Source organism: Myxine glutinosa, chromosome 8 (assembly GCF_964187855.1).
Source record: "Myxine glutinosa chromosome 8, kmMyxGlut1.1, whole genome shotgun sequence".
In the NCBI taxonomy this organism is placed as follows: Eukaryota; Metazoa; Chordata; class Myxini; order Myxiniformes; family Myxinidae; genus Myxine; species Myxine glutinosa.
The window spans coordinates 137,435,213-137,507,301 of record NC_136268.1 but is presented as its reverse complement, the minus strand read 5'-3'; the positions used below and the strand labels follow the sequence as shown (position 1 = coordinate 137,507,301).

General features: G+C 43.7%; 1 long non-coding RNA gene across 5 annotated transcripts; it reads right to left on the bottom strand.

Annotated features, from left to right (window-relative positions):
- Positions 1–25,313: 25,313 nt before the first annotated feature.
- LOC137432132 (uncharacterized) lies at positions 25,314–51,412 on the bottom strand. 5 transcript variants are annotated; one of them, XR_013624230.1, is made up of 6 exons: positions 51,279–51,412; positions 41,419–41,572; positions 39,879–40,002; positions 31,935–32,034; positions 26,025–26,166; positions 25,314–25,858 (listed from the first exon to the last, which is right to left on the bottom strand). It is a non-coding gene; the product is annotated as an uncharacterized LOC137432132 (long non-coding RNA). The 5 variants fall into 5 exon arrangements; XR_010985431.2 differs by lacking the exon at positions 25,314–25,858 and adding an exon at positions 40,611–40,655 and having other exon boundaries at positions 25,878–26,166; positions 39,879–40,005; XR_010985432.2 differs by lacking the exon at positions 25,314–25,858 and adding an exon at positions 40,611–40,655 and having other exon boundaries at positions 25,878–26,166.
- Between the last annotated feature and the right edge of the window lie 20,677 nt (positions 51,413–72,089).

The window sequence follows — 72,089 nt, the reverse complement described above, 5'->3', positions numbered from 1 at the left end:
AACCTCGGCCCAACCAAACCTCCTCCCCTGAACCGAATGCCGGACGGACTCAACCTGCAGGCGACCAAACCACCCGAATTCATTGCTCGGCTTTGCGAAGCCGAGTTTTAATGATTTAACGACGCACCGAGAGGCTCAGGTTAATGGACTGTGATGATGATAGTGCTTTGATCCGAAATTGGGAATAGTGAATAGGATTGGCAGTAATGATTGGCAAATTTGATGGGCAAGAATGATTGGCAGTGATTGGCAAATTTGATTGGCAGAACAATTGGATGGGCAAAATTGATAGTGGGAGATGCCCGATGTAGAGGAATGGCAATTCTGCCATCCCTCACATCCATCCGGGCACATGAGCTATAGATTATGGGGTTATGGCGGTGAACACGAAGCCAGGGCGTGTTTGGATAATGGATTAGGGATCTAGAGAAATGACAATAGGTAACGGTAGGGTTAAGTATCGACATGGTACTTGTAGAGGGGACGTAGAATAGATTAGGTGGATTATAACGACGAGGGAGCGCAATAGTATAAGGGGCGACTGGGAAGCGCGAGTTTCACAAGGGAGTAGTTAGATCAGATGATGCCGTGTGTGTGAGATTCTTTGTGTTGAGCAAATGAGGCAATGCTCGTGAATGGTGCCGTGTGTGTGAAGGAGGTGATGGAGCAGCGTATTGTGAAAAGTGTGAGGTGATTGTGAGTTGAATTGAGCGTGAAAGTGATGGAGCAGCGTATTGTGAAAAGTGTGAGGTGATTGTGAGTTGTATTGAGCGTGAAAGTGTATGGAGCAGCGTATGAGTGAATAATTGTGATTGTGCATTGTATTGAGTGAATGGTCCTGGGAGGAAAGGAGGGTGCAAGAGCCACCAGGTGTGTGTGAGCACAGGTGTGCAAGTGAGTGAACAGGTGTATGGAAAATGGTTGTGGGGAATAAATGGTCTGGAGTAAAAGGAATATGGAATGGATGGTGTGGAGTGAGTATGGTGGAAAACGTGGAGTGGAGTGGTTGGTGCGAAGGGAGTGGACGGGGAAGATGGACCCCTATCACGAATACCCGGGGAGGGTAGGTTAAGAGTTAGGTAGAGGGTAGAGGTAAATTGTGGTGGATATTGGCATCTGTGGTGCGTGTGGAAGAATGGTGTTTGGATGGGTGCATTAGTGATGTGGAAATGGCTGGGCGTGTGGCCTGTTAGTGTGTGTAGTTGAATGGGCACTCCGCCACTGTGAGGATGCCGGCTAGGTGAGGCCGCCGTTGGGCTCTGGGAGCCGGTAGAGTTGTGGATGGGGCCCGAGGATCCGGAGGACGTACCCAGGTAGCCCAGTGCCAGAGAGGGCACCGAGGGGGTAAGTGCCAGGGAGGGCCTTCCCCAGTTAGATAGGTTAGGATAAGGAGCATGTAAGCTCAGAGGCAACTGCAGTGGCGGGGGTGTGCAGGTGAGTAGACCTGCTGGGAGAGCCACACGACTCAGCCCCGAAATTGTGCAAAGGCACAGGGAGTTGAATCGGGGGAGTGAGACCCCAAATTGATGAGCACCACAGTTTGGTCAATGGGAGTTTGGTTCTTAAAACCACATCGCGTAAGCCGGCCAGTGGTTTGGCAGGGAAAGACCCCGGGTAGTGTAAAGGGTGTTTATGTCATTTAGAAAGTAGTTAGGATTCAAAAATCTCCTCGCACCATCTGCACCCACTCACCTGAGGTGACAGAACTCCACGCCATGCCATGGTCGTTTTGTTTTTTTGTTGCAGATGTTTTTGGGAATGTGAGACGCATCATGACATGGGTGAGACATTGTGCTGGTTGTTCCATCTCTTCCTCCTTATGAGGAATTGATGAGGAATTTGAGTGATGGCAAATTTGGTTTAGAGGGATTGGTAACGAATTTGGTATTAGGGGAGATATGGGGAAGACAGGACGTAGTGACGAATTTGTAAATTGTTTTGTAAATACGGGGTAAGGGGTGAGGGTAGGGTAGGCGATGGGGGGGTGGGGGGGGTGACTTACGTTAGGGACGAGCTTTCTCCGCTCGATCTCCAGGTGCACCTCACCTCTGCATTGCCTTTATTGATGTGTACCCTTGCGCCCTTGCCCTCGCTGACTCTGCTTTGTCTTCCTTCCCCACCTATGGACCGTGCTCTCTGGGCACTGAGGGAGAGCATGCGGGAGCCGCATTTGTGTGCCCGAGCCCCCGCTGCCAGCTGCCTGGATCGATGCACCACTTATGGACCGCACGTCTTGCGGCCATGCACCACCATATGGACCATGGTTCTGTGGCCGAGCACCACTTATGGACCACACGTTTGTGGCATGACCCCTCTGCTGGGACCGGCCACGATGGCCCAGGAAGATCTTGCTTGCAGACCACGGGGAGGTGGCCGCTTTTTGCCCTACAGGTGGACCACCCATAGTTGGCCCCTGTGGGCCATAAATAAAAATGAACACGTTTTGTGCTTTTTATTATTGTTATTATTGCAAATAGGCACCAAGCCACGAAGAAAGACAACATCTGGAAAGGAACATCGGACCAGCAGGACCAGCAGGAGCAGAGGGAGCAGCAAGATCAAGACCATCAGTTGTTTGATTGGTGCTTTGATTGGTGCTTTGATTGGTGCTTGCATGCTCGGGGATGCATTGCAATAAAATTCTGCATCCCTGGGCATGTGAGGTGGTGTATCAATGCAGTGCATGCTCTTTCCTCCCTCCCGCAGGATTCTTTTTGTTTCCAAGAGAATGACAGGTCCTGGGTTTGCGTGTAAATACGAATTAGTGTCACTTGTAAATAATTCTCCCCACCGTAAATGTTTAGCTTGAGAATTAATTCCGCAATTCGGTTATCCTGTGGGTGCGAATCTGTTAGGTAGGATGCAACGTAGTAGCGGGACATATTTAATTGTGTTTAAAACTGTCGCACTCATGGTAAGGTTAATAGTAGAGGGCATTACACCTGCGTGTCACATTAAGTTAAAGTTTTGTCGGCCCGAGACGTGCCGTGAGGAATGAGGGTGCTGTGTTGCGGTTTTTAGAACCTTCACATGTAAATTTAGTAGTAAATTCCCTTAAAAATAACCCCTGTGTACATTTACCCTTAATTGGCTGTTAATTGAAATAATTGCACCTTAGTTAGTCCACATTGCAACACATAGCAAATCATAGGCCCTTTTCATAGTTATATCATTATTATGTGTTTCAGTTAAGGACCTGTTCCCAATAGTTGAATCTGCGTTGCATCAAACAAATAAGATAGTTCCCCTTTTCAATTTCCCCAAAGCGCCTCTGCCAGCCGCAGCCGCCTTAGCGCTCGCTCCAAAACTCCATTGCCCACGAGGCCAGGATCGGAGAAGAAGGGCGTGGCCCCACCTCGTCATACAAGGTGGAGCCAGGGAGCCCTCGTCATCAAAGGTGGAGTCAGCCAGCCCTTGCCGACCAACCAAGGCTCAGTGGGCATGGCTTGAGATGGCGTGGTAAGAAAGATCTGGGAGGTTCAAGAAAGTTCCATGGGGGTGGTTATAAAACCCTTGGCGCGGGGCCCCCATGAGAGGTGCGAAAGGGAGAGGAGAGAGCTTCAGAGACGCATGAGAGAGCTTCTTCAGGGACGCGAGAGGGAGCTTCAGAGACACGCGCACAGATGAGGCTGAAAGTGCTCATGATACCAACCAGCACTGACGGCAACTGCCGGAACCATCCTCCAAAGAACAAGTGCGTGTACGCGGACCTCGACGTCGTGCCGCGATCCTCGGACCTCCCTGTCGCCCGTTCTGTGGACCGACTGCTCTTCTCTTCCCTCCATTCAATTCCTGCCTGCAATTCCCCATTCGTGTACGTGAGTTTGTGCTGTCTGTGTTGTCTGGGATTCCATAAGTAAGCTTGTATAAGGATTGCGCTGTGTCTTCTTCTCTGTATATTACTTTCGTTTCCTCCTCTTTCTTTATTCTTGTATAATTAGTAATAATAATAATAATAATAATGCATTTATTTTATACTAGGGCATGCCCGTACTATATATATATCTAAAATTATATCCCCCCCCTCTATTTACATGAAATGGTTTGGTCCATTCGCAAAGCCAAAGCGAACGGCTTGCGAGTACGGTGACAATCCCCCCCTTCTATTTACATGAAATGGTTTGGTCCATTCGCAAAGCCAAAGCGAACGGCTTGCGAGTACGGTGACAATCCCCCCCCCTCTATTTACATGAAATGGTTTGGTCCATTCGCAAAGCCAAAGCGAACGGCTTGCGGAGTTTGGTAAATAAATCGCCATAGCTCGGTAACTACTTGTCCGATTAATATGAAACCTTGAAAAGGCACATCCTCGGGTCCCCAGCAATATACCTGGCAAGTTTCAAGTATATCGGACCCGTGGTTGTCGAGAAACAGCGGTCACAGACAAACACACAAACACACAAACACACAGACACACAGACACACAGAGATTACTGGAATTATAGATAGATAGCGCTTTTCAGGAAGCCCAAAGACGCTTTGACAGAGTGCAAAACATAATGCATAGCAAAACATAAAGACAATTGCAAAAAAAAAGAAGAATCAATAGGGAAATATTCAAAGCACAAAGGAGGGAGAAGGAGAGGAGATAGTCAGGGGTTAGATGCTGTGGGTTAAATGTTGAATGCAGTGTTGAACAGGTGGGTCTTGAGTGATGTTTTGAATGTGGTGAGTGAGGAGGAGTCTCTGATGGTGTGAGGTAGCGAGTTCCAGAGGGTGGGAGCAGCGATGGAGAAGGCCCTGTCCCCCCAGGATCTAAATTTGGTCCGGATGGGGGGGGGGGGGGGTCAGGAGGTTGGTACCAGCAGAGCGGAGGTTGCGGGTGGGAGTGTGTCTGGAGAGGAGGTCAGCCAGGTAGGATGGGGCCAGGTTATGGAGGGCTTTGTAGGTCAAGAGGAGGATTTTGTACTGGATTCTCTGGGAGATGGGGAGCCAGTGAAGCTTGTAAAGGACGGGGGTGATGTGGTCACGGGTCCGGGAATGGGTGAGTAGACGGGCAGCGGAGTTCTGAATGTATTGGAGTTTATTGGTGATTGTTGAGGGTGAACCATAAAGGAGGCTATTGCAGTAGTCCAGACGGGAAGTGATGAAGGCGTGGATGAGGGTTTCTGCAGCCACGGAGGAGAGGGATGGACGGAGACGGGCGATGTTTTTCAGGTGAAAGAAGGCTGTCTTTGTGATCTGTTTAGTGTATTTGTCGAAGGAGAGGGTTTGGTCAAAGATGATGCCAAGATTCCGGATGTGAGGGGAGGTGGATACTGGGAAACCGTCGATGTTGAGGGCAAAGTTATGGGTGGACTTGGTGAGCGTTTTTGGGCCAATGATGATTATTTCAGATTTATCACAGTTAAGTTTGAGGAAGTTGATTTGAAGCCAGGATTTTATTTCAGTGATGCAGTTTGTCAGGATAGAGTGGGTGGTGGTGGAGATGGACTTGGTGGAGATGAAAAGCTGGATGTCATCGGCGAAGCAGTGGAATTGGAGACCATGACGGCGGATTAAGTGACCGAGGGGGGACAGGTAAAGGATGAAGAGGAGGGGGCCAAGAACTGAACCTTGGGGGACACCTTGGGGGAGGGGAGCAGTGGGGGATTTGCAGTTATTGATGGAGATGAACTGACGTCTGTCAGAGAGGTATGATTTAATCCAAGAGAGGGCAGTGCCGGTAATGTTAAAGGTGGTTTCAAGTCGGGTGAGGAGGATGGTGTGATCGATGGTGTCAAAGGCGGCGCTGAGGTCGAGGAGGATGAGAATGTTGAGGTTGCCAGCGTCAGAGGAGAGGAGAAGGTCGTTGGTGATTTTGAGGAGAGCAGTTTCAGTACTGTGGTTGGAGCGGAATCCGGATTGGAATGTTTCATACAGGTTATTAGCAGAGAGGTGATGTTTGAGTTGAGTGGCTACAGTGCGTTCCAAAACCTTTGACAGAAAGGGTAGGTTGGAGATGGGTCTGAAGTTATTTAGGGTGTCAGGGTTTAGTCCAGGTTTTTTCAGGATGGGGGTAACAGCAGCAATTTTGAGGGATGGTGGGACGATGCCTGTAGACAGGGAGGAGTTTATTGTTGCAATGATAAGTGGAGAGAGAGCAGGAAGGGAGGCCTTGACAAAGCTGGAGGGGATGGGGTCAAGAGTGCAGGTGGCAGTTTTCATTCTGATGAGGAGTTCAGAGAGGTCAGTAGGGGAGACTGGGGAGAATTTAGACAGGGGATGGCAGGATAAGGGGGGGCAGGTGGTTTGAGGGGGAGCGGGTGTGGCGGTGGTCAAGCTGTTGTAGATGTTTTCAATTTTGCGTTGGAAGAATGAAAGGAAGGAGATGCAGTTGTCTATTGTGAATGACTGGGTGGTGGTGTTCAGGGGGCTGAGGAGTTTGTTTATTGTAGAGAAGAGTGCTTTTGGGTTTCCGGAGCCAGAGTGGATAATTTGAGAGTAGTAGGCGGAGCGGGCGCGGGAGAGGGCATCTTTATAGTGTTGTATGTGGTCCTTGTAGGCCTGGGAGTGAACTGTGAGACCTGTTTTATTGCGGAGTCTTTCAAGTTGGCGAGCACGAGTTTTCATCAGGCGGAGTTCAGGGGTAAACCAGGGAGCAGAATGGGTGAAAGAAACTGTTTTGGTTTTTATAGGCGCAAGTTGGTCAAGGCAGGAGGAGAGAGTGTGGTTGTAGTAGTCAGTGAGGTCAGAAGGGGTGTGGAGGTCAACGAAGGGAGAAGTGGACATTTTTTCAGAGAGGGTCGATGAGAATGAGGCAGGTGAAAGAGCGTTTAGCTTACGGAAGTTGATAGTGCGATAATGCCTTGGTGCTGGGGTGGGGATGTTGATGGTCAGAGTGATGGCTAGGTGGTCAGAGAGAGTGAGGTCGGAGCCAGAGAGATGGTGCAAAATTAGTCCAGTAGAGCAGACAGGGTCCAAAATGTGACCACGGTTATGGGTAGGAAAGTTGACATGTTGAGTGAGGTTAAAGCAGGTGAGTAAATCAGTGAAGTCAGTGGTTAGCGTGGAGTCAGTGGAGTCCATGTGGATATTGAAATCACCAAGGAGGAGGATTGAGGGGGAGAGGGAACATAGCTGGGTCAGAAAGTAGGAGAAGTCAGACAGGAATGATGGGTGTGGTTTGGGAGGGCGGTAGACAACAGCCATGACTGACTGTGTGTGACCAGAGAGTTTAAAAGCCAGGTGTTCAAATGATGGAGCAGATGAGATGGAGATGAGGTTGGTCTTGATGTCTTGTCGGTGAATAACGGCAATTCCACCACCTCGGCCCTCCGAGCGTGGTTTATTGATGTAAGAATATCCATTGGGTGTGGTGAGGTTGAGCGTGTAGTAGTCCAGTGGTTGTTGCCAGGTCTCAGTGAGACAGAGAAAGTCCAGTTTATTTTCCAGGATGTAGTCGTTCAGGATGAGGCATTTGTTGTTGAGGGACCGGGTATTGAACAGGGTGAGCTTGATGTTGTTTTGTACGGCGGGTATGAATCCAGGTGATTTGGCCAGGGTTCGCAGACAGGAGGTGCGATTTTGTGCGTTGTTGTGACCAGGTGTGTTGGGACGATGAGTGGGAGTGCGCTGAGCCGACCAGAGGATGGGGATGGAGTGACCTGATTGTAAATAAACAAACTTACGACCGGAGCCACGGTGAATGTACCTGGGTCGACGCAGGAGTCCATTCGATTTGATTGCAGAGATGCATGATGGGGTGGAGCGGGTTTTAAGCAGGAGAAGCCTTGCGGCGGAGTACCGCAGAGCCATGCCAGCAGGATGGGTGAGGAGGCGAAACAATCGACACAACCCACGGGAGTGGGCCCGAGGAAACAGCGAAGGAGCCGAGCAGGTGAAGCCAGGAGCAGAGCCGGGACCATGCAGAGGGCAGACAGGAGCGAAGAGACGAGCACGAGGCCAAGGTTGAGGAGGCAAAGCGGCAAATGCAGCGGCAAACGACCGCCGCCGCTAATCAAGATCACGGCGGCAAACCGCCACCACCGCCGCTGCAAACAATGGGCGGCACAACCCACGAGAGTGAGCCCGAGGAAATAGCGAAGGAGCCGAGCAGGTGAAGCCAGGAGCAGCAGAGCAGAGCCGGGACCGTGCAGAGGAAGACTCAATGGCCAAAAATCCGCCACGACCACCAGGAAAGCAAGATACGGACAATGGTCCAGTCAGAGAAGCGGCGAGCAAGTGACGCCAGCGTCCTCTCACGACCGGACCGGAAACGGAAGTGATACCTGTTCCTCCGTAATAAATACCTGTTCCTCCGTACTCATCTGGTTTTCATTCTCGTCCGATCGTCTTTGTCTTTTCCCTGATTGAATACCCATGGCACGATTTTGACCAAACCGCTTCGCAATCGGGTGTAGTCATTGCTAACGGCTCGCGCCGCAGTTCGCTTCGCTCGGCGCAATCCATTAATTACGCTGCGGCACGGGCGGGAGACTACGGCAACCTACCAGACATTTGAGCACAAATAAAATAAAACAATTCCGGAAGTGGTCGAAGTTGGTGGAAAGGCTTCTTCTTCTTCCTGAACGTCATCTTACCTAACTCAGAAACGAGATGAACGGCACATTCAGCAGCATATATTGAACGAAAAGTTAAAATGACGATTTGACATTTGTGATGGATTCTGATTTGAAGGTAATTACTCTTCCATTATATTTGCCCTCATTTCAAATACTAGGGCGTGCCCGTACGTGGGTGCAAAAAAACATGCGTGCAAACAACAACAACAAAAAAAAACTTTGCAACCACGTGGCAGTAACGACCACAGAACCCCCCCCTCTATTTACATGAAATGGTTTGGTCCATTCGCAAAGCCAAAGCGAACGGCTTGCGAGTACGGTAGAACCCCCCCCTCTATTTACATGAAATGGTTTGGTCCATTCGCAAAGCCAAAGCGAACGGCTTGCGAGTACGGTGACCATACCTTGGGAACCACTTGTCCGATTAATTTCAAACCTTGAAAAGGCACATCCTCGGGTCCCCAGCAATATACCTGGCAAGTTTCAAGTATATCGGACCCGTGGTTGTCGAGAAACAGCGGTCACAGACAAACACACACACACACACACACACACACAGACACACACACATACACACAGAGATTACTGGAATTATAGATAGATGTTAATGTTTCTTTTTCGCTTGAGCAATGCCAGGTACTCCAGCTATAAACACATATATACTTTACTCGGGGTAAAAATACAAATACAACTTTGTCTCGGGAGGGGAGGGGTAACATCAGCTATGTGGGAGACCGGGAGAGGGGTGTAAATTCTCTATGTAAATGTGTACTCTGTAGCGCCACCTGGTGATGGTGGCAGAGAGTATTACAATTTCCTTTTTTCCCTGTGCAACAAACAGAGGTTATGAAGCACTCTTTGCACGAGAAAAAAATTTCTCTTTCCCTTCCCTTCCCCCAAAACGGAGGGACCTGTCAAAGCCACACCCTCCCCCCCTCCCCCAAATATGTATATGTAGTATATCTTTCCCCTCCTCCATTAATCCATTGAATGGTTCTGGAGATATGGATTTTCAAATACTTTTTCCTTAAATCCAAGATGGATGCCATCATACCACGTGACTGATGATGTCATTGTTTAGAAACATTTTTCCTCATGAGGGGTTGATCATACATATGAAATTTCATATTGATCCATTCAGTAGTTCTGGGGAAAAAGATGATTGAAGCTTTTCCTTAAAATCAAGGAAAACCATATCACATGACTGATGACATCATAGTTTATGAATATTTTTCCTACATCAGTAGTTGATCATATGTATGACATTTCACATTGATTCCTTTGAGTGGTATTCCGGAATTATTATTATTTTGCTTAAATTCAAGATGACGGCCAAAGCACATGACTGATGACGTCATAGTTTGCAAATATTTCCCCTCATCAGAATGTAAACGTGTTCCAAGTTTCGTATCGATTGGATAAGCGGTTTCGGAAAAGTAGTTTTTAACAGTTTTATTTTATAATCCAACATGGCCGCCAAAACACGTGACCGATGACGTATCTTTTCACAAACTCTTGTCCGCATGGTTAGGCAATCGTATTTGTAAAATTTTGTGTTGATCCGTTCAGCGGTTCTGGAGAAGAAGATGTTTAAAGTTTATGACATCATAGGCAATGGCAGCCAATGCAAGCCAACATTTCAAAAACAAAATTCATGATGCACTACACTAAGTTACATCTATAAATGAGTTAAAGTTTTGTAGATCTAGCTATTATGGTTTTCTCGGAATCGTCTCCACAAAATGTGTGAGAATAATAATAATCCTCACAAGAACAATCGGCTTCCATTGGGAACCTAACTGGAAGCCTTATAATACATTTTTTTATGCTTCCGCCCCCGAAGGTACATTGACTAGGCATAGCGATTAAAAGATGATCATGAAAACACCATTGGTCACATGGTGTGGCAGCCATATTTGATTGAAGGAAAAAATAAAATAATTATATCTCTGAAGCCACTTACCCTATCGATGCGAAATTTTACAAATATAATCTAACATCATTGTTGCATATTGTTTGAAAATGATGATGTCGTAGGTGACGTGGTTTGCAGCCACCTTGGATAGAAAAATGAACCTTATCCGATCAACACGAAACTTCACAAACATGATCCCCTACCCATATATATGCAGAGTGTACATTTTTAAAGGTCATATATCATGTGGTAGGGCAGCCATGTTCGCTTGAAAGCCAATAATTAAAAAAAATCCCTTCTCTGACATAGCCTGCTTAACGCCCATAACCCCATCATTAATCCGAAAAACCCAAAAATGCATGGTGGCCCAAAAGTCTGGAATCACAGGGTCAATGCAGTACATTTACAGTAAAAATATATGTTCGGACTAAGGGGAATGCTTTCTGCTAGTAAAGATAATTAATTAATTAATTGATTACACTAGCGTGACACGGCGCGCTCCGCGCGCCTCTCACCACACGTCGTTTCAGAGGGGTAGGCATCTTTGAACATTTCGGTGTCTTTTGGGTCTTCATGGTGTTTTGGGTCTTCAGGGCCATTTGGCTCTTCAGGGTCTTTTGGATCCTCAGGGCCTTTAAGGGTATTTTGGGTCTTGGAGGTGTTTTGGGTCTTAAGAGTCTTTGGTGTATTTTGGGTCTTCGGGGTGTTTTGAGTCTTTGGGGTGTTTTGGGTCTTCGTGGTGTTTTGGGTCTTCGGGGTGTTTTGGGTCTTTGGGGTGTTTTGGGTCTTTGGGGTGTTTTGAGTCTTCGGGGTGTTTTGGGTCTTCGGGGTGTTTTGGGTCTTCGGGGTGTTTTGGGTCTTCGGGGTGTTTTGGGTCTTCCAGGTGTTTTGGGTCTTTGGGTTGTTTTGGGTCTTTGGGGTGTTTTGGGTCTTTGGGGTGTTTTGAGTCTTCGGGGTGTTTTGGGTCTTTGGGGTGTTTTGGGTCTTCGGGGTGTTTTGGGTCTTCGGGGTGTTTTGGGTCTTTGGGGTGTTTTGGGTCTTCGGGGTGTTTTGCGTCTTCGGGGTGTTTTGGGTCTTCAGGGTGTTTTGGGTCTTTGGGGTGTTTTGGGTCTTCGGGCTGTTTTGGGTCTTTGGGGTGTTTTGAGTCTTCGGGGTGTTTTGGGTCTTCGGGTTGTTTTGGGTCTTCGGGGTGTTTTGGGTCTTCGGGGTGTTTTGGGTCTTTGGGGTGTTTTGGGTCTTCGGGGTGTTTTGGGTCTTCGGGGTGTTTTGGGTCTTCGGGGTGTTTTGGGTCTTCGGGGTGTTTTGGACTGGGAGAAAGCTTTTTGCGTTTTTTAAATTTTTGCTACCTCCTTTTTTCGCGACTGGGAGAAATTTTTGCCCACTCCTCCATGCCGAATTCTTTCAGCTGTGCGATGTTTGAGGGGTTTCTTGCATGCACAGCTCGTTTCAAATCCCCCCACAACATCTCGATGGGATTTAGATCCGGGCTTTGACTTGGCCATTCCAGAACCCTCTATTTCTTTCTTTTCAGCAATTCCTTGGTGGATTTAATGGTATGTTTAGCGTCATTGTCATGTTGCAAGGTTCACCTTCGTTTGAGCTTCAACTTTCCGACAGATGGCCTCACATTATCCTCAAGCACCCTCTGTTACAATGAAGAATTCATAGTGGATTCTATGATGCTGAGCTGCCCAGGCCCTGATGCAGCAAAGTTGCCCCAAACCATCATATTTCCACCACCATGCTTTGCAGTTGGTATCAGGTTCTTGTGGTCAAATGCTGTCTTTGGTTTTCGCCAAACATGTCTTCTGGTACTGTGGCCAAATAGCTCTACCTTTGACTCATCTGTCCAGAGCACATTGTTCCAGAAGTGCTGGTCTTTGCCTCGGTGTTCATTGGCAAACTTTAGTCTTGCCCTGATGTTCTTTCTGGACAGCAAAGGTTTCCTCCTGGCACACCTCCCATGCAGATTAAATTTGTGCAGCCTCTTTCTAATGGTAGACTCGTGCACTTTGACATCAACAGTGGCAAGAGCTACCTGTAGGTCCCGTGATGACATTCTGGGGTTCTTCGAGACTTCTTTCAGCATCTTGCGGTCTGCTCTCGGGCTGAACTTGCTGGGGCGGCCAGGCCTGAACAAGTTGGCAGTTTGGCATCTTCTCCACTTGTGGATGATCTTCCGGACAGACGAATGATTGATTTCAAATTGTTTGGAGATCTTTTTAAATCCCTTCCCAGACTCGTAGGCATCTATAACCTTCTTTCTGAAGGCCTCAGAGAGCTCTTTTGATCTAGGCATGGTGACGCCGCATACTTCAACAACAAAGAGCAAACCAAACTAAATGTCTGAGGTTTAAATAAGACAGGTTCCTCCAAGATCCCCTCTAACGATGTTCTCATCATTTATTATTATTATTATTATTATTATTTTTGGTATACTGAATCGAGGCTTGTGAAAGAGCTGACATTTATTTCACAAACAAATCAAACAGACAAACAAAATATATAAAATTAAAAAGAGGGAGCGGTAGAGAAGATGGGGAGAGAAGGGGAAGCACACAAGCACAACATTTGAGAGCAGGGAGAAGTGTGGGAGGGAGAGGGCTTGGGGGGAGGAGGCGTGGGAAGGGGGGGGGGGGGGGGAGAGGTATAAAACACAAGGGGACCAAGGACTTCCAGGACAGAAGTTGGTATTTCAAAAAAAAAAAAAAGTGTAGGATTTTGGGTGAAATTAGCGGGGTTAGAAAAGATCAAGGTTTTGGATGGGGGAAGATAAGAGATGGTGGTGAACAGCTGTTTTAAAGACCTGGAGGGTGGAGTGGGATTGAAGAGAGTGAGGGAGTTTGTTCCAGAGGCGGGAGAAAAGAGGAAATGAAGGAGTGAAGGTGAGCAGAAAGTCTTGATTTTGGCAGTTTAACCATAAGAAGCTTGCAGGCAGATCTTGTGCGACCTGTAGGAATATTTGGGAGACAGAGCCCAGAGAGAGCTGGGGGGGGGGGCAAGGCCAGAGAGGAGTCGGTAGAAGACGGAAAGACCACCAACCTGCCTGCGGTGAGTGAGTGAAAGGCCCTTGGAGTTAGCTTCATCGCGGGAGATTCCAATGATTCTGAACGCTTTGGTTTCAACAGCGTGAAGACGAGCTAGGTGTGAGGCAGGAGCACCAGACCAGAGGGGAGAGCAGTATTCCATAGAGCTGCGGATGAAAGCCTTGTTAGTGGTGAGGAGCTCAGGTGTACCAAGGAAGGACTTCACACGACGGAGGATGCCCAGTCAGCGACTGGCTTTGGAGACCAGATTTGAAATGTGGTTTTCCCAGGAAAGATCATGGCAGATAGTGAGACCCTGAGCTGGTGCACCTGATTCTAATTTTAGGGTTTTGAAGTAGTGATAAATGTAGGGGTGTACTTACGTTTTCGACATGCGAAATTTCCACATTTATGTTCATTTAAATTATACAATGGACTACAAAATGTAAATGTTTCATGATATTTGTTATATTATGTCACCTTTATCTATCAATATTGTTGAAATGAAGATCAAATAGCTGTATGTTGAAATATGTTGAAAACGTCAAAACTTTACATGGGGTGTACTTACTTTTTCACGTGTCTGTGTGTACACATACATGATATATACGAGTAATATATATATATATGAATATATATATATATATATATATATATATATATATATATATATATAATCGTTAGATTAAATAAGACGCGGACGTAGCTTCAGGACGTCGATCTTTAATTGTCGACAAGCTTTCGACCAACAAAGGTCTACTTCTGAGTCTACAAAAACAGCAGGCATGTATATCAGTCAAGTATGTATGGTGATATGTGTGTGAGATGTGTGATGTGTGTAGAAAATGCATACAGAAGGAAGAGCCACGCCAAAGTTCACTCACCAGCCCCAAGTTCAACGGAAGTGACCGTTTGCGTTACAGTTAGGGTGCACGTGCATATACAAATATAGAGATATACATACATAAACACACAAGCATATATTCATATCCCATTTATATTCATATAATATATTTATATATTTATATAAATGACATATAAAGGTAGAATGAATGAATGAATGAATGAATGATGAATGAATGAATGAATGAATGAATGGGTTACGGTTTTTTACGGGTTACAAAACTACGGTTTTGTAGACTTAGAAGAAGACCTTTGTTGGTCGAAAGCTTGTCGACAATTAAAGATCGACGTCCTGAAGCTACGTCCGCGTCTTATTTAATCTAACGATTATTTATTCAATACAAATGAGACACCCTGCTCGTACTTTGGAGTTTCTACTATTTCTTACAGTTATATATATATATATATATATATATATATATATATATATATATATATATATATATATATTATTATACATTATACACATATATATATATATATATATATATATATATATATATATATATATATATATATATATTATTACAAGTTAGAACTTGCACTACACTGTCCCTGGATGTTAACTTTGCCCTCCTTTCTTGTCGATGGGATCCAATGGGAAAAAACCCCAGAGCTGCTCCCCTCAGGGGGATATACTGATGATGGGGCAGAGGTCCAGGAGGTGGGACGCCGCACAGCCCCAACAGAAAGTAAACATGCTGGAACTGATGCTGGGTCAAGTAGCCAATTATTGTCCCGTGATTTCTCAAAGCACCATCTTACTATAATTTACCAAATGTCCGTCCGTCCGTTAGAAGGTACCGCAAAAACGGCTCAACCGATCGCAACGATATTTTGGGTGGGTATTCCTGGGAACCCTGGGAGTAAAATAGGCTATATTATTTTTCCAAGTTTTCCAAGTTTTGCAATTTTCCAGTTTTTCCAAACATGATGGAATAATATTTACCGATATGAACAGTGATGTGGCTTTTGTTGAAATTCTACAAATACGGTTTGTTCTACATACCAGGAGAGAGTAGATCGACTCCTGACGAACCGAACCCTTCCTATATAAACGTGCGGCTCCGAAGTAATATGGCAGCATGTGAAAAGCGACTGAGAAACAGGTGTAGCGGCGGCTTCCGTGTTACAGATTGGGTGCGCACTTTTCATACATAAACGTGCGATTGAGAAAGACGTGTTGCGGCCGCTTCCGTTATGCAGAATTCAATCTTTTTTCAAAATGGGCGCCATCTACTGTTTAGATTTTGATGACTTGTGTGTGATATGATTCAACGGATGTTTATATGAATCGTTTATAATAAAAAAGTCTTCAATTTCTGATATTTTGCCTTTTCATTTGGGCTTCCCAATTGAAGCCCCGCCCATAGGACGGGTACAGTTGCTAGTTGTAAAGAATTGCACATCCGTAGAGAGCATTTGGCAGGTCATTCGCCTTTATTATGGATTCCAATCCACAGGTGCCCACTTCATTGACTTTTCTGATATTCACCTCAAACCAGAGGAGCTTCCTGAAGATCTTTACCAGCACTTAATGGCCTTTATTGAGGACAACCTGCTGCACCGTGATAGCGGTATCACCCATCATGGGATGGGACCAACCGAAGACGAATAACTGTCACCTTCTCTCGAGAATTGAGAATTTCATTGTACTCACATGGCTGCGTTTGGTAGCTACACAATGACCTCCCCAAGTTAGTCAAACAACATTATGGTACGGAGCTTCGTTCCCACACTTTGGCATCCATCAAACCTGAAATATCCCAAGCCTTCGCATCCCTCTTAGATGAGGTATATACTGCGGAGGACACTAAAATTATCTGTATTGCCATGTTTCGCCCTGTTGGTCGTCGTCGAAGACGTCCAGTTCCCCGGAAAGCCTCGAGAACTGAGATTCGTAAAGTCATGTCCCTTGTGTAAACCGTCTGGGCATTTTTGTCATTTTCTTGTTTGTCATTGATTGTCATTTTCTTAGTGAATGCAGCTTCCTGCCCGACCAGGATCGCAAGTATATGGCCAAAGCCCGACAAATTGCCCAGTTTTTTTGACGATGCCAAAACTATTCTAGTGACGATGGTAACGTTGACTCTGACAACGATGCCAATTCTGCCTCTGCTCTCCGAATCCAGATTCGTCAATCCCCGTATTTGGACACTTTTTATGGTTATCAAACCTCCCGCGTTACTATCGACAGCGGAGCGACTGGTAATATGATACATGGGTTCGCAGCCAAAAGCCTCGGTGTTCCGATGCAAAAGAGCTTCCAATCCACTCACCAGGCCGACGGATCCTCACCACTCGAGGTTATTGGGGAAACACATTTCACATTGGTCCATGACAAAAAAAGAGTTCTTATTTGAGAGTCTTCTGGTAAAAATGTTGGATGTGGACATAATAGCAGGAACACCTTTCATGAAATATAATGATGTTGGTGTTCGGCTTGCTAAACACCAGGTGACTCTCGGTGATGGAACGATTTTTCCGTATGGATCGGTGCAAAGGTCTTCCAACCAACATAACATGAGACGTACCCACATTTTGCAAGCTCCATCCTACTCAACAACAGTTTGGCTGGGAGACTACCTCGAGCTATACCTCCCGTGTGAGCTCTATTCTTCTGATGACACATTTTCACTTCAACCACGCACTGACGCCCGTGGTGAGGATGGACATGCCAGGCAGACTTGGCCTCCACATGACATCATTTCCAGCGTCTCAGGAACAATACAGATCCCAAATCTGACGAACATCCCACAACAACTCAAACGAAATGAACACTTCGGCCAAGTTTGTTCTGTGTTTAGCCCCGTTGAAAATCCTGAGGACCAGCCATGCCCTAGCACACCGCAAAAGTCCACGCGGTCAGATGTCAAACACTCCGACCCCGTCCAACTGGATCCACAGAACATTATCCCCCCGGACATCAGAGCCAAATTCCAAACTCTCCTTGAGAAATTTGATGACATATTTGTTCCGAAGATTAAAGGCTACAATGGTGCCTCTGGTCCTTTTCAGACTGTTGTTAACATGGTTCCTGCCCAACTCCCACAGCGTAAAGGCCGCATTCCCCAATATGCTCGTGACAAGTTTGTTGAACTCCAACAACGATTCAATGATCTGGAAGAAATGGGGGGTTTTGCTCGTCCAGAGGATGTACAGATCACTGTTGAGTACCTTAATCCATCCTTTTTCGTTAAAAAGCCCAATGGTGGTTCCTGCTTGGTGACTGCGTTCGTTGACATCGGGCGGTATAGCAAACCCCAACCATCTCTCATGCCTGACGTGGACTCCACCCTGCGCCTAATCGCACAATGGAGGTACATTATTACCACTGACCTTACCAGTGCATTTTATCAGATCCCGCTGTCACGAGAGTCCATGAAATACTGTGGGGTCGCTTCCCCATTCTGTGGCATACGGGTATGTATACATAAGATCCGTCATGGGAATGTCCGGTTCGGAAACCGCCCTAGAAGAATTGATGTGTCGCATACTTGGCGACCTCCTCGAGGATGGGGCAGTTGCCAAATTAGCTGACTATCTGTATTGTGGAGGAGACACACTCGATGAACTCTTATGCAATTGGCGACGAGTTCTCCAGGTGCTGAGCAAGAACAATTTGTGCCATTCAGCCCCTAAGACAATCATCTGTCCAGTAACTGTTGTCATCTTGGGTTGGATTTGGCATCAACGCACAATCCAAGCCAGCTCTCACCAAGCCAACTCTCTCCACGTGCTCCCTTCAGGAGAAGGTGAATGGTCTGCGCTCCTTTATTGGAGCTTACAAGGTATTGGCCCGTGTAATACCAAGATGTGGTTCACTCCTTTCACCATTAGATGACGCAACTGCTGGTCGCCAATCTCATGAAAGGGTAAAGTGGTCAGATGACCTCCCCTACGTATTTCACACAGCCCAGTCGGCACTGGCGTCCAACCGTACCATCATGCTCCCCCGTCCCGACGATCTCCCATGGATCAAAACAGATGGCGCGGTGAAGAAATGTGGCATTGGTGCCACCCTGTATGTTTCACATGGAGGTAAACTCCACCTCGCAGGCTTCTTCAGTGCTAAACTACAGGGACGACAGGTCACATGGCTTCCGTGTGAAGTGGAAGCCCTCTCTCTCACGGTTGCCACCAGGCATTTCAGCCCATATATCATCCAGTCCAAACATAGAGCCTGCATCCCCACTGACAGTAAGCCTTGTGTACAAGCATCTGAGAAATTGTGCCATGGGGAATTTTCCGCTAGCCCACGCATGTCGACTTTCTTGTCCATGGCCAGTCGCTACCAAATGTCCATCCGACACCTTGCAGGTTCAGTCAATGTACCGTCTGACTTCACCAGTCGCAATGCCCCTGAGTGTGACAATCTTTCGTGCCAGATTTGCTCTTTTGTGGCACGGACAGAGGACTCCGTTGTCAGGGGGTCATCTGTTTGCGATATTGTCGTGGGCAATAAGAAACTTCCCTTCACTAACAGGACTGCTTGGCTCTCCATGCAGTCAGAATGCCCCGACTTATGCCCCACCCATTCTCATCTCGTCCAAGGGATGCGACCGTCAAAGAAACTTACCAACATCAAGGACGTGAAATGTTACCTCAATGTTGCGACAATCGCCAGGGATGGTTTAATGGTTGTTCGCCATAGCGATCCGTTCGTCCCCACACATGAGTGTATCATCCTTCCTCGGCAGGTCCTAGACGGTCTTCTGACCACCCTACATATGCATCTGGATCAACCCACGTGTCACCAGCTTAAACTGGCGGTCCACCGGTATTTCTTCGCCCTCGACATGGACAGGTCGATCGAACACTTTTCCACCACATGTCACCTCTGCGCCTCTCTCAACAAGATTCCACACACCATTTTTGAACAAACCACATCCGATTCACCAGAATCCATTGGAGTGTCATTTGCAGCAGACATCATGAAACGTAATCGACAGCTTGTGCTTATCCTTAGAGAATGTGTCACGTCCTATACTGTAGCCTGTATGGTAGACAATGAACGTCACTACACTCTATGTGACGCTTTGGTTCGACCCCTGGATGGACCGGTCGTGGTTATTCGGACTGATCCTGCTTCGGGATTTGCCTCCCTCATGGACGATGATCTTCTCCGACGATATAGGATAAACTTAGAAATTGGATGTGTGAAGAATCGTAACAAAAATCCGGTCGCTGACAAGGCTATTCAAGAACTGGAGGGCGAGCTCTTACGTCTGGACCCTTCATGTGGCACAGTTACATCGCTGTCACTTGCTCTCGCTACTGCCCGTTTGAACTCCCGCATCCGTACAAGAGGCTTATCGGCGCGTGAGATTTGGACTCAGCGAGATCAATTTACGAACAATCAGTTACCTTGACCAACAGTTGATTATGGAACAATGCGATCAGCGCACGTCAAACCATCAGTACAGTGAGAAGTCGAAGGCCCTGTTGGTAGGGCTTCACAACCCACACAGCTAGAGTTTGGCGACTTCGTCTATCTTCACACTGACCGTAACAAGTCTCGAGCTCGTGATCGGTACCTGGTTGTCCTGGTGAATGGGTCATGGTGCAACGTCCGCAAGTTTACCGGTTCTCAACTCAGGAGCACTTCCTATCGCATTAAGAGGGCATTAAGGGGCCCAGAGACACTCCACTCATCGGCGTTGTCCACCAAGACGGTTTGATGATTACCATTTGGACTTTTGAGGTGATGCATAAAGGTGATTGCTTCCGAGCTGTGTACCCAGTCACGTGGGTCAGATTAATCCTTCGTGTTTATTAGTGTTTTTGCCTGCAACAATCTGTTCATCAGTCCTGGTTTTCTTATGGGAAGAGCTATGTTGAGAATGGACTGAATTCCGTTGTCATTAGAAACGGTTACATTAGTATTGGTTTTTGCCCTTGTGTTCTATTACTCAATGACATGTATTTGTCCTTGTAACCACATGTATTGGCTCTTTATCATATGGTTCCTTAGCTGTCGTTTAGAATAGAGCTTTGGAGGCGGTCACGTAGTGGAAAGATTAGCAAAGGAGGAAAAGTGGTCACGCCATTTCATGTTAGTGTTGTTCGGAAGTGACGTTGGTTTACTCGAACGTGCAGGCGCATGCGCGGTGTGTACCCCGGGTCGGTTACTTGTATCCATCCTTTGGCCTGTGTTAATCGATCACCTTGATGCGTGGTGAATAAAGCCGATACATCTATAAAGCCTGAACGTGTTTGGTTGAGTTTTCGCTCGGAGTGAAGGAGGAACGACTACCTTTGTTGGTGCTAGAGGAAATTCAGTCATTCATACTCTTGGGTCTCAATATCAGCCATGATCTTTCTTGGGCAAATCACATTTCCAAGTTGGCCTCCAAAGCCAGATTCTGACTCAGCATCCTCCATGGTACAAAGTCCTTGCTTGGCACACCTGAACTCCGATCCACCTACAAGGCCTTCATCTGCAGCTTGATGGAGTACTGCTGTCACCTCTGGGCTGGCTCCCCTGTCTCACATCTTTCTCAATTTGACGCCATAGAAACCAAGGCCTTCAAGATCATTGGAATCTCCCACGATGAAGCTCAGTCTATGGGCTTATCACCTCGACATCGTAGACAGGTCGGTGGTCTCTTTTTCTTGTACCGCCTCCTTTCTGGTCTTGCACCCTTTGCCCTCTCCATGCTTTGTCTCCCTCCCCATCCTTGCTCCAGGTCAGGGCACACACGGTCCACCATCACCCACCTTATAACAATCCACCCAACATTCAGGATCACTGCTCACTGCCACTCATTTGCTCCTCTTTTTCCGCCTGTGGAACCAACTTCCAGACGATCTTCAAGACAGCTTATGTGTTTGGTTGTCCACTTCATACCGGTGGGTGCACAAGGCTGCCGGGCAGTTTCATTGGACAAGGCTGCCGGGCAGTTTCATTGGACAAGGCTGCCGGGCAGTTTCATTGGACAAGGCTGCCGGGCAGTTTCATTGGACAAGGCTGCTAAGGCAGTTTCATTGGACAAGGCTGCCGGGCAGTTTCATTGGCTGGGGTTACAATCCCAGACTACTCATCACTTCGCAGGATACTCCACTGAGGGCACAGGAAATTTGTTTAGGATGCTTTAACGTCCACCAACTGATCCCGGCAGATGGGACGCCTAGCTCAACGTCCATCCAAGGGACCGGAACACACATTGATGAATCACCTTGTATGTGAAACACCAGGATGGAAGTTTGTAGCTTGGCGGACATTCAAACCCAGGCTAGATAGCTCAGGTGTCCAAGCTATGTGTTCTCCTCCTTTATATATTTTTATTTCTCAAAATAAATCCCAAATGGAAACTCAACAAAAACAGAGATGGACTTTTCTTGTATACTAAGTCGAGGCTCATATAAGAGCTAAACAATTGTTTCTTTGTATGGAAAGGATGTGTATACTAAACAATATATTTTGGTCTCCATGGTTTCCCTCTGTTTCTTTCTGATAATGAGACCAAAGTTAATTTCTTCGAGCAGTTATTGTCCCCCATCGCACCGCGGAGCGAAAGGGGGATTATGGTTTTCCCCTCCGTTCGTGTGTGCGTCCGTCCGTACGTGCGTGCGTAAGCGAAGGACCGAATTCTAATTTGGTGTGTGGGTGTATCTCGGCATAAGGAAGAACGCTATTGAAAAATGGGTCGCCACGTCAAAATCCAAGATGGCCGCCGCCATGTATGTCTGAACTTTGTGAGCGGAATATCTTGAAAAATAAGCTAAGTATCTGGTGTGTCTACTAACTTCTAATCTGGTGTGTGGGTGTATCTCGGCATAAGGAAGAACGCTATTGAAAATTGGGTCGCCACGTCAAAATCCAAGATAGCCGCCACCATATATGTCTGAACCTTGTGAGCGGAATATCTTGAAAAATAAACCAACTACTCACTTCTAATCTGGTGCGCGACTATATCTAGGCATAAGGAAGAACGCTATTGAAAATTGGGTCGCCATGTCAAAATCCAAGATGGCCGCCACCATATATGTCTGAACCTTGTGAGTGGAATATCTTGAAAAATAAACGAACTACTAACTTCTAATCTGGTGTGTGGGTGTGTCTCCAACCCACTCACAAATATTATCGACTCTTCCATGTTTTCTGCGTCTTCCACTTTGTCAACTCGCATCACTTCACCGATGGGGGACCTAGGCGTAACGCTTGTTGTCCCCCGTCGCACCGCGGAGAAAAAGGGGGACTATGGTTTTCCCATGCGGGCGTGCGTGCGTCCGTGCGTGCGTGCGTAAGCGAAGGACCGAATTCTAATTTGTTGTGTGCGTGCAACCCACGTCAAAATCCAAGATGGCCACCGCCATGTATGTCTGACACCATGTATGTCTGAAACTTGTGAGCGGAATATCTTGAAAAATAAGTGAAGTACCAACTTCTAATCTGGTGTGTGGGTGTATCTAGGCATAAGGAAGAACGCTCTTGAAAATTGGGTCACCACTTCAAAATCCAAGATGGCCGCCACCATATATATGTCTGAACCTTGTGAGCGAAATATCTTGAAAAATAAACGAACTACTATATTCTAATCTGGTGCGTGGGTGTATCTACGCATAAGGGAGAACGCTATTGAAAATTGCGTCGCCACGTCAAAATCCAAGATGGCCGCCACCATATATATGTCTGAACCTTGTGAGCGAAATATCTTGAAAAATAAACGAACTACTAACTTCTAATCTGGTGCGTGGGTGTATCTAGGCATAAGGAAGAACGCTCTTGAAAATTGGGTCACCACTTCAAAATCCAAGATGGCCGCCACCATATATATGTCTGAACCTTGTGAGCGAAATATCTTGAAAAATAAACGAACTACTATATTCTAATCTGGTGCGTGGGTGTATCTACGCATAAGGGAGAACGCTATTGAAAATTGCGTCGCCACGTCAAAATCCAAGATGGCCGCCTTGCGTCTTCCACTTTTTCAACTCGCATCACTTCAACGACGGGGGACCTAGGCGTAACGCTTGTTCGTTCTTAAAATCCTGCCAGCTGTTTTCTATCTGTGCAGAAGGCAGTAAATGTGTTTGTGAGAAATAAACAAAGACGGAAATTCTCAAATGCAAATTTTCTCGTTTTATACCCATCAATAATTGCAGTCGTTAACAGACATTCATTCATCTATTTTTTCCATAATGCGAAAGAGGATAAATCTATAACTCTAAATGTCAATATGTCTGTGTTTGTTACCTATACATTCCTACACCTCTGGATGGATTTGGACCAAATTTGTCACAGAGGTAAAAGGTTGTACCGGCCAGGATTTAGCGGGGTTAGTGGCTTCTTCAGCCACCGGGAAACTTCCGAGAAAAATGATGTGGTACATACCTACCTCCTCGCTGTTGCGTTATTACCCTGCGCTCGCGAAGCGAAAAGCGGGGTTAAGCATTCAACTGCTGCGTATGTGTGCCATGTGTACATTAAAAAAATTCATTTTCTCAGCAACCGTTGGTCCGATTGACACGAAAGTTTACCATAGAAGCGCCTGCGCCTGTAGAAATTTTTTTATTCATAATTATGACGTCATAGGTCACGTGCTACGGGCGCCATCTTGGAAAAACGTTACACCTCTATCTCCCAAACCGCTCAATGGCAAAAATTGAAGCATGGCTCATTGTCAAGTACTCACCATGGGGAATAAGATACGTTGATGGTGATGTCATCAGTGCCTTATTTATGACGTCATAATTCGACAAGTACAACGCTTGATCTGATCAGTATGAATAAAACAAAAATTCCTCTGCAACTGTTAGACCGATGGACACGAAATTTTCAGAATATGTGCAGCTCCTCCTGTATAATTTTTTAATGATAATTATAACGTCATAGATCACGTGTGACAGACGCCATCTTGGGAAAAATCTAAAAAGGTTGCACCTCTTAATCTCTGAAACCACTCCATGGAAAAAAATGGAAACATGGCTCTGTGTCAAGTACACCCCTTGGGGAATAAGATATGTTAATGATGATGTGATCGGTGCCTTTGTTATGACGTCATAATTCGACAAGTACAATACTTATCCGATCATTGTGAATTTTTTTTCTTAGCAACTGTTGGTCTGATGGGCACTACATTTTCACCATAGGAGCGCCTCCTCCTTTAGAATATTTTAATGATAATCATGCTGTCATAGGTCATGTGGTACAGGCGCCATCTTGGAAAAAACTAAAAATGTTGCACCTCTATCTCCAAAACCGCTGCATGGAAAAAATTGAAACATGGCTCCATATGGGGAATAGGTGTTGTTAACGATGACGTCATTGGTGCCATAATTATGACGTCATAATTCGACAGGGAAAATTCTTCGTCTGATCAATTTGAAATGTATTGAGCATGATCTATGCAACAATTATATTAGAGAATATAAATTTATGATGTCATCGCTCACGTGGTCTGGCAGCCATATTGGATCAAAGGAAAAAAATGTTCAAAAACAGAGTTGGCTTACAAGAAGTTGACTGCACAGGGTAAGTATTCTATGAATACCATCTAGTTATGAATAGCACCACCTTTGGTGAAGTCGAGCACTACAGGATGGGTTGAATTTCCAGAGCATCATTTTCGGTTGGCATCATTTTATACGGGTGCCGCTGTGCTGCTGATGCAGTGCCCCCTGTAGGTTAGAGCAGGAATTTGTAATTTATTTATGGTGTCGACGATAGCTCGCCTACTCTTCGCGAAGGACACCATGGGGTCTTGAAAGTCCACCAAATAATGCAAGCAAACGGGTCACCCGGTTCAACGTCCATCCGAGGGATGGCACACACATTGATGTCTTGCCCTGTCTGCAAAATAGCAGGATGACAGTTTATAACTAGCCTGAGATTCCACATGAAACAGGTACCTTGGCCAGATCAATGAATGAATCTCTCTTTGTGTTCAATGTTAAACCATATTCCACCATTAGTGTGCTGTTTTGAACAGTGAGTTTCAAACCAAGTAAGTTAAACAAAAGTACTCTTTCACTTTCTAAAGTGAATCTACTTTTATTTTTTTTGGATACAGCATCGAAGCTCGTATAAGAGCTAACACATTGAACATGAAAACATGCACAGACACATCAAACGTACAATGAAGGGAGCGGGAGACAAGAGGGGGAGAGAGTGGAAAGCACACAAGCACAACAACAGTGGAGAACAAGGACGTCGGTAGATCTGTGGAAGGGAGAGGGTTGGGGAGGAGGGAGGGGTACACGGTATAAAGCAAATGAACACTACTAGGAATTTCACTACAAGGAATTTCAGGAAAGAAGTTGGGGATTGAAAGAGGCGGATTTGGGGTGAACTAACGGGGGTAGAAAAGATCAAGGTTTTGGATGGGGGAAGACAAGAGATGGTGGTGAACAGCTGATTTAAAGACCTGGAGGGAGGAGAGGGATTGAAGAGAGTGAGGGAGTTTGTTCCAGAGGTGGGAGAAAAGAGGAATGAAGGAGTGAAGGTGAGCAGAGTCTTGATTTTGGTAGTTTCACCAGAAGAGGGTTGCTGGCAGATCTTGTGCGTCCTGAAGGAATATGTAGGGGGACAGAGCACAGACAGAGCTGGGGGAGCAAAGCCGGAGAGGAGTCGGTAGAAGACAGAAAGACCCTTTCAATCTTTTAAATGAATTAAAGACACTTTTAAATCATCAGGTTTTTCTCGGTGAGCAACCACAAGGAGAAATCAAATACCTGGATAATTGTATTGCCAGTCGTTCTTACGTTGGAAAGTGAAGCCACCGATGATACATGGCCATCTTGTTTGTGTATCAGAAGATCCAATATGACTGTCTTTCCTCTTTTATTGATCAAAGGCTCATGTTGGAGATTGCATCTAAATAAATAATGTCTTCTGAGAATTCTTATACCCCGACTTGCTCAATAAGTCAAAAACACTTTGGTTTTGTTATCTACTGCACTTGCAATTAAAAAGCCACCATCTTACATTCAACTTGCAATAAAAAATCTTCAAATGTTATTTTGTATAAATATTTCAAGACTGAAAAGGCTTCACCTTGCTCAACTTCCAACATTTTAACATGGTAAAAATTAAAAACCTTTCTTGAGGCTCATGAACATTACCTGCATGCATGACTAGTATACATAAATCCCTCAATCTCCACTGAGTTACCCTACCCAGGATGCGCTACTGAGTGCCATTCTACTTTGTTCTGTTTTGCCAAGTGTCGCTCTATGAGTGATTTTTCATTTGTTTCTTCGTTTGTTTGTGAACAGGATATCTCAAAAAGTTGTGGACGGATTCAGACGAAATTTAGGAGAGATGTAGCGTATGTGACATGGACGATATGATTCGATTATGGTGAAGATCCGAATTCGGATCCACTGGTAGAATTTTAAAAGTGATTCTTCACCATTGGGAGATTGGGCCAACAACTATACATAGCAGGATATCTCAAAAAGTTATGGATGGATTTGGACGAAACTTGTTGGACAGGTTGTGTGTTTGACAAGGAAGAATCGATTCAATTTTTGTGAAGATCTGAATATGGATTCGGATATGAGAATTATTTAATTTTTGAAGGGATTCTTCACCATTGGGAGATCGGGCCAAAAACGATACATTGCGGGATATCTCAAAAAGTTATGGATGGATTTGGACGAAACTTGGTGGACAGGTTGTGTGCTTGACAAGGAAGAATCGATTCGATTTTGGTGAGGATTTGAATATGGATTCCGATATGAGAATTATTTAATTTTTAAAGTGATTCTTCACCATTGGGAGATAGGGCCAACAACGATACATAGCGGGATATCTCAAAAAGTTATGGATGGATTTGGACGAAACTTGGTGGAGAGGTTGTGCGTTTGACAAGGGAGAATCAGTTCGATTTTGGTGAGGATGTGAATATGGATTCGGATATGAGAATTATTTAATTTTTAAAGTGATTCTTCACCATTGGGAGATAGGGCCAACAACGATACATAGCGGGATATCTTAAAAAGTTATGGATGGATGTGGACGAAACTTGGTGGACCGGTTGTGCGTTTGACAAGGAAGAATCGATTCGATTTTGGTGAGGATTTGAATATGGATTCGGATATGAGAATTATTTAATTTTTAAAGTGATTCTTCACCATTGGGAGATAGGGCCAACAACGATACATTGCGGGATATCTCAAAAAGTTATGGATGGATGTGGACGAAACTTGGTGGACAGGTTGTGTGCTTGACAAGGAAGAATCGATTCGATTTTGGTGAGGATTTGAATATGGATTCGGATATGAGAATTATTTAATTTTTAAAGTGATTCTTCACCATTGGGAGATAGGGCCAACAACGATACATAGCGGGATATCTCAAAAAGTTATGGATGGATTTGGACGAAACTTGGTGGACCGGTTGTGCGTTTGACAAGGAAGAATCGATTCTATTTTGGTGAGGATTTGAATATGGATTCGGATATGAGAATTATTTAATTTTTAAAGTGATTCTTCACCATTGGGAGATAGGGCCAACAACGATACATAGCGGGATATCTCAAAAAGTTATGGATGGATTTGGACGAAACTTGGTGGACCGGTTGTGCGTTTGACAAGGAAGAATCAATTCGATTTTGGTGAGGATTTGAATATGGATTCGGATATGAGAATTATTTAATTTTTAAAGTGATTCTTCACCATTGGGAGATCGGGCCAAAAACGATACATTGCGGGATATCTCAAAAACTTATGGATGGATTTGGACGAAACTTGGTGGACAGGTTGTGTGCTTGACAAGGAAGAATCGATTCGATTTTGGTGAGGATTTGAATATGGATTCGGATATGAGAATTATTTAATTTTTAAAGTGATTCTTCACCATTGGGAGATCGGGCCAACAACGATACAAAGCGGGATATCTCAAAAAGTTATGGATGGATTTGGACGAATCTTGGTGGACCGGTTGTGTGTGTGACGAGGAAGAATCGATTAAATTTTGGTGAGGATTTGAATATGGATTCGGATATGAGAATAATTTAATTTTTAAAGTGATTCTTCACCATTGGGAGATCGGGCCAAAAACGATACATTGCGGGATATCTCAAAAAGTTATGGATGGATTTGGACGAAACTTGGTGGACCGGTTGTGCGTTTGACAAGGAAGAATCGATTCTATTTTGGTGAGGATTTGAATATGGATTCGGATATGAGAATTATTTAATTTTTAAAGTGATTCTTCACCATTGGGAGATCGGGCCGAAAACGATACATAGCAGATATCTCCAAAAGTTATGGATGGATTTGAACGAAACTTGGTGGACAGGTTGTGTGTTTGACAAGGAAGAATCAATTCGATTTTGGTGAGGATTTGAATATGGATTGGGATATGGGAATTATTTAATTTTTAAAGTGATTCTTCACCATTGGGAGATCGGGCCAAAAACGATACATTGCGGGATATCTCAAAAAGTTATGGATGGATTTGGACGAAACTTGGTGGACATGTTGTGTGTGTGTGACAATAAAGAATCGATTCAATTTTCGTGAAGATTCGGATCTGGATCCAGCTAGTTGAATTTTTTAATTGATTCTTCACCATTGAGTGGTTGGCCAACCGGGCGGGGGTATGCTCTCTACTGAGTGTCCTTCTAGTTACAAATGTGAAGCCCGATCCAGCTATAAATTGTCCCGTGCGCGGATCGACGTTAAACGGGCATCCCATTTGCTGGCAGTAGTTGGTGGGAGTTTAAAGATCTCACGGTGATTTTCAAGAAGTGCATGCGAGCTGAACAAATATCGAAATCTCTGCCCTAACTACTTAGTTGAACGTCAGGCCTGCCCAGCCGGTACCTGAAAGACTTGGCTCGAAGACCTCCCACAAGAATGTGGGAATATTTGTGGCCATTAAATAAATAATTTTATTTGAAATAGAAATGAGAGAACCTTCCATGCACAGGTTGTATGTTGCATTCATCACTAGGCCAAGGCTATTTTGCATACCCAGCATGTACAACAAGGTTGCATTGCGTATCAGTCATTTCATTGCGTATCTCCTTGAAAAACACTTTCACCTGCTCAAGGTTTGGAGAATGTAACTTTTTTACTACTATTTCATTGCGTTTTTTTGGTAGACTTTTTTTTACTATGGCCTGTTTAAGACTAGGTGAAGCCCAAAGATGGTAAATTATTTGGATGAGCAATCCCTGGGATGCCTTACAGTGAAATTGAATATCAACTTGGCTTACATCAGACTGTTATCAGCAGATTTGTAAGCCGATAATCAATCAGGAAATAAAATAATGACAAGCAGACTTGTCAGATGTATTCGTTTTAACACAAGATTAGTGTTGCGACCTGATGGAATCTCCCTCGGAGGTTACCCAGGAAAACTGTCCAGAATGGGCTTGGTGCTGCAGGTTACCAAGCCAATAAAATACCCTCTTCTCACTCCATAACAAAAACCAGCCGGCTTGGCATGGCGCCAGGTATGTCAACACTCAAATATCGCATCCTCGGAGGAAGATTCATTGATTTGTTGAGAGTCGATTTCTCCTGCACGCAACTGACGGTTGAATGTGGGTTTCGCGGCAACCTAACACAGCCTATACAACCCAGGAACATTGTAGGGTCCATCCCATTGGGTGGCCGTTCCGTTATGGGGCGCCTGTTATGATTACAGTATAAACCTGACCTTGTTACTGTCTAGGGTAACCTGACAGGTGAAAAGTACCTTCTTCATCTCCTCCTCTTCCCTTTATAAGGGGTGATGAGGCTCATCACTTGAGGTCCAACGGCACCAAGCTTTTTTTCACCACGATACTCCTCCACTTCCCTCTGTCCTCGGCCAACTCTCTCAACCCTCCAACCACCCCCACCTTATTGATATCGCTCCTCACACAATCCTCCCACCTAAACCGTGGTCTACCTCTTTTCCTCCTACCTTGCTCCCTCAACGTATCCACTCCCTTTGCCATTCTCCGGCCCTTCCCCCATATGCACAGTATCCAGACAATCTCAGCCGGCATTTCACCAATCTCCCCCATAAAGCTCATCTACACACCAATCTCATCTCTCAATTCATCCATCCTCCTTCTATCCACCCTCTTCCCTCCTGCAATCCTCCTGAGTCCTGACCCAGTTGTTCTCACAAACCTGCAGCCTCTGTTGTCTCTCTGTCAGTGCCACCGTCTTCAGACCGTAAAGGTAGGCCGGCGTTACGCACGACATCAGAACCTTCCCTTTCAATCTTCTTGATATCTTTCTGTCTGCCATCAATTCTTCCACCCTCCTCCATGCATTCACACCCACCTGAATCCTCCTCCGCACCTCCGACATACCATCCTTGGTCACTGTTCCCCCCAGATACTCAAACCTATTTCCTTGCCTGATCTCCTTCCCCTCTAAACTGATATTCCTTTCTTTTCTCTGCTGCCCGACCCACATCTCCTTGGTCTTCTCCATGCCCATCTTCAGCCCATGTTTCTCAAATGCCTTCTTCCACTCCCCCAGTACTTCCTGCATCTCCCACCTACTCTCCACCACAACAGCCACATACATCTTCCCGAGAATACCCCTCAAGTTTACCTTCCTGCTTATTAACTCCATCACCATTATAAACACGAGTGGGCTGAGAGCGCTTCCCTGCCTCAAACCGATATTCACACCGAACTCCTCAGACATCCTAGGACCAACCAAACCTCTTCCCTTCGTTCCCTTGTACATCCCATTGGGACAGTTTCGATCATATTGTTGTTCATTCTTCTCTGGCACAGTCCGAGGTTGCTTTGCACCAGGAATGGCAACAACTCCCTTTGCATGTTCTCTGGCAGCTTGTTCACGGGATGAGAAGGACGGTTGCAGCACTCATTCATTCTAATGGTGCTCACACACATTACTGACCTTTTGCAAAATTAATTTCATTGTGACATCATTGGATATCATCATTCACTGGTCCTACATTACAGGATATGTTGCCAGCAACCACATACTAAAGTCATCGTGTTTTTGTGATAAAAAAAAAAAATCAACAAAATCCCTGAATTTGTCTCAAACCATTTGTCGAACATGCATACTTTACCAATATATAGTTGTTTGATAAATGGTACGTTTTCTGAAAAACATTCTCGGTTATTGTTATGATCCAGGAAAACTGAGCCCGTACTTAACCTTTTTCCATGTGTGTAGCAAAATGTGTGTAGCAAAAAATACAGCATTCTGCAATGGGTGTTGCATTCTGCAATCAACCAAGGGGGCAGAAAAAGAATGAGATCATAAAATCTTTTGTATGAATGCTATTTAAGGAACACTTGGAAGAGGGTTCAATGTTAGTGATATAAGAATACTGGATTAGCATTCCTGAGTGTGGCTTCAAATCCAACTAAAAGCAGCAGCATTAAGGGTTTATTGGATTTTAAGCTTCAGTTAGTCGAGTTAGTTTCAGGACAAATCTTGCCATGATTGGATGGTCAGTAAAGAAAAACAAAATCCAGCTTGTTCAGGGAGGGGGTAATCTACCTGCCCCACCTGGTCTGTTCTACGTGTGATACTCGTCCACCCACCATGTAGATGACTCCTATTCACTTCCTTTGATACAGAAAGGTCATTCCGAATGACAAGGGTGCGACCCTTCACCGATATCGACAACATGAACAAAAACACTACCTGTAAAATTTGTTTCGTGTATTTTTTGTTTGTTTCTGGTTGATGATTCTTTGGAGAATGATCAACGTTGTATACGATCCTCTTCTGCATCGAAGATCATCTGAAGGAAGGAATGAATGAACAAGTTCTGTTTACATTACAGAACCATATAATATCATATGTACTTGAAATTATGGGGGAAAATTAAGGCATTACTGTTATCACAGGGAAAGTTGAAGTTGTAATTTTTAAAAAAAAGGAAGAGGAGTATCTCCAAGGTATATTTGTCTTAATCAGAGATAAATATACTTTTCCAGGAAGTTTGCTGAGGTTGGTGATTTTAAAAAAAGTGGTTTCTCACCTTTGAGCAGAAAAATAGAATGTATTTTGGAGTTTGTCATTGGCATTCTCAATCTCAATTTAATTAGTAAGGTACACTATTTATTTCCTTGTAACATTAATTGTATCAGCAAGGCAGTCGGTGTCCTTTTTTTTTTTTTTTTTTTTTTAATTTTTTTTTTTTAATCTAAGCCTGGTGTTGGCTTAGTGGTTAGGGTGCAGGCTTGGGATCCTAGGATCCTGGGTTCGAATCCCGGTCGATCACTGAATTAACACCAGGGGGGTGGACTCAGCCTGTCATCCTTCCGAGGTCGGCAAATTGAGTACCAGCTTGCTGGGATGAATGATCCCGGTGTGTACCCCGGCTTAGAATAGGTACACCGTATCCCTATGCATCGTAAGAGGCGACCAAGGGTTGGCGCCAGGAAGGGCATCCGGCCATAAAAACATTGCCTCAAACAGGGAACCATGATTGTCATGGGGCCCGCAAGGCTAACCCCCGCTCTAGCGGGGAAAATGGCCTTAAAACGATCATTCATTCTCCAAGAGCAAATGAATAACACCATAACAATGTATATATTTTCCAGTTGCAACCGTTTATTTCTTTACTCAAAAATCACAAAATATTCATGGAAATATTGAGGTAGAAAATACAAAAATGTGACACAAGGGAAGGCCTTGGAAAAATATTTGACGAACGATATACTCATGATGCTTTCAATATATAGGCATATGTCATTACTAAGAAAAGAGATGTTTTTACAATAACTAAACCATACATGATGATTGATGATATATATATATATATATATATATATATATATACAGTGGTACCTCGGCTTACGAGTGCCCCAACGTACGAGTTTTTCGGGATACGAGCCGTCGCTCGGGCGGTTTGTTGCTTTGGGATACGAGCCGAGATCCGATGTACGAGCTCAAAAAATTTATTTTTTTGAATTTTCCGGTTGTGGCTTCCGGTTCCGGTCACGCGGTTATCTTGCCGTGAAAGCATCTCTGCTTGGATATAAAACACGCAATCGTCGAAATACATGAGCGAGGAATCTCCTTGCTCCAGCCGGTGACGTCATCGGCGGGGATCCCCGCCTCCAGAGTGGCTGGTCACGTGACCGCCAAAGCGTGTCGCGCGTGCGGGTATAATGAGCTACACCTGTGGATCACGTGACCACGGAAGCACGCCTCGCTTGAGAGGCATGGCTTTCGGTTTGCGTTTTGCTTTATAAGGCGCGATAAATGGGCTTTTGAGTGTTAGCGGTTCATGGCGTTGACGGTTCATGGCGGTTCATGGCGGTTGACGGTTCATGACGGTTCATGGCGTTGACGGTCAAAAACCCATTACATCAATTTTACCAGGCACTGTACAGTAAGTACAGTGGACACCAAATGCACGGTGGAAGGCTAGAAGTAGAAGATCGTCCAAGACAAGTGAGAATAAGCCATACTTTGGAGATGACGTCATTCGCTGGTCCGATAACCAAAGATGTGGTATAAAAAACCAGGTGAGCTAACAATGCAGCAATGAAGGAATTCGGCCAAGGCACCGGCACACAACGACCTACCTACATCGAAAGACTCAATGCCAATGGTGACAGAAGCCAAGACGGCCGGCTTAAACACCGCCGAAAGACCACGGTGTACCAACTTACGATGCAGAACATCTTGCACTTAATATGATGACAACAGGTGCCATCCTCTGACGTACCATTACAGGTACAGGTACAGTACACGTGAGCACAGAGCAAAAGTTCACTGAAACCGAGATTAAGAAAAAAGAAAAAACACCTCGTGGTCCGTGCTCGATATCCGAGTTTCAATCTTTTCAAACACATGATGCTCTCGGTCACGGTATCTCCTGCGAGCTGCTTCTCCTTCAACCACACAAACAACAACTTCTCCATATCTTCATGGATAGAGGTCCGGAGCTTTGAAATAATCGTAACGCCCTTGGCTGGCGTTATAGCCTTTATGGACTCCTTCTGCTTCAAAATCGTACATATCGTAGAAGGAGTACGATCGTACTGCCTCGCCAAGTCGACAACACGCACACCTCACCTGGCATGCTCTTCTCCTCTGCTTAATAAAACCAGTTTATTTCTTTACATTCTCTTGTATTATGTACAGTATATACGAGGTCGTGCTTGTTTATACATTATTTGTTATTTATAAAGTACATTTTTGTTATTTAAAAGCACCTAACAAAAAAAATTGGTGTTTTTTTTTTGAGGCTGGAACGGATTAATAGCATTTCAATGCATTTGAATGGGAAAATTTGCTTTGACTTACGAGCGATTTGGCTTACGAGCTCCGTCACGGAACGGATTAAACTCGTAAGCCGAGGTACCACTGTATATATAAATTAAAACCCTTTTCATGCCTTAGACTATGATACATGTCTAGTTGGAGAACCTTTTGAATGTTTGACTTAGCAAACTTCAAGTGGTTGGACTCAATTAGAAAGTGAAGTTTCTGTAACCATGCAAGTGAGATTTAAAAATAAAAATCTACGAGATATTATGGGAAAGTCTGTTGATGAGAGAGAGGGAGAGCTGTAAGCATTTACGCACTCACACAATCCTGGCTAGATAGCCAGTCCCAGAAGTGAGCTCTCGCTGTGAGTTAGACCACAGTGTGCATTCAGTGCTCCCTGGGTAGAACATACTCACACCCACTGACAGCAATGAATGTTTAGCATGATCTTGTTTTGGAGATGTTGGAGCATTGCAATCAAATGGCACAGCCACCTGTGATGAACAAATGAACTCTGAGTGTTGCGTGACTCATTCCCACAGTGACACAGTCTAACGGACAGAGAAATAAAACCACACCTGGGTTGGTGTAAACACCTGCAAACGTGCCAGTTGGTTTCTAGCGATCCCGTGCGGAGCACTGAAATGTTCCAGGCTCACCACCGTCACGTGAGCTCCATCCGTGGGTAGCTGAAAATAGCAGCAAGCATGGCGCACTCAACGGTCGATGGTTTGTCTTCAGAAAACTCACCGACAGCGTTGAATGTTTCATGCCAGCTGCTTAGGAAAGATCTTAGCACACTGTATGAAAACATTTAAACTGGTGATTAAACTACCACCTCCTTGTGAAACTATTGGAATTCAAACTCACTGCCTACCTCCACTCCTTTAATTGCTGTTCTTCTTTTCTCCCACTTGTGAAACTTCCTTCTTCAGTGTATTCAATCACACTCTTCTCTCCAGAGGCTCCAAGTTGACAGTACACCACCACCTCAAGTCATCCTCTATCCTTATACCCACGATTGTTTTGATCCTTATTAACCCCACCTCTCACCATCTATTTGCAGGTTGCTATGTTTTCCTTCCTTCTTTCCTGTCCTGTTCACTTTGTCACCTCACTCTACCAGGAGCCAAGATGTTGCGTACAATAGAATAAAAACCCTACGAAAGCAGTTTAAACGAAGGGAAGATTTGTTTATCACATTATTGGAAGAGGATGATGCACAATCTCTTGGGTTAAATAGTACAGACACAGGATGGAGGTAAATTAAATTAAGAAACATTTCTGTAGAATGACTGAGATGTGGCTTGTATTTGGAAGGTCAAAACACGTAGAACATCATACATATAGATACTAAGATACATAAGGATTACCACAGTTGCAAAGACCAACCTTATTGTTTAGCTTTAAAACTTTATAAGATGAAAATAATGCAAAATCTGAAATCAATAAATTTCTCAGACTGAAAACAGAATTACCTTGATGTAATTGAGATGACCAGTACACTTGTATTTGAAGATACTTGCATATGATTTGAGTTTCCTTACAAGGAACCTCAACACAGGAGGCCACTAGGCCCATCGAAGCCTGTGTTATGGTTATACCAACCTATGATCGTTTGTCCGTGCTCTATCCTTTCTACATGTTGAATATCAAGGAAGGAAGTAGCACATACCATCTTAAAAGGTCTTTGGTATGACTTGGCCAGGGTTCAAACCACCGACTTCCCAGACTCAGAACAGATGCTCTAACCATTATGCTATCAGATCATAACACATACAAATACTACAACGGCACTCGTTAGAGGGTATACTTCCACCAGACTGAACAGTTTGCGTTTTGTAGTGCACTGTTAGGCTGGATCTGCATCTGGACCTGAACCAAAATCTAATTGGCTTATTCCTGTCACATAACCAACTCATTCACCAAGTTCCACCCAAATCTGTCCATAACTTTTTCAGATATCATGCGATTTTTTGGCCCTATCTCTCAATGGTGAAGAATCACTTAAAAATTCCCGTTTCCGGATCCGAATCTTTACCAAAATCTAATCAATTCGACCATTTCACACACCAAACCTGTCCATCGACTTTCGTCTGAAGCAGTCCATAATTTTTTCAGATATCCTGCTCACAAACAAAAACAAAGAAACAGAAAAACACGGGTGAATGCATAACCTCAGTCCACCATCGGTGGTGAAGGTAATAAAAGAGTTGATGCTTACATTGCCAATCCAATGGATAACCTCTTTGAACTCGGTGACCATGATGTGGAAATGATTGTCATGTATAATTACTTTGGATTAGTAGTGGACAACTCGGCATGCTGGAAAGGCTTGGTGGTGTAATGGTCAGAGCGTTTGCTCTGAGCCTAGGAGTGCTTTGATCATGACCCTGGCCAAGTCATAAAAAAAACTTTTTTTATGGTATGTGCCGCTTCCTTGCTTGCCGCTCAGCAGTTAAAAAGGATAGAGCACCGGTAAACAACCATAGCTGTGCAGGATTTGATGGGTCCAATGTTCTCCTCCTGCACATTGATGTTCCATGCAAGGGAACTTGTATTATTATTATTACTATTATTATTATTATTATTATTATTATTATTACCCTCTTATGGTTAAACTGCCAAAATCAAGACTCTCTGCTCACCTTCACTCCTTCATTCCTCTTTTCTCCCACCTCTGGAACAAACTCCCTCACTCTCTTCAATCCCACTCCACCCTCCAGGTATTTAAAACAGCTGTTCACCACCATCTCTTATCTTCCCCCATCCAAAACCTTGATCTTTTCTACCCCCACTAATTTCACCCCAAATGCACTTTTTTGAAATACCAACTTCTGTCCTGGAAGTCCTTGGTGTCCTTGTGTTTTATACTTCTCCCACCCCTCCCCCCCCCCCCCTTTTCACGCCTCCTCCCCCCAAGCCCTCTCCCTCCCACACATCTCCCTGCTCTCAAATGTTATGTTTGTGTGCTTCCCCTTCTCTCCCCATCTTGTCTTCCGCTCCCTCTTTTTATATATTTTGTTTGTCTGGTTGATTTGTTTGTGAAATAAATGTTAGCTCTTTCACGAGCCTCGATTCAGTATATTAAAAAAAAGAAATTTTTTTATTACTATTATTATTATTATTATTATTATTATTATTACCCCATTTGCAAAGCGAAAAGTTGGGTTGAGCAATTGGTTCACTTTGTCTGTCTGTCTGTCAACAGACGTTAGTTTATGATCGAGGAACTACTTGCAATTTCAATTGAATTTTATGTTTTGAGTACTGCAGAACATGAATCGGAACAATAACCTGCATTTAGCAGTACTTTGACTGAAATTTGCAAAATGTATGGAATCTCATCCCGAGCGAGCATGCACAAAGACTAGTAAGGTAATTATTTTAGTCTGTCTGGCTGGCAGTCAAGCAAATTTGAAAATCATTCCAAACAGGAAACTTTCTGTTTTTAGAGATGTGATAAAGGACACAAACAACAGCCACAAATAACTAATTTAACATCTCAAATAAGGTGGTGTAAATATGGTCACTTTTTTTCTTCTGCTTTTTATTTTCTTCTGATGTTTTCAATCCTCCATTACATTCTTAATATTTATATCATGTAATATATCGATCTTTTAAAATTAAAATGTATCATAAATGGCTTGTAATTGCATTAAAGGATATCTTGCAGCCCTTGGAATTATTGGAATAAATTATTGCAGTCCTCTGGTTGGATTAAGTTTCCTACCAATGGCTTCGATGAATGATTATCCAAGATGTTACAATGACAAAATCGATAAACGGATTTAAATATGACAAAGCCATAATGTTCCAAAATGGTATTTTTGTATCTGCTGAAGTGTATTCTTGTGCATCAACTTTATTTACTCATTTCTAGATGAGTTCTTTCTTTAGTAAAGAGTTATTCACAAAAAAACCTTTTTATCTCCAAAATTATGATTATGAAATTATGATAAATTATGATACATTAAAATGAAATTTATTTTTTAAGTCCAATAAAAACGGAAAAAGTGTTTGTTTTTATCAGAAAATATCCTTTGTAAAGTATTGCTTTCCAAAAAACCCCAATAATGTTACCCATACATAATAACATGGTATCAGAGTTTGTTGTAGACATAGATTCTATATATTTTTTACAGTTTCCAAGCTTGTATGAACATTTAATGACATAATGAGGTACACCACAACAACACAGACTTCTTGTGTTGTTGTGGTACTACAAACGAGATACTCATAATAGTCTTAGACACACATCTTTAAATTTTCAATATATAAAATATAATTACCGGTAGTGCGAATAAAAATATGCTGTTATTATCATCAATTGTAATATTATCTATGTACCATTCATTATATATTTATTCTGTAAACATTATTTACAATATAATATATTTGCAAACTATACATAACAAGAAAATGTCATTGTATGAATTCAAAAATAAAATATTGTCAAAAAAACAAATGGTCAATGAAACAACTCCCCAAAAAGTCATTTATGAAAAATAAGTGAAATTGTATTTAAACAGATTTTAAAACTTTTTGAATTGTTTTTCATTATAAACAGTGATTTTAAATCTGCATGAAGTTTTTGACTGTTCCTGTTTATTTGACTAGTTATCACTGCGTTATTTTTTCTTTCATTATTATTACATTTTGCATTGTTAAAAAAACAGGCTCTTTTCACAATGAAGCCCAAATACTTTTATTTAAAAAGTTAATCGACAGCGTTAATTATTACAGATGCAATTTACTACAAATGAGTAGTTATGGAAGACTAAAGCAGTCCAGTGGATTAAAAAGCAAAAAAGCGTTGTTGAACAACTTTCGGACATTACCATAAAAATAATACGAAAGACAAATTTATTCAAACAAAATGAACAAAATAGAAAAATGGACCATTATAAATTTTCACATTACAAAGCAGGTAATTGTGTGCAAGTTATAAAGTGGTAATATGAACAAGTGTCTATTGACTTAAAATTTTGCACTTTTGTTTGAAACATTCTGCGTCAAATATTTGAATGGTAGTTCTGGAAAAATAATTGAAAGTAGATCGAATCACTATTTAATTAAAAAAAACTGACACCTCATGGTGTCCTCTAGAAGAGGTGAGGTGTTCAAAAGGTACTACAAACGAGATACTCATAATAGTCTTTGACACACATCTTTAAATTTTCGATATATAAAATATAATTACCGGTAGTGCGAATAAAAATATTTTGAAAAAAAACAAAACTAAACATTTCCACATCTTGGACTATTGTGAGTATCTTGTTCATATATCTCTTTGAACAACCCTCGTATCATCATGAAATGTAGCTAATATAGCAGTTTGTTTTATACCAAGTCACTCACCATAGGTCAAAACTTTGCTCGGCAAAAGTTAAAACAGGTTTAGGGAGCTGCCATCTTGCACAAAATACCGCATCATCTTCATTCCACAGATCTACTGAGCAGAAACATCTCTCTTGTCTTCAAGCTGCTGGTGAAGTGAAAAAAGGTGCTGCATCTAGATCTTTTAAAGCAGGTGCAGATTACATCTTATCATGCAAAAAAGCACAACGTAAGGAGTTGAGAGTCAGTAGACCTTACAGGAGCAAAATGAGGGTGGGTGGGGATTTGCCTCCTCTTTGTGGGTACAACAAAGCCAACAAAGCATGCTGCTTGTTCTTCCCAACCACAAGCACCCACATGGAGCACCAATGTTATGAAATTTGTGTGCATGTTCAAGTGAACGAATAAATATAAAATATACTTGCTCAATCTGTTTCGACACCGTAGAACAAATAGAATCGAAATATAGGCCCTGACAAAAGTTCTGCCGGCATTCGTAAACTTCCTACTTCACTGTGCTCTCAGCTAATTGCAAAAGCAATAAAATCATTCCAAATAATACTTTGTTGAACAACAGATGTAGCACTTATAATTCATGATTACTTCGCAATTGATTACACACTTGCCTAAAACAATGTAATTATTTAGCTTCAAAGGAGTTTAACTGCTCTAACTTGGTGAAGAAGTGTAAATGTGAAGAAAGGCCTGGGCTCGATATGGCAGAAGCGGGCGGGTATCAGCTGCGCTGCCTACTGTATGTCCTGAAGGTCAACCGGGTGAGTCATGGGTGGTGGTGAGCTGTTTGCGTCCAAGCAAAAAAAAGAAAAAGGTGAAGAAACTGAAGTTAGGTATGGGCTGAAAGGTACTCGGGCCTAAACAAAGCAATGCTCGGCTAAGCTCTAATAACTGGGCCTGGCAAACATTTTGAACTCGCACCATCTGTCAACTCCCTACACAAAAAGCTGATCTGTTTCGATCATTCCTGAATTCCTTATGGGAAATAAAGCAACAAAAAAAAAAGCCAAAGCAAAACAAAGTATTTAACTTGCTTGCAGCAGTCACTTCTAACTTTTCGATTTGTAAAATCTTCTTTCCCTGAACATCATTATTACTTTTTAACATCAAATGATTATTCTTTTAGGATTGCGCTTACCACAGTGTTCATTTCACCAATGTGACTGCAACTTAAAGAAGTTTGTTTTTGAACTTGAGCCTTATTTGTTTTTCTTTTCTTTTTTAAAATCGAAGTTAAACAATTGAGCAACTTGTTGTGAAATCTGAACATGCTATCTTATCAACATGTGCATGGCATTAAATCTTCACCTCCAGCTACATAAAGTTTCAATTCTGGATTGTTTGGGATGATACATCGAAGTTGGTTGTTCGACAAACAAATGGGATAGATTAACTGCTGCGTAAATCACAGTCGATATATAAAATACTGTTGTAAAGTCACTTTTAGTGTTATTTTGAGCCTCGTGTAACAGGGCATGAGTAGAGAAGGAAGGGGGATTGGGGTGGAGGGGGTGTTGGGAAAACAGAGATGCTGAAGAGCACTAACCTTGCAGCCGCAAACTTGGCAGCTTGAATTCCAATGGGATGAGGTGGGTTTGGAGTCTGGGAACCACGTGGTTTGTTGGAATACAGTGCCGCTCATTCAGTGGTATTGCCATTTAATTTCCATCAGCAGAAATATTATCCAATTGATTTCCGTCCTTCGTCGCAGTGAATGCAAATATGGTGTAAATGAGAGGCATTCAAATAGTCCAAGAAACGCCAAAGCTTATATTTTTATATTCATCAACATAAAACTATGAACAACATGTACAGATGTATTATTCTTCCTAATCATTTATGTATTATAAAGTTTAGCGTTTCTTGAACTACTGTGTCATCCATAGAACTCCCTGAACACTCTCGTGCCACATACATGCCGTGAACATATCAGTATAGGTACATCTGAAAAATATCCTTTTTGGTAGCATACACCTCACTGTACTATCATTTTTTTAAATTTTAATAGAGATTGAGGCTCATGGAAGAGCTGAATGAGTTGTTAGGATGTGAGTGGAGGGATGTGGTACACAAGGAAAGACAGAGAAATGGGGGAGGGAGAAAACACACCGGCAGCATAAGTAAGGACAATACATACAGGGAAAAGCAACCAAGTGGGCTGGGTGAACAAGGAACATATATCAGGTTTGTTCACATATCAGATCTCCAGACTGTAGGTTGTTAAATTACACATGTTTAAAAAAAAACAACAACTATAATTGTTATAAATATCCAGGTTCAATACATATTTGAATACTAGTAGTTGTGGCATCACATAGCATTGTTTTTAGCTCCAGACAAAAGATTCGAAATATTTGCAATGGTTTATTTTTGTATTTCATTGCTTATGATGATGATGGTGGCGGTGGTAGTGGTGGTGGCGGAGGGGGTGACATGTCAATCTATGTATGGCAGTGGAATTAATTTTCATCCAATGTGGAAGGTTTTCTGTTTGAGGAAAAAAAAATTGCATCCAATATATATAAATCTATGTATATGTGTATATGTGTATGTATATATGTGTATGTATATATGTGTATGTATGTACATATATGTATATATATGTATATATATATATATGTGTATGTATATATGTGTATGTGTATGTATGTAAGTATATATGTGTATGTATTATATGTGTATGTGTATGTATGTAAGTATATATGTGCAGATACACAGTGAACATACATTCACGTGAAAAAGTAAGTACACCCCATGTAAAGTTTTGACTTTTTCAACATATTTCAACATACAGCTATTTGATCTTCATTTCAACAATATTGATAGATAAAGGTGATATAATATAACACATATCATGAAACATTTACATTTTGTAGTCCATTGTATAATTTAGATAAACATAAATGCAAATTTCGCATGTGGAAAAAGTAAGTACACCCCTACATTTATCACTACTTCAAATACCTAAAATTAGAATCAGGTGCATCAGCTCAGATGCAAATGATTAGAACATTGTTAGAGAGGATCTTGGAGGAACCTGTCTTATTTAAACCTCAGACATTTAGTTTGGTTTGCTCTTTGTTGTTGAAGTGTGCGGCGTCACCATGCCTTGATCAAAAGAGCTATCTGAGGCCTTCAGAAAGAAGGTTATAGATGCCTACGAGTCTGGGAAGGGATTTAAAAAGATCTCCAAACAATTTGAAATCAATCATTTGACTGTCCGGAAGATCATCGATGAGTGGAGAAGATTCTAAACAACTGCCAACTTGTTCAGGCCAGGCCGACCAAGCAAGTTCAGCCCGAAAGCAGACCGCAAGATACTGAAAGAAGTCTCTAAGAACCCCAGAATGTCATCATGGAACCTACAGGTAGCTCTTGCCACAGTTGATATCAAAGTGCACGAGTCTACCATTAGAAAGAGGCTGCACACATTTGATCTACATGGGAGGTGTGCCAGGAGGAAATCGTTGCTGTCCAGAAAGAACATCAGGGCAAGACTAAAGTTTGCCAATGAACACCGAGGCAAAGACCAGCACTTCTGCAACAATGTGCTCTGGACAGATGAGTCAAAGGTAGAGCTATTTGGCCACAGTACCAGAAGACATGTTTTACGAAAACTAAAGACAGCATTTGACCACAAGAACCTGATACCAACTGTAAAGCATGGTGGCGGAAATAGTATGGTTTGGGGCAGCTTTGCTGCATCAGTGCCTGGGCAGCTCACCATCATAGAATCCACGATGAATTCTTCATTGTACCAGAGGGTGCTTGAGGATAGTGTGAGGCCATATGTCGGAAAGTTGAAGCTCAACTGAAAGTAGACCTTGCAACATGACAATGACCCTAAACATACCAGTAAATCCACCAAGGAATGGCTGAAAAGAAAGAAATGGAGGGTTCTGGAATGCCCAAGTCAAAGCCCGGATCTAAATCCCATTGAGATGTTGTGGGGGGATTTGAAACGAGCTGTGCATGCAAGAAACCCCTCAAACATCGCACAGCTGAAAGAATTTTGCATGGAAGAGTGGGCAAAAATTTCTCCCAGTCGATGTCATAGAATGGTAGACAGTTATAAGAAACGCCTATTTGAGGTTGTTTCTGCCAAAGGGGGCAATACCACCTATTAGAGCCAAGGGTGTACTTACTTTTTCCACATGCGAAATTTGCATTTATGTTTATTTAAATTATACAATGGACTACAAAATGTAAATGTTTCATGATATTTGTTATATTATATCACCTTTAAATATCAATATTGTTGAAATGAAGATCAAATAGCTGTATGTTGAAATATGTTGAAAAAGTCAAAACTTTACATGGGGTGTACTTACTTTTTCACATGACTGTATATATATATATATATATATATATATATATATATATATATATATATATATATATATATATATATATATATATATATATATATATATATATATAGATACAGTGAAACCTTGACTTACGAGTGCACCAACTTACGAGTTTTCCGAGATACGAGCCGTCGCTCGGGCGGTTTTTTGCTTTGAGATGCGAGCCGAGATCTGAGTTACGAGCTTACGCCACCCGCCACCACGTGGGTTCCGGTCACGTGGTTATCTTGCCGTGCAAGCATCTCTGCCGTTTCTCGCTGTTGCTTTGTTTTCGCATTTTGGTTATTTTGGAAAATTTCTTAGTTTTAACCATGGGTCCTAAGAAATTGAGTGCCAAGGGCAGTACTGAGAAGAAGAAGAGGATGATGTGCTTGGATATAAAACACGTAATCGTCGAAAAACATGAGCGAGGTGTGCGTGTTGTCGACTTGGTGAGGCAGTACGATCGTAGTACTTCTACGATATGTACGATTTTGAAGCAGAAGGAGTCGATAAAGGCTATAACGCCAGCCAAGGGCGTTACGATTATTTCAAAGCTCCGGACCTCTGTCCATGAAGAGATGGAGAAGTTGTTGTTTGTGTGGTTGACGGAGAAGCAGCTCGCAGGAGATACCGTGACCGAGAGCATCATGTGTGAGAAGGCACGAGACATTTACCGGGATTTGGTGCAGCAGACGGCGGGAACATCAACGGACGAGGCATCGGAAGAGTCATACAAAGCCAGTCGGGGATGGTTTGATAATTTTAAGAAGAGGACCGGCATTCACTCCGTCGTCAGGCATGGTGAGGCAGCAAGCTCGGATGTGAAGGCAGCTGAAGATTTTATTATAACTTTTGCCGAACTGATACAAGCCGAAGGATACATCCCCCAGCAAATCTTCAACTGTGACGAGACAGGGCTCTTCTGGAAAAAGATGCCGAGGAGGACGTATATAACGGCAGAGGAGAAGAGCATGCCAGGCCACAACTTGTTCAGAGTGCCGGCGATAGCTCGCCTTCTCTTTGTGGAAAACACGGTGAGATCCTTAACATGCAACAACTAATGGGACGCAAACGGGGCGCCCAGTTTAGCGGTACACACATTGATGAATCACCCTGCCTGTGAAACACCGACATGACAGGTTATAGCTGGGTCGGGATTCAAACCCAGGCTGGACAGTTTAGAGTCAAGTGTGCGTACCTCCAGTCCAGGCCATCCTGCCAACTTGTATGCTGCATACAGGTGAAATATAAAGCGCGAGATATTTTTATATATACTGTATATTAAAAAAAAAATTGGTGTGGTTTTTGGGGGCTGGAACGGATTAATAGCATTTCAATGCATTTTAATGGGGAAATTTAATTTGAGAAACGAGCAAATTGAGTTACGAGCTCGGTCACAGAACGAATTAAACTCGTAAGTCAAGGTTTCACTGTATATGAAATGAATGATCGTTTTAAGGCCATTTTCCCCGCTAGAGCGGGGGTTAGCCTTGCGGGTGCCATGACAATCATGGTTCTCTTTTTGAGGCAATGTTTTTATGACCGGATGACCTTCCTGATGCCAACCCTTAGTCGCCTCTTACGATGTGCAGGAAAACGGTGTACCTATTCTAAACCGGGGTACACACCAGGATATATATATATGCAGACTTAGCATTTAATATGGATTTTTTTTCTTCTTGACTTGGGTTTACTTTCTTAACTCAGTATATCAATCTGGTGAGTTTCTTTTATGCTTTGGTGATTTATTTGCTCAAAGAACCATGTCACTGATTGTCTGTCGCAGCAAGAAGTCAACAACAGGATTATATCACAGGTGGCATGGCAAAATGTAAGGACAGGTACATTTGATGATTGGCTTCACAGTCGGGTATACAAGGGTTGTTGCGTTCTGTATTCGTGGAAAACAACTGCTGCACGTCTCCAAAAGTTATTGCCGCTTCCTCTGGAGATGGTCTGTCAACTCGACAATGCTGTTTGTCATGGAGTGGTGGCTTTACGAAATTACGGCATTAAACAGCGTGCTTTTGCTCGGCAGTATGGCATCACTCAAGGTCACGTGTCAAAGATCCCGAAACGAAATGCTCAGAGGGGTGTCTCTACTCCAATACCGAGGATAGGACGTCCCCGCAGAACCACAAGGAGGGATGATCGCCAGCTGCACCGGTTAGTCCGCAATGGCCGTACCAAGTCAGCTAATCGGCTTAGGGCTGAGTGGCAGCAACTGACAAATGTGCCTGTATCCAGAAGGCTCGTCAACCAACGACTGGTTCAAGCAGGCTATCGTGCCAGGCGTCCCCTGAGAAAGCCACGCCTGACCAGACAACACCGCCAGCGCTGATTGCAGTGGGCCAGAGAGCACCGTCAATGGCAGCCAGGACACTGGAATGACGTGATCTTCAGTGACGAGTCTAGATTTCTGGTCTATCGTCAAGATGGCCGTGTCCAAGTGTGCAGACAAGTGCATGAAGCCTTCAACAAAGATTGTATAGTGCCAAGAGTCCAAGCTGGAGGTGGTGGGGTGACCGTTTGGGCTGCTTTTCATGCAGGGGGCAAAACTGACCTGGTTGTTCTGAATGGAAGCCTGAACCAGTTCAAGTACAGGGCCATTCTGGAAGAAAAATTGCTTCCATTTGCTCGTGCAGCCTTTCGAGGAAACTTTGTCTTCCAAGATGACAATGCACGGCCTCATCGTGCTCGCATGATCCAACACTTTCTTGCTGACCGTGGTGTAGAGCATATGGAGTGGCCTGCCATGTCCCCGGATATGAATCCGACAGAGAACTTGTGGGCAGAATTAACGCGTCAAATCAACCACTTGGACCAGCAGCCGACCTCTGTGCGTGAATTGCAGCAGGCTATTGTCACTGCATGGCAAGCGATTCCTGTCCAAACCTTGGCAAATCTCGTGAACAGCATGCCTCAACGTGTACGTGCTCTCCTGAATGCTCGTGGGGGTTACACGAAGTACTGAACTGTAATTTTACTTTCTGTAATCCCAGTTGTAATTTAACTTTTGTTTTTGTTGAATTTTTTTTTGGCTAATGTGCAAAATAGAGATACTTCTGGAATATATATATATATATATATATATATATATATATATATATATATATATATATATATATATACAGTATATATATATATATATGTGTATGTATATATGGTGTATGTATGTATGTATATATGTGTATGTATATATGTGTATGTATATATACTGTCATATATACATACACATAGAACCACATACACATATATACAATATACATATATATACAGGGTGGGTGGAAAGTCGCTCCCTATTTTAAAGTACTTATAAATTATGATAGATAGAATTATAATTAGATAGGGTTAATATATATATTATATAATATATTATAAGTACTTTAAAATAGGGAGCGACTTTCCACCCACCCTGTATATATATATATATATATATATATATATATATATATATATATATATATATATATATATATATATATATATATATATATATATATATATATATATATATATGGTGGGTGGAAAGTCGCTCCCTATTTTAAAGTACTTATAAATTATGATAGATAGAATTATAATTAGATAGGGTTAATATATATATTATATAATATATTATAAGTACTTTAAAATAGGGAGCGACTTTCCACCCACCCTGTATATATATATATATATATATATATATATATATATATGGAGTGGCCAGGACATATATATATATATATATATATATATATATATATATATATATATATATATGTAAATATATGTAAATATATATGTAAATATATGTATGCTTATAAACATATGCACATGCACACTCATTTTGTTGACTCGTTTCTGCTCTGTGTTGCCCTACATTTATCAATAAATTGCTTTAGTTTTACAAGGCAGAAAATCTTTCCTTTAAATATTTCTACATACAGTATTACAATCGAAAAGCAGTTGCTCTATTTTTTTTTTAAAACATCTTTAATGACACGTCAAGGCTTATGGAAGAGGTTTCGCAATACACTTGTGCAAAATATCTGAAAATTTTCATTCATCCCTTTAAAATTGTGTCAACAATCCGTGTCGGTGGTGATAAATAGTGTATACATCCTCGTACAATGTGTGGTACAAGACCTCATCATGATACTGTAATAGGCGGCGTAGATTGGAATTCTGTTTTACTTTGATCTGACCTGGTCTCTTGGCAATGAACAGAGTTCTTCGCACTGGGGTCAAGTTTGCCATTCATTCCCTTAAAGACTCCACCCTCATGGTATTCACCCAGCCTTTCCTCTAGTCGCTGTGCAAACCATTCCTGATCCCTCTCCTTCGATCCAATCATATTGGCGAAAAACATCTTAAACAAAATTCTTAGACTTCCAAAACTGTCCAAAAACCAGAAAAGCTCGTGTAGCTCTGCCTGAAAGAGAATTGATTGTCCTTTGTATGGAGAGCTTCACATCCTTTCTTCAACAAAACACTCCAACCGGACGATAAATGACTTCCTTTCACTGTCGACATATGTGTGCCATGTCTGGACACCAGCTGTCTCAGAGATTTGTAATCACCAATGAGGGGCCTAAGCCCCAACTGATCTCGTTCAAAATCGAGTCATTTGAATCAATTGATATCACAAAAAACTGTCAACCCACTTCTTCATCCTTCCACTACTCCTTGCAACTACTACAATGTCACGTGATGGTTCCCCAGCTTAAGCTTTTCCCTCGATGGCCTCCGGTTTATTTTTCGCGGATCATTGTTGTGCACACTCTCATCTTAATGTGCACAAGACAGATTTGAAACTCCAACTGAATCACTTTGTTTCTCTGCCAAAAGCACGATATTCTGGAATTGTCCATTATGAAGCAATCTTCATTTTTATTCGAGCAGATATGCTTTTATATTGAAACACTTTATGTGTTTATTTTACACTTTTTAAATAAATTGTACTAACGGGTGCCTCAAGGGGATAAAAGTTTTATCAGTTTGAGAAAAGAAAGAAGGAAGGAAAGAGAAGAAACACCGTTCAAAGATCAAATCCCACGTGTGGCCTCTAACGCTTCGCCGCAGTGACTCAGACCCTGGGTGGACCGCAGTCCGCAGTGTTGTGGTTCGGTGACTCATTGGGGGGGGGGCTTGTGTTCCAGACTGCAGGGGACTAGTACCGTCACATCGCAGGCCTGCAGGTCGACATTGAACCTGGAGCATCAAGAGATTTTTTTCATTCCAATTGCGACTTGCAATGGGCCGCACAGCCCGATCGCAGACAACGCCCAAACTCGAAAGACATTCTGCCACATTTGAGGACCCCATTTGAGACCACCCCCGCCGAGGCTGCACCCGCATTCAAAGAGGCCTTTGTGTGAGATGTTCCTCCTTTGTTCTTGCAGGAAGTCAAATTCAAAATCACATTTTGCCCGTTGCTCTACATTTCTGTGAATGCACTTTCACCCTCTCTTCCCTTATCTTCTGGGATTGTCCATTATTACTCCTTTTGAGATAATTAATCATTTTTCGAGTGAAAACAAAGTAGTGTCTCCATGTTGGAGAACAGAGAGACATTGAAATCTTTGAGCCTCCCTTTTTGTTTCTCCGCCATCCCCTTTTACCATAATCGAGTAACAGGGGCATGCCTTTTCCAATCAGACAGAACATGGTTTTTATCGTTCAAGGAGGGAGACAGCTAGAGAGGAGTGGGGAGGGGATGGGGGTTTGGGTAATTGGGGGGTTTAGGGGAAATAAGCAAAGGAAAAAAAAGAAAAAAAAGGACATTCAGGCAGCATAAAACCATCTCCTACCCGAATGTGTCCTCGCACCCACCCACCCCCCCCTCCCCCCCTCTTCGTTACCCCAACTACCTTGGTATGAAGAACGGTGCCATTGTGTGCTGCAGATTGCACGGAGGGTGGGACTGCATAGGGAAGGAGAGTGGGTGCGGTCATCCATGCAGCTTATCCATGCATTAAGATAGCGGCATGACAGTAATGACGGCTGATAAGCACGTCTCCATGATGGAATAGTGGGAAGGATATCGAGACGGGCATCGTGCAGCAGCTATAGCAGCCTTTGAATGGAATCGTTGCTAGGAGTGTGCGCATGCAGATTGGCGTTAGTGGGATGGGCGATGGAGAAGGGGGGCAAGGGGCGGGGGGGGGGGGGGGGGGGGAGAGACAGGAGGTGAAAGCAAATCGACCGAATCAGCCGAGGTGGGCTGTACAAGCAGCGAGAAGAGGCGTCTGGCTTCGCCAGACGGCTGTCTGGCTGGTAGCAGGGGACGGTGGAGGGGGCAGGGGAGGGGCGACAAGGAAATGGTGGGGAGAGCTCGGAGGAAAATTTAATGGAATTGGAGGGAAGGGAATTTGCTCTAGTTAAATGTGTACACACACACACACATATATATATACATATATATATATATATATATATATATATATATATATATATATATATATATATATATATATATATATATATGTATATAATAATTGTATATATTCCTTTTTCTTTTCCCCAGCCCACAAAAGCCCAAAAGGGAATACCGAGTATGACGTAATCATTAATATCAGAGGGAATTGTAAAACGTACGTTCGGTGAGTGCGCACATTGGAGGCACTCTGCCCTCCACCATGGGGTCATTTGGCACTCCCCGCAATTTGGACCTGATCCTTTGTCTCGACACCGAATGAGCGCACGGCCCCCACTACGGACCCGTTACGCTCCGCACGACAAAGGGCGACAAAGCAAACCCGCGCGCTCTCCATCGTCGCCGACACCAGGTGCGAGTTCTCAGAACGAGTGACGAATGTGGTTTCGTCATGTTCCGAGGGATCCCTTCGCGCACCCACAAAGCCTTTTACATCGACACGGTGTTTCGCCGCCCCCGCCCCTCTCTTTCCGACAGACTTTCTCAAGTTCACGCTCGCACGGCCGCTTTGGTGCTTCAAGCTCAAGGTGCACCCGGACCGTCGCCCTTTAGACCGAGGTCGCACCGACAGGTCCCCAAGAGGTGCCCCGAGCGTTTCGATCCCGGAAAAATTGCGCTTTTATAGTGAGACAGACTTACGGTGACCGCGTGGACCTTTGGCAGCACCGCGGCGTGGAGGCGGCGTCCGTACCGGGTCTAAACATCGTCCATTCCGGTGATTTAATCTCGTCTCTTCTTTGTGCTGCCGGACCCCGGCTACGGTTTAGCAGAGTGAGCAGAAATTACAAAGGGGGTGGGGACGCTCGTCGGGGACTAAAGAAGAAGAGCTCGGTGTTGGGGAACCATCAGGAGGGAGCGGAGCACGGAGTGGGGAGGGCGGGGCGGGTGGGTCCAGGGGGTGGGGCTCCGTGGAGGACGGGGGCGGGGCGGGTGAGTCCAGGGGGTGGGGCTCCGCAGAGGGCGGGGGCGGGGCGGGTGAGTCCAAGGGGTGGGGCTCCGCAAAGGGTGGGGGCGGGAGGAGAGAAAGAGCAGAGGATGTGGGGGTTGGGGAGCTACGGGACGGCGGGATGGGTGGCGGCGGTGAGGGGGGCTGCTCGAGACTACCGGCCAAAGGTCACGGGCCGCGAGGCGATTGGCGGAGAAGGGCAGGGTGAACCACTGGGGATCCCTGCAGCGATTGGTCAGCCGAACGAGACAGCGTCCCGATTGGTCGGCGGTCAAGGAAAATCGACTCGAGCCTCGAGGCCCCTTGCGATTGGTTCGCGGATGCAAACCGATGGGTAACGGCCCAGGCGACCCCAGACAGTATAATGGGAATGTTAAGTGATCGATACCGAGTGTCTGAGCCGCCGGGCTATGGCGGTATGTCCGGCTGCAGCTGTCTGTGTGGAGGAAATGCACCGGCTCACTCAGGGGGCCTCGTCGGCGCTGCTTTTGTTACCTCAGTTCTGGATGTGCAGAGAAAAGGATAAAACCGTGTAGGGAGTGAAGAGAAAATTGTGGGTTGAAGGGGTTGGGGCAAGTAAATAAGTAGGGAATGGGGCGGTGGGGGGAGAGGGCGAGCCGCGGGGATTTTTTAAGCAAGTGCAGATGCCGTCGCGCCTTTTCATTCCCCACAGCACAAAGAGGAGGAGGAAGAAGAGGCGGAGGTTTAGCGTTTCACCTCAGGACGACGGACGAGCCGCGCTAAAAACGCCGTTAGTGCCACGGTGCCCTTAAAGTGCAAAAACGCACCACCTGCCCAGGCGAGAAGCACCGCGACCGAGTGTGCGAGAGTGCCGCAGGTGCCCGGCCGGCTCCATGATAAAAACGATGCCATTGTTCTCCTCACGTTTGAGAGCGCACGTCTCGTCCTTTTGTCCCATGGGCGACGATCCCTCATGTCCGTTCGCTGAGCCGCGGCCATCAAGCTACCTGAAGGATGTTGATCGGCGAATCGGTCTTGCCCCAGATAGGCCTCTTCACTCTCCTTTCGTGCTCAAGAATATGAAACGTTTCTTACCCACAAACCCCTTCCCCGCTCCCCCGATCTTCTTATCAAAACAAAGCTCCAGTCACAAGATGTGCAGTTGCCGAGGAGATAATAAATAAATAAATTACAATCTAATGAGCTTACTCATTTCTTACTCATTATCTTCTTCTTCTTTAATAGGCACAATTATTCCCACGTTCTCGTGCGTTGCATTGGCCCAAGCCTTTCACGAACCGGCTGGCTAGGCCTGACGTTCGGTTAAGCACTTAGGGCAGGAATTTGGAATTTTCTCAAGGAGCCGGAGATAGCTTGCCTCGGATACAGCTTGACGGATACTGTTGGATCTTGGACTTCCACCAACTATTTCCGGCACACGGGTACTTATTTATACAAATATCTAGGCTCATGCAAAAAGCAAGTTTTTTTAAACCTGGTGCAGTACCTTTACAAACTACCAAAGCGTATGGGTTGGATGGATATACACAAGGAGGAATGTGCATGGGTCTCGGTTCATGGGATGTGCAATGGGCCCGAGGTCGTGATGGGTGGTGTATTTCAACGACTGGAGTGAGGCGGATTGCACAATCAGGGGAATAAATGGGACAAACGAATACAGATGGGAAAGCAGCCCCGACTTTGCAGGAGGAAGAGCAGTTGAGGGTTGCTTGAGCAACAGGTGTGACCTGGGGTGGCTTGGGTAGGGTAGAGTAGGAGCAAGACCCTGAGATGTAAGCTTGTACAAAATAGAGAGACCACCAACTTGCTCTCAGTGGAATCCTTGGGAATCCAGTTGTCTTGAGATTCCATTGTTGAAGTAGGAATGATCTCGCAAAGGATGTTCACCGTATATTGGATCTCTGAGGCTGTGGTCAACCCAAAAGGGTCCTATAATGACGTAGGAAGATGGGCAACCCTATATACAATTATTTGACCTTTAAGGGGGCACTTGGAACTTTATCAAGGTACCAACAGCCAAGAGGTCTGAAAATACCACGTGATCTTTAATTTTACCAGACTGCACACGAGAGAGCCTGATCCTCTGAAGACCATCAAAGGTCAGCGTGCAGTGCCACAAGGATCTGATAGAAGAAAGACAATTTGTATTTATTGGTCCAAAGAGAAATAGAAATTAAATATAGAAATTAAATTTTAAATTAAATTATTAAAATTAAATTATTAAATTAATTTATGAAATTATAAAAAATAATTAATTATTTATTTTATAAAAAATAAAATAATTAATTATTTTAAATTATTTAAATTATTAAATTAAAATTATTAAATTAAATATAGAAATTTAAAAATTAGAATAAAAATAAAAATAGAAAAAAAGAAATCCTTCCCAAGAGAAATAGGTACTCCGCACAGTGGACTGGCAAAACAGGTTTGGGAAATGAAAACAAGGCAAGCGTCTCCCAAATCGATAGACAGATGCGGTGCCCGATGTTACATTACTGTACCCTTGAAGAATGGCTCCAGGATTCTGCAGTGTCATCTTTGGATCATAGGATTGTGTGCAAATAAAAACAGGAAATGTATCCGAGGAGGAACCACCTGGGACACAGGAGGAGGCCACTTGGTCCATCATGCCCGTGTCACAAAATCCTTGTCCCATTCACTCATCTCCGTGGTCAACCCAATGATTTCATTCAACTCAACATCCAAGTACCTTGATAATGAACTTGCTAATCTAATGAAGGTGTTCTGCAGGTACTAGCTCACAATGACACAAATGATCACAACCCAAATGCCGATTTTAAAGGCACTGCGGCAGGAGGGCATTATTAGCTTATCTGGAATTTGAATTCCACACAAAGTATTGTCATCGTGTACCGTCAGTCCGTCCGTCCGTCTCTCTTTTTTTTTTTCCGGCCAAACTGCTGGGCTGATCCGGCTGAAATTTGGCAGCAAGGTTCCGCTCCTGTTTGCCAACTGGTAACGGCGATTGTAAAGCTCGTTTCGCTCACGTGACCGGAAGTGTGTCAAGATGGTGGTCTTAGTAAATTCCTTCAAAAATCTTTTTCTCCAGACCAACCATTCAGAATGCTGCTAAATTTGGATTACAACATTAGGCCAGGGCCACAGGTCCCGTGGTCCAATTTTTAGCTCACCTGGAATGTAGTTCCGGGGAGCTTATGGGATGGCGCGGCGTCTGTCTGTCAGTCCGCCAGTCCATAAACACTTGCAACTTCTCTGAAACCGCTGATGGGATTGTGACCAAACTTGGCACAAATTATATTTGGTATGTTGCGACAAGTGAGTTATTTAATTTTTTACGTGATTCTTCACTATTGGGAGATAGGGTCCAAAAACGATACATAGCAGGATATCTCAAAAAGTTGTGGACAGATTTGGACGAAACTTGGTGGACATGTTGGGTGTCTGACAAGGACAAATAGATTAGATTTTGGTGAAGATCTGAATATGGTTTCTGATATGAGAATTATTTAATTTTCTAAGTGATTCTTCACCATTGGGAGATGGGGCCAAAAACGATACATGCAGGATATCTCAAAAAGTTGTGGACAAATTTGGACGAAACGTGTTGGACAGGTTGGGTGTGTGACAAGGAAACATCGATTCGATTTTGGTAAAGATCTGAATATGGATTCGGATATGAGAATTATTAATTTTTTTAAGTGATTCTTCACCATTGGGAGATAGGGTCCAAAAACGATACATAGCAGGATATCTCAAAAAGTTGTGGACAGATTTGGACGAAACTTGGTGGACATGTTGGGTGTCTGACATGGACAAATAGATTAGATTTTGGTGAAGATCTGAATATGGTTTCTGATATGAGAATTATTTAATTTTCTAAGTGATTCTTCACCATTGGGAGATGGGGCCAAAAACGATACATGCAGGATATCTCAAAAAGTTGTGGACAAATTTGGACGAAACGTGTTGGACAGGTTGGGTGTGTGACAAGGAAACATCGATTCGATTTTGGTAAAGATCTGAATATGGATTCGGATATGAGAATTATTAATTTTTTAAAGTGATTCTTCACCATTGGGAGATAGGGCCAAACACGATACATGCAGGATATCTCAAAAATTTATGGATGTATTTGGACGAAACTTGTGGGACAGGTTGCGTGTCTGACAAGGAAGCATCGATTCAATTTTGGTGAAGATCCGGATCCGTATCCAGCTAGTATAATTTTAAAAGTGATTCTTCACCTTTCAGTGATATGGCCAAGCAGGTGGAGGTATGCTCTCTACTGAGTACCGTTCTGGTTATTAAAGTGTATATTGTTCATTAAAAGTGCTATGGAGTGTATATCGGGATATAGGGTCAGAGAGTGTTGCCGCCAGCCCACAGGCAAAAGGTAACCACCATGAGGCCAATAACTCCAATAACTCTAAGAAAAGCAGTTTTTCAATGCCCAACACATCCCAAAAACCACCGCCGGGAAAAGATCAACCAGCCGGGAAGCACCGGATGGTCTTGTTGGTCTATTATAAGTTGAATGGCAATTGGTAGAGCACATATTTCCAGTTTATGTTTTGTATGCCCACTGACCACCACACTGTATGCCCACCACAAAGGTTGGATCTGAATCTTAACCAAAATCGGATCATAACCATAATCTAATCACCTTGTTATTGTCACCTACCCAACTCATCCACCTAGTTTTGTCATAATCCGTCCACACCTTTTTGAAATATCATGCTATAAATCGTTTTGGTCCGATCTCTCAATTTAGAAAAATCACTTAAAATTATTTGTTTTATATTGTTACGGATCTCGGGGGTCGGCGCTCCCCTTATCAAGGGGGGTGGGGGGGGGGTGTTAATCCCCTTGTCTTTTTATCTGGCCGACCCGAGTCCTTAGAAGTTATGACGTCACTTCCGGACGACGTTAACGAGGGTTGTAAGCCGTCTTCTTATTACCTACTTATTAACGCCGCCCAGTAAGCAAGGAAATAACTCCCACCCGAACCACGGCGTTAATGGACAGGCCGAGCGAATCGAGCCGCGATTCGGGCCGTTAACAGGGACTAAACCAGATTCTGAGTGGTTCCTAATTGTGCCACAGGTATTCAATTGAGAAAAGACGAAAGCGAAGGGATTAAGACGAAACCAGGAAGAACAGGTGAATTTATTACACCAAAAGAGGAAAGGAAAGAATTTACAAGAAAGGAAGAAGAAGAAGCAGGACACAGGGCAGTCTTAAAACCAGTCTTAACTTAGGACCCCAGACAAACATACACACTCACATGGGGATTGTAGCTGGTAGGGTGGAAGGTCCAGGTAGATGGTCCAGGCGATGGGGTCTGGCTCCAGGTGAGGCTCCAGTCCAGTGGGTGAAAACCCGGCAGGCATCTCCGCGTATCATTGGAACGCGACCGGACCTTACATATAGCGGGGTGGGAGGGGGGGAGGCTGATGTCCTGTACGTGTGCGCTCCTGGACAAGTTCGTTAATAAGCGCGTCTCCAACCAAACTCGTTCAAATGCGCTCTCTCCCACCAGTCCATTTGTAATGCACGCTGCCGACCAAGTCCAACCAGCGCTCTCTCATCAAAAGAAGTCCCGTGTGCGCAGTCTTGTTAATAGCGCCGCTCTCGCACGAGTCCCGTGAAAGGGCTTTGCGTTCGCGCTTATATCACGCGGGCCAAGATCACTCCGCGCTTCATAAAGCCACGCCCGTCGGTGATATTCCCTCAGCCCTGGTTGGCTGGTGAGGGCTTACCGGCCACGCCTTTGACGGCTGGTTGACAGGCCCCATCTTCTGCTTGGTGTTCCGCCCCCTTTTTCCTCGGGCCTGACCGCATGGTTAATGGCGGCTTGAGCGAGCGCTGAGGCGGCTGCTGCTGGCAGAGGCGCGTAATGGCATCGCTGGGAGATAGAGGTTGGCAAAATGGCCGGAATTGGATTGGGGACCTACTCTTATTTAATTGATGAAACGCAGATTCAACTATTGGAAACACGGCCTTATCTAAAACACATAATAATGAAATAACTAAAGTTCTGTGGTGGCGTACATGTTTCTTGTGGACTAACTAGGGGTGCTATCTTTAACCTTTAATGTCATATTTACAAGAGTTTCATATTTACACAAGTGTGGTTTCTGAAACCGCAACAATATGATCCAGATCTGGATCCAGATCTTCACCAAAATCTAACCAATTCGTCTATTTCACACACCCAACTTGTCCACCAAATTTCTTCGAATCTGTCCGCAACATTTTCAGATATTCTGCTCGCAGACAGACAGACAAACACAGACAGGGGTGAAAAAATAACCATTGTCCTCCTTCGCTGGCGGAGGTAATAACCTGCTTCTGCTGTCCTTCAGCCCAAAACATCCATCCTGCCATGGAATTCTTGCGGCCAAGTTGAAGCCTGAGATGGACACACTCAATCTGATTCCACAGATCGTGTCTGTCGGTATGTCTGATTCAGCTTTCTATCTCTTCTCCTATCGCTTCATGCATCTTCATCAAAATTTGAAGGTATGAGTAAGAATGTCTTACAGTTCTGCTTATTTAAATTAAGAGTACTTCCGATTCCAACTCCTTTTATTCATCGTGCTCAGTAGATACTAAACATTTTGTGAAAGTATTTTTTCCTTCCCTTACCTCAATTCCCTGTTCTGTTCACCACCATCTCTTATCTTCCTCCATCCCAAACCTTGATCTTTTCTACCCCCGCTAATTCACTCCAGATACACTTTTTTGAAATTCCAACTTCTTTCCTGGAAGTCCTTGAAATGTGTTTTATACCTTTCCCACCTTACCCCAAGCTCTCTCCCTCCCACAGATCTCCCGATGTCCCTACTCTCAAATGTTGTGTTTGTGTTCTTCCCCATCTCTCCCCATCTTGTCTCCCGCTCCCCTTATTATATTTTATGTGTCGGTTTGACTTTTTGTGTGATTAATGTTAGCTCTTTCACGAGCCTCGATCTTGTACACAAAAAAAAAAGAAGTGTTTTCCCTCAAAGGATGACGTCACCACATTCCGGTGGGCGGTGATTAAGGATTGTTGATGTCAGAGGTTTGTTGATGTTTTTCTCAATTAATTTTGTTCGTCACAGAATTGTTGTTCTGCGGACAGGATCCCGTCCAGTCTTGTCTTATCAAATCCCATACCATCCCATCAATCGTCTTTGATTGGCATATGTGCTCGTTCGTAATATTTATAGCTTGTTCTACCACCATATTGTTAGCTCGCTGGAGCATTGGGGCGATGGGGTTTGGGGTTTTGCAATCGCGTGTGTGTGTGTGTGTGTGTGTGTGTGTGTGTGTGTGTGTGTGTGTGTGTGTGTGTGATGATTTTTTTTTTTACCATTTGAGCCTTTTCTTATCAAATTTTCAACAAAGCTTTTTATCCCGCACACACAAAGCAAAAAGTGTGGTTAAGCAATTGGTTCACTTTGCCTGTCTGTCTGTTTAAAGATGTCAGCCTATGATCAAGGTATTACTTCATTTAAGTTGAATTTTATATTTTGAACACTGCATAACACAAATCAGAACACGAACCTGCACCTTAGCAGTACTTTGACTCTGAATTTGGCAAACGAGTACACCTGCTTTCGGAGTGCAGGAAGGGTCATGTTATTATCTTCTCTGTGATATATAGATTACAGTAGATCGAGGTTCGTCAGTCTGTGGGGGACGCAATAAGCATGTTATGCCTCAAGAACGTCAGGTTTCCTCCCTTTCAGTTTAGTGTTAAACTGCAGTAGTGACTGTTTAAGAAAAGGTAATCATACGTGTTTGTAGTTTATAATGTTTTAGCTCACCTGGAACGAAGTTCAGGGGAGCTTATGCGATGGCGCGTCGTCCGTCCATCAGTCCGTCCATAAACACTTGAAACTTCTTCTGCAAAACCGCTGATGGGATTGCGACCAAAAATTGTCACAGCTAATATTTTTTGTGTTGTGACTAAAGTTTGTTCATTGCATTTAAAAAAATCGTGGTCTAAGTGGGTCTACCTGGGGTCAAAGTGGATCCAGGTTTGACCCCAAAATAGGAAAATCCTTTTTCCTCTAAAACTACAAACACTATTTCGATGAAACTTGACCACAACCTTCACCATCCGTGTTGTACCAAAGTTTTCTCATGGCATTAAAGAAATCTGCCCCTTTGAGGGTTTATGGGGGGCAGGGGGGGTTGCCCCCCAAAATAGGTATTTGCTTTCTTCTCGGAAACTACACACACGATTTTGATGAAACTTCACCACAACCTTAATCACCCGTGATGTACCAATGTTTGTTCAAGACATTATAAAAATTGGGGTCTGAGGAGGTATATAGGGTTGGGGGAGAGGATGCCCCCCAAAAGAGGTGTCGTTTTGTTTGTTTATGTAAAGTCTTATGATTATGTTCGTATGAGTCTATATGTTGCCCTGTCTTCTAGCAACCATTCAAATTGGTTTAAAATACCTTTAGTCAGTGCAGTATTCTGTTTATTCTACCAGGTGAGCGCCAGGGGTATTGCCCCGATGTTTTAAATTGATTCTTCTCCATTGAGCGTTTGAGCTAAAACTGATATATAGCAGGACATCTTAAAAAGTTATGGATGGATTTGGACGAAACTTGGTGGACAGGTCGGGTGTGTGTCAGGGAAGAATTGATTAAATTTTGGTGAAGATCCGGATCCGTATACGTGAAAATTTGATTTTTTAAAGTAAATCTTCACCATTGAGTGATAGGACCAACAACGATATATAGCGCGACATTTCAAAAAGTTGTGGACGACTTATATCAAAACTTGTTTGATGGGTTGGTTAGTTGATAAGAACAAGGCGATTAGATTTTTGTTGAGGGCCGGATCCAGATCTGACATATCATTGGGATACAAAACGTAAATTGTTCAGCCTGGCGGAGGTATGCTCTCTACCGAATGGCGTTCTAGTTTATAATGGGATAATGTTTCATTAGGAGGTATTAATGAGGACATTTTTAGGGAAGAAACATATGATTTGGGTTTTAATTAAAGTGTAATATTACAGACTCATGGAGCTGGAAATATTCTCGATTTGGTTTTTACAAATAATATTTTTCTTATGAATCGGGTTGAAATTGATCAAAGTTTGAACATTTCTGATCATTATGCAGTAATTTGTAATATTAATTATCAGTCCAGTATAAAATGCACGCAGCAAAGGCTAATCCCGAATTTCGAAAAGGCAAATTATGTGAGAATGTTTTAAGAATTGTGTTCTGTTGCCTGGGAAACCAACTTTTATACTCGTGTAAATGTGAATCAAATGTGTGAGATCTTTCAAAATTATTTGAACTTATTGATTCTAAAGTGTGGTCGCCATTGTCCCTTTCGTGCAGCTCACTTTTCCTGACCCTTCGAAATGAACCATGCTTATGTAGTGTAGCAGCATAGCAAACCTGTTGTGCATTTTGTGATACAAGCACCAAATTTGGCACAAATGTACATTAATATGTTGCGAACATTTTCAGATATTGGGCCACTTGAAATTCCGTAATTTTTTTTTCAATTTTTTTCAAATTTCGTAATTTCAAATTTTTCGGGTGACACCGTCACAATTTCGGTCTTCGAGGCCGGCCGATATAGTGGGGCGGCTTAGCCCAAATATTCAAAAGAATTGTGCATTTTGTGATACAAGCACCAAATTTGGCACAAATGTACATTAATATGTTGCGAACATTGTGTGGTCAGCAATGAAGACGAGAGTCTGAATTACATGTATGCAAAAGACCTTGTGAACCAGTGAAGCAAATACACGGGTAAGCATGAATTAAATCTAGGGCATGATATAATTTCCATGATGTTTACCTCTACACTCAATGGTGGAAGGAGGTAATGTTTTGATCCCAGCTTGTCTGTATGTCTGTTTGTCTGTTAGTCCACAAAATTCCAGACAAAGCTTGTAGTAGTGGTAGTTGTAGTGGTAGTGGTGATAACAGAAATTGTTATATAGAACTGAACTTATATTATTATTATATGCAGAAAATAACTTCATTTCTATATGCCCTACAGTGGACAGGTTAATTGGTTTATGCACTGAAGGGGTCACCCTGGTGTGCACTGCTGTGTTCTGCCTCACTGAGTTGTTCAGGTATGATGTACTCAGCACAAGCTTCCGGTCGGCCCGGAGGTGGGGGTGCGGGGCCTGTCACGGAACGTCAAAACAAACGGCCTGCCGGGGCCGCCCAAAAGTCGGGCGTGAGGGGCGCGTCCACTAATGGAACGCCTCTCGCTTCCCAGATCGAGGGCCACGTGGTCAGGAGAACCTCGTCCCTTCCGGTCACACTTTGCCTATCGGCCGGCCTCGAAGACCGAAATTGTGACGGTGTCACCCGAAAAATTTGAAATTACGAAATTTGAAAAAATTTGAAAAAAAAAATTACGGAATTTCAAGTGGCCCAATATCTGAAAATGTTCGCAACATATTAATGTACATTTGTGCCAAATTTGGTGCTTGTATCACAAAATGCACAGTTCTTTTGAATATTTGGGCTAAGCCGCCCCACTAATGGGAGACAGCGGAAATGCCATTTTAAATATAAAAGGTCCCGAAGAGAAGCGGATAAGTTGGAATGGCTCAAAGTGGATAAAGAGGATAGGGAGCAGAATTTCAGAATTTCAGAATATATTTCAGTCAGAGAGCAGAGTATTGAAAGCTGAAAGTGTGAATAAGTTTTGGAAGTATATAAAACTGTGGTTGAATTAATAATTCTGAGATTACACCACTGGTTAAGCAGGATGGAACGATAGTTGTTGATAATGCTTTAAAGGTGGATGAATTACCTCCACCACTGAAGGTGGATGGAGGTTATATTTTCACCCCTGTCTGTTTGTTACTTGCAAAATCAAAGATTTTTCAAGTATATTGGTTTGACTTGTGCATTATTACTTGGAAAAAAAAAGGAAAAGTTTTTTTTGCAAGTATGTTGATCACTCCGGTTTGTGTGTTTGTGTGTGTGTTTGTATGTTTGTCTGTCCGCTCACTTATACTTGCCTACAGGTTACAATTTAAAACCGATCTTCACGAAACTTCACCATATGGTAGATTTCGTGGTCTGACAAAATCCTATATATATATATATTTGAGGTCAAAAGGTCAACATCGGCCAAAAGGTCAACGACCTTTTTTCAAATTTCTAAAATCCTCAATTTTCATCCGATTGACTTGAAATTTGGATAGGATTTACACATCCGCTAACTGAATTCAACCACCAACTAGTTTTGAGATCAACATAGGCCAAAAGGTCAACCACCTTTTTCAAATTTCTAAAATTCTCAATTTTCATCCGATTGACTTGAAATTTTCATATGATTTTCATAACAGCCAACTGATTTCAACCACCAACTATTTTTTGAGATCAGCATCGGCCAAAAGGTCAACATAGGCCAAAGGTCAACAACAATTTCGAATTTCTAAAATCTTTAATTTGCATTTAATTTGCAAGGCTAACCCCCGCTCTAGCAGGGAACATGGCCTTAAAATGCATGTTGTGTTGTTGTTGTGTTTAATTTGCATCCGATTCACTTGAAATTTGAATGGGATTTACATATCAGCTAACTGAATTCAACCACGAACTATTTTGAAATCAACATAGGCCAAAAGGTCAACATAGGCCAAAGGTCAACAACAATTTCGGATTTCTAAAATCCTCAATTTTCATGCGATTGACTTGAAATTTAAATAGGATTTTCATATCAGCTAACTGAATTCAACCACCAAATATTTTCGAGATCAACATAGGTCATAAGGTCAACATAGGCCAAAGTTCAACCACTTTTTTGAAATTTTCTAAAATCATCAATTTTCATCCGATTGACTTGAAATTTGGAAAGGATTGTCATATCAGCGAACTGAATTCAACCACCAACTACTTTAAGGTCAACATAGGCCAAAAGGTCAACATAGGTCAAATTTCTAAAATTGTCAATTTTCATCAGATTAACTTAAACTTTGAGGACCATTTGCATATCAGGTAGACTGAATTCAACCACTAATTATTTTTGAAGTCAAAAGGATGCTCTACTGAGTGCCATTTTACTTTGTTCTGTTTTTGCCAAGTGTCGCTCTATGAGTGATTTTTCATTCTGTCTGTCTGTTTGTTTGTCTGTAAGTCAGTCGCCTACAGGTCACAATTTTCAACCGATCTTTACGAAACTTCAACAAGCTGTAGAGGTCGTCACAATTTAGAAGCCTATTGATTTTGAGGTCAAAGGCCATCTGGAGGTCAACTCTCTAAAATCCCCATTTTTAATCCGATTGACCTGAAAATTGAACAGCATTTGTATATTGAGTCACTAAATTGGGAAACCAACTTTTTTGAGGTCAAAAGGTCAAAGGTCAACTCAAGGTCAAACTTCCAAAATCATCAAGTTTCATCTAAAAATCATCACTTTTCATCCTATTGAGCAGAGCTTTGATCAATATCGTCAATTTTGATCTTGATGAAATGGACAATTTGCTAGATCAATTGCAACCATTTTTTAGGATTCCAAGCATTTGGATTCCAAGCAGGATTTTTCAAGTATCATGCTATGCACAAGATATTTCGTGTCTGTTTGTCTGTCTGTTTGTGTGTGAAACATGATATCTCAAAAAGTTGTGGACGGATTCAAACGAAATTTGGCAAAAGCAAGTTTCGTCCGAATCTGTCCATAACCCTTTGAGACGTCGTGCTTTATATCGTTTTTGGCCCCAAAATCCATCTGTCAATGGTGAAGAATCACTTAAATAATGATCGGATCCGGATTTTCACGAAAATATAATCAATTCATCATTGTCCACCAAGTTTATTTTGAATCTTTCCACACATCTTGAGATATCCTGCTCATAGTCACAGAGACAGACAGGTGTGAAAACATAACCTCCATCCACCGAAACCTGTTTTTTGTCTATCTGTGAGCTGGATATCTCAAAAAGTTATGGATGGATTCGGATGAAACTTGCTGTAAAAGTTGGGTGTGTGACCACAACGAATTGATGAGATCTGGAACTGGATGCGGACACTAGAATTTTTGAATTTTCAAATGGAGTCTTCATAATTGAGAGATGGGGCCAACAATGATATAGCCTATACCAAATACGTATTTCAAAAAATTGTGGACGGGTTATGGCAAAACTTGTTGGAGTAAACTGTTCAGCCTGGCGGAGGTATTCGCACTGCTGAGTCGCCCGAGTGCCATTCTGGTTATGTTTCTCATCTTTTGTATGCAGCTCAAGGCTCTGGGGTAGCATCATTGGCTGAGGGTGCAGCTGTGCTGCTGATGCAGTGCGCCCAGTCTATAGGTTAAAGCAGGAATTTGTAATTTGTTTTGGGTGCTGGTGATAGCTCGCCTATTCTTTGTGAAGGACACCGTGGGAACTATCATCTCATCCACCAGCTAATGCCGGTAGATGGAATGCTCAGTTTAACGTACATTTGAGGGATGGCACACAAGATGAATCACCCTGCCTGTGAAACACCGGGATAAGAGTTTATATATAGGTCGGGATTCAAACCCAGGCTAGACAGCTTAGAGGTGAGTGTACATACCTCTAGCTCTAGGCCATCTTGCCAGCCCATGTATCTGAATATGATCTCCCGTGCGAGGCTCATCATTCATAGGCATACTCAAGATACTATTTTGAAGGTTTTAGTCTAGGTAGTATACTCAGAATTATGCATGGTGGTTATAACCAGATATATGAGCATATTCGACCATTAAATACAGAGTGAGATAATTAATTCAAAACCCTCGTCTTGAGAGAGATGCCGAGTGGTGTCCAATGTCGACAGCACGACTCAAATGCGATACCACTGCCTTTATATCCCTACATGAGAGCATGCTCTGCGATGCAACCCCCCCTATATATATATATATATATATGTGCGTGTGTATTTACATATATATGTGTGTGTGTGTGTGTGTGTGTGTGTGTATATGTATGCATGTGTGTATGTATGTATATATGTGAGTATGTATGTATGTATGTATGTATGTATCTATGTATGTATGTATGTATGTATGTATGTCAGTATGTGTATGTGTGTGTGCATGTATGTATGTATTTTTTTATATATATTTTTTGTATACTGAATCGAGGCTCGTGAAAGAGCTAACATTTATTTCACAAACAAATCAACCAGACAAACAATATGTATGTATGTATATGGATGTATGTGTGTATGTGTTTATGTTTATGTATGTGTATGTTTGTGTGTGTGTATGTACGTGTGTAGATGTAAGTGTGTTTATATGTATGTGTGTGTATGTATGTGTGTGTATGTATGTGTGTATATGTATATGTGTATGTATGTGTGTATGTATGCGTGTATGTATGCGTATATTCGTATTGACTTCCGTTTCCGGTCTTGCTGGCGACGGTTCGTTTTTTCGCAGGTCTCCACGCTCTCCATCGAAATCGAAGTTAAGTCATTGTTCCAATTTGTATTTTCGTTATAACTGTATTTCTTTTATGGTGTATGTACGTATATTGTCCCGTCAAAGATTTTCGGTGCAAATCTTTCATACCTGTATTGAAAATCGCGTTAATTCGTGTCGTCTCGAGGCCCTGTACAGTGTACACTGTACAACCTTGAGGCTTTGTTTTTCTCTCAGCGCCTGTCGTTTGTGATCCAATAACTTTCGTTCTCTGTTTTCGCAGTCTTTCCACCCCAAAGCCTACTTCCTTATGTAAATCTCAACTCAAAAAAACAAAAAAAAAAAGACATTACCTTCTCTGTGCTCATTCGTTTATTCTTTCTTATTCGTTCGTTCGTTCTTCGACCACGTGTTTCTCCCCCATTTCCCCAGATAGATTGTCAAATTTCAATTCGTTATTTTATCGTCCATGTGATATTGTTTGATTACAGTTAGTTTTGGTTTGAATTTCCTGTAACTCGTATTTAATTAATCGTGTTCTGCTCCTCGTGTGTGGCCTTGTAGTTGTACCCCCGTCGGTGTTTTGTTAACTTAAGTGTGTTTTGCTTGGCTCTTGGTTTTTTCCCTTCTACCCCGAACATAATACTGTCTAACGTTCTAAATCCCCACCCCCTCCCCCCCCAAAAAAAAAAAAAAAAAAAACCAAAAACATTTATTTTATTTTCTCCACGTGTACTGTTGTCTCATCCTGTATTTTCTGTCCAGGTGTGCTGTTCGCCCCACCCCCATTATCTCCTTGCCATCCACCGTTTGCCCTGTTCACGTGACTCGTGGTGGTCCCTCTCGGCTCTCCCCCCGTTGGTATTTTTGTGCATATAAGATTGTTCATAGTTCTGTTTAAATATTTTTAAATATGTTTAACCTTTCCCCTTCTGTTTTTTATTCAGTGGTATATTACAACACGCTGTTTTTCTTCCTATTTAAAAGGCTTTTCTCAATTTCCTCTCCAACTCATTCCACTTCAAAAAAAAGAAATTCAATATCTTATACGTCTCCCTCACTACATGGTCTAAATTCACATTCATTCCATCCCTCCTCCATCATCCTGAACCGGATTGCTAACTTGAAAATCACAACAAACCCAATTTGTTATCAATGTTCGTCTTTCATTAATCATCCACTTTCTAAACTCCCCTCTTGCCCCTCCCATCCAAATCCCCCCCCTTGCACCTACACTCCGAAACTTCCCCTTTGCCCCTCCCCTCCTAATCCCCCCCCTTGCCCCTCCACTCCTGATCTCCCCCCCTTTCCCCTTCCCTCCAAAACTCCCCCCTTGCCCCTCCCCTCCTAAACTCCCCCCTCACTCCTCCCCTTCAAAACTCCCCCCCAATCCCTCCCATTCAATTCTCCCCCCATACCATTCCTCTCCAATTCTCTCTCCTCCCCCCTCCTCCTCCAAGCTGCCTCCTCCCCACTTCGTCTCCCTTCTATCTCATACCTCCACCCCCCAAACCTTCTACTTTCCTCTGCCCCCCCTCAAACAACCCCTCACTGTGCCACATCCCTTCACCAGCAAACCTTTCATCCTCCTCATCCTTCCCTTTCTTGGAACTCTTCTGCAACATCTGAAACACTATCAACTGCTCTCCCTACCTCCCCCTCTCATCCTTCATCTTACCCTACTCCTCCCCTCCCCTGTCCTGTACCCGATGCTCCCCCTCTCTCTTCATTAACGGTATGGACCTCAAACATCCGGGGCCTTCGCTCAAACCTGACTGATCTCTCCATACAGGTTGCTTCTGACAATCCAGACTTGATCTGCTTAACAGAGACTTTTTTTTTTTTTTTTTTTTTTTTTTTTTTGTTTTGTATACAAGATCGAGGCTCGTGAAAGAGCGAACATTAATCACACAGAAAGACAAACAGACACATAAAACAAATAACATCGGGAGCGGTAGACAAGATGGGGAGAGAGGGGGAAGGACACAAACACAACATTTGAGAGCAGGGACCGAGAGACATGGAGACATCGAGAGATCTGTGGGAGGGAGAGGGCTTTGGGGGGGAGGCATGTGAAGGGGGGGGAGGCATGTGAAGGGGGGGAGGCATGTGAAGGGGGGGGGGGTGGGAGAGGTATAAACATATGGACACTGCCAGGATTTCCAGGAAATAAGTTGGAATTTCAAACAAGGTGGATCTGGGGTGAATTAGTGGGGGTAGAAAAGATCAAGGTTATGGATGGGGGAAGATAAGAGATGGTGGTGAACAGCTGTTTTAAAGACCTGGAGGGAGGAGAGGGATTGAAGGGAGTGTGGGAGTTTGTTCCACAGGCGGGAGAAAAGAGGAATGAAAGAGTGAAGGTGAGCAGAGAGCCGAGATTTCGGCAGTTTAACCATCAGAGGGTTGCTGGCAGATCTTGTGCGACCTGTAGGAATATTTGGGGGACAGAGCACAGAGAGAGCTGGGGGAGCAAGGCCGGAGAGGAGTCGGTAGAAGACAGAAAGACCACCTACCTGCCTGCGGTGAGTGAGTGAAAGGCCCTCAGAGATAGCTTCATCGCGGGAGATTCCAATGATTTTGAAAGCTTTGGATTCAACAGCGTGAAGCCGAGCCAGGTGTGAGGCAGGAGCACCAGCCCATAGGGGAGAACAGTATTCCATTGAGCTGCGGATGAAAGCCTTGTAAGTGGTGAGGAGCTCAGGTGTGCCGAGGAAGGACTTCGCACGACGGAGGATGCCCAGTCGGCGACTGGCTTTGGAGGCCAGCTTGGAAATGTGGTTTTCCCAAGAAAGATCATGGCAGATAGTGAGACCCAAAAGCTTGAGTGACAGAACTTCTTGGAGAGGATTGTTGAGAAAGTAGATGGGAGGGATGTCCAGTCGATCTTTTCGGAGAGACATAGTAAGAGAGTGAGATTTGGCAGGATTGAAAGACATGTTCCACTTGTTTGACCAGTCTGTGATTTTGTCCAGGTCTTCAGAGAGTGAGGAGGCTGCAGACTGCCGATCTGAGGGAAGAGGAATGGAGCGGCAGAGAGTGGAGTCATCAGCAAAGAGATAGAGAGGATTTTCCAGAGAGTCAGAGAGATCATTGATAAAGACCAGAAAAAGCACAGGGCCCAGCACACTTCCTTGGGGAACTCCAGCCTGAACAGGAAGGGGAGATGAGAGAAATCCATTCAGGGCCACACGTTGACTACAACCAGAGAGGAAGTCCGCAAGCCATGCATGGAGATTTCCATGGATACCATAGGAGGAGAGTTTGGTGAGCAGAGCTGGGTGCCAGACCGTATCAAAGGCCCTTGATATGTCAAGGGAGACAGCTCTGATTTCCTGTTTGGCATTGAGGACCTCCATCCATTGTTGAGACAGCAGAAGCAGCATGTCCAGAGTAGAGTGACCTGGTCTGAAACCAAATTGATGATCAGAGATCAAGCCATTGGAGAAGAGGAAAGATTTCATATCCGAAGCAATGATGGATTCCATGACTTTGCTGATAATTGGGAGCAGGCTGATTGGTCTGTAGTTGCAAGGATCTGTTTTTGCACCTTTTTTGTGTAAAGCGGTAATGTTAGCTGATTTCCAGGATGCTGGCAGATGACCTTGAGCAAAAGATAGGGTGAAAAGAACAGAGAGAGGGTGAGATAGAGCGGCAGAGCAGGATTTTAAGACCCGTGGGCTGATGCCGTCTGGTCCAGTTGCAGAATCAGAGTCGAGGTTTGACAAAAACTCCTCCACCTTGTCAGGAGAGAAGGACACAGAGTCCAGGAGCAGTTGGGTTCGACTGGGAAAGGTGGGAACAGAGAGAGATGGGTTTGGGACGAAGGATTTCGAGGCGAACACAGAGTTGAGGCATTCGGCTTTGTCACGTGCGATGTCAACTGTGTGGCCATTTGAGGTAAGGGAGGGGATGGAGGGGGAACAAACACCAGAAACGGATTTGACCAGACGCCACCAGGATTTGGAGGAAGGAGACAGGTTTGAGAGTTCATTCTTGAGTGAGGAGAGATAGTGCTTCCTGGCACTCCTGAGGGTAGACACACACTTGTTCCGAGCTTGGTGGAAGGAACTGAGATTTCCTTCAGTTGGATTAGCCTTCCAAGAGGCAAAGGCAAGTTGTTTCAGGGCAACTGCCTCACCACAAGATTCAGTGTACCATGGACGGGAGGAAGGGTAAGACAATTGAAGGCGAGATGGGATAAATCTGTGCATGAGAGAGATCAGTTTGCTTTGGAAGAATTCCCAGGAAGAATTGATGTCAGAGGCAGTGGAGATGGGAGACCAATCCAGACGATTGATGGCTGCTTGAAGACCGTCCCAGTCGGCCTGAGTGAAATGCCAGACTCGTCGACGCTGAGGAGGCTCTCTGAGAATGGCCAGAGAGATGTCCACTTTGACAAGCACATGATCAGAAGAACCGATTGGAGCAGAAGAAGAGCAGCAGACATTAGCAGGGAAGTTTGTCATAACCAAGTCTAGAAGAGAAGATACTCCATTGGCTGAGATCCGGGTCGGGAAATTGACAGATTGTGTCAATCCCAGTGAGTCACAGAAGTCCTTTGCTGAGGTGCCATGACTAGTGAGAGAGGAACCCACACCCAACCAGGTGGCATGATGACAGTTGAAGTCACCACATATGAGGAAGAGAGAGTTGGGATGAGTGGATAGAAGTTGGTCCATGTTGTCAGACATTGAAATGTAGATGGAGTCATCACTGTTTGGGGGACGGTACAGAACACATATGAACAAAAGGTGGGAGCGGAGAGGAAGCCGTAACCAGAGGTACTCCTGCGGGTGAGGAGGAAAGAGAGCAGTGCAAGGAGAGTGAGGAAGAGAGTTTTTGACAAAGATAGCCACCCCACCACCAGGCCGAGGCTCAGGTCTATCATACCGGAGGAGGGAGTAACCAGGAAGAGATATTAAGGAATCAGAGACATCTTGAAGGAGGAAAGTCTCTGTTAAGCAGATCAAGTCTGGATTGTCAGAAGCAACCTGTATGGAGAGATCAGTCAGGTTTGAGCGAAGGCCCCGGATGTTTGAGGTCCATACCGTTAATGAAGAGAGAGGGGGAGCATCGGGTACAGGACAGGGGAGGGGAGGAGTAGGGTAAGATGAAGGATGAGAGGGGGAGGTACGGAGAGCAGTTGATAGTGTTTCAGATGTTGCAGAAGAGTTCCAAGAAAGGGAAGGATGAGGAGGATGAAAGGTTTGCTGGTGAAGGGATGCGGCACAGTGAGGGGTTGTTTGAGGGGGGGCAGAGGAAAGTAGAAGGTTTGGGGGGGTGGAGGTATGAGATAGAAGGGAGACGAAGTGGGGAGGAGGCAGCTTGGAGGAGGAGGGGGGAGGAGAGAGAATTGGAGAGGAATGGTATGTGGGGAGAATTGAATGGGAGTGATTGGGGGGGAGTTTTGAAGGGCAGGAGTGAGGGGGGAGTTTAGGAGGGGAGGGGCAAGGGGGGAGTTTTGGAGGGAAGGGGAAAGGGGGGAGATCAGGAGTGGAGGGGCAAGGGGGGGGATTAGGAGGGGAGGGGCAAAGGGGAAGTTTAGGAGGGGAAGGGCAAGGGGGGAGTTCAGGAGTGGAGGGGCAAGGGGGGAGTTTAAGAGTGGAGGGGCAAGGGGGAAGTTTCGGAGTGTAGGTGCAAGGGGGGGGATTTGGATGGGAGGGGCAAGAGGGGAGTTTAGAAAGTGGATGATTAATGAAAGACGAACATTGATAACAAATTGGGTTTTCCTCCTTCAAGATGTCTCTGATTCCTTAATATCTCTTCCTGGTTACTCCCTCCTCCGGTATGATAGACCTGAGCCTCGGCCTGGTGGTGGGGTGGCTATCTTTGTCAAAAACTCTCTTCCTCACTCTCCTTGCACTGCTCTCTTTCCTCCTCACCCGCAGGAGTACCTCTGGTTACGGCTTCCTCTCCGCTCCCACCTTTTGTTCATATGTGTTCTGTACCGTCCCCCAAACAGTGATGACTCCATCTACATTTCAATGTCTGACAACATGGACCAACTTCTATCCACTCATCCCAACTCTCTCTTCCTCATATGTGGTGACTTCAACTGTCATCATGCCACCTGGTTAGGTGTGGGTTCCTCTCTCACTAGTCATGGCACCTCAGCAAAGGACTTCTGTGACTCACTGGGATTGACACAATCTGTCAATTTCCCG